Below are 72,089 nucleotides of genomic sequence, written 5' to 3'. Positions count from 1 at the left end.
TGCCACCGTCGGCCATTTCTGGTGCCTCTGCCAGCAGCACGTGCCTACACAACTTCCCCCTGTTGCCACCACCTCCCACGTCGCCGCCACCACCACCTCGCCACCGAGCCACCGCAGTGCCCCCCTTCCACTCCGACGTGCCGCAAACAGGAAGGTGCCTCCCCCGCCCCGGCCAGCTCCTTCGTCCGACACCGCCCGCTGGCTTGACGCCGTCACGCTCGTCGGAGGCCGCCAGGGCATCCACTGGTCCAGAGGAGTCACGCCTCTCTTCGCCGGCCAACTTCTTCGTCGACGCCTACATGTTGTTCGACAGTTTGCCTCAAGGTACAAAACGGACTCTGCCGACGAGTTCTTTTTCCACAATTTCCTGTGCGACTCCGACGATTCCTCGTCCGATGATGATGAGGAGATGTTGGCTGTCGTGTTGGTCCATGACCACGTTAATGGGCAGCGACCATTATTCCGGGGCTCGATCCCGGGGCACACTTCGGCGTTGAATCACAACCGAGAGAGCGGTCATTTCCTTCTTTGGAAGGACTACTTTCACACAACCAACCCGGTGTTCAAACATCAGAAACTCTGACTGAGTTTCCGTATCATATGACTATGCATATTTTCAACTGTAATAGAGAGGGGGTGGTCGGATACGATAATTATTTCGAGTGCAAAGAGGATGCCCTTGAAAAGATTGGCTTCTCATCTTATCAGAAATGCACAGCCATCCAGATGCTTGCATACGGAGTGCCCGGTGATCTCATTGATGAGTACGTCCGTATGAGCGAGTTTACATGCCTAGAGTCTATGTACAGGTTCTGCAAGACTGTGATTGTCGTGTTTGGCCCTGAGTACTTGAGCGAGCCGACTGCTCAAGATATAGCCCACTTGTTGGCAATGAATGCCAGTAGGGGCTTCCTAGGGATGCTTGGCAACATAGACTGCATGCACTGGGAATGGAAGAACTGCCTTTCTGCTTGGCAAGGGCAGTATAAGGGCCATGTCAGGGCTTGCACTATCATACTTGAGGTCGTGGCCTCACAAGATCTCTGGATCTGGCACTCTTTCTTCGGCATGTCTGGATCGCACAATGATATCAACGTGCTTCAACGCTCGCCAGTGTTTGCAATGCGTGCGGAAGGCAACAACCCGCCAGTGAATGTTACCATTAACGGCCACAACTGCAAAATGATTTGGTTGAGCATTTGTGGGCTCATGTTGGCAACCAATAGATATATATATTTAAATGTATTGGAGACATTTTAATTTTTATTCATCTTGTAAAACTATGCTAAATTTATTTGGTTGTGAAACTTTTCTATTTTTGTTTGCTTGTGAAAATATGAAAAATGTGTGTATATTTGTTGAAAAAACAGCGGCCAGTCGTCCATGCCGGCAAATATGGGTCGACGTGTTGGGCGCACTACCGACCCAAATCTTAAACAGGGCGGACACTGAGCAGACGGCCGACCCAAATGGACAAAAAGCAGACAAAATCACTACTCGCTTGGGTCAGCGCATTGGAGTTGCTCTTAGGTGTGGGAATGCATGTTGGTCAGAAAAAATGGTTCATGACTAGGGTTAGAGGGATGGTCAGGGGCAGCGGCAGCACGGTCGTGGGTGATGACTGGGAGGAGGGCAAGTGGCGAGGCCGACGCGGTGGTGTTGCCTGCCACAAGTGGCGGCAGCAGACGGTTAGGCCGGTGCTAGATCAGTTGTTCCAGAAAGAAGATGAACAATGAAAACATGTGGAAGTTGAAGAAGCTAATCTGATCATTCAATTTGCACCCGATGTCTCGTACGAGTCGATTGACCCAAATTTATTTTTTAGTCACTGACATCTTGTCATTCCCATTCGAAAAACATCTAAAAGCCTACAAAGCGAGCAAATTAAACGAACCCCACAGAGTCAACTCTCTCTATCCTCATTTACAGTATTGCATAACAATTTCATAAGATTCTCTCTCTCCTTTTTAGGATGTGTTTGGTACTTGTTCTCATCCTAGCATGGTTGTTCCCCTTTGAGATATATGCCGAGTCTAGATATGCTGATTACAAGTAACTACAGTTGTTTGACAGCAATGTATGTGTCAAGACTTTATTTGGTAGCTTGCATCTGGCTACATGTTGGGCTGATAATGTGTTTGGTAGCCTGAATCAGAAATAGCCTGCAGCAATAGTGTTTTGCTGCGAATACAACATATCGACTTAATGTAAATATGGGAAAACACACCTGAACACTCAACTAATAAAGCATCCAATTTCAAATTCAACTAGATTCATGATTCATATTACATAGGCTCGTTCTAGATTTAACTTATAATAGGCATTACAAAAGAGATAGTTTGTGAACATGCAACAAATAACATCAACGCAAATATGATCGTGATTGTTCTTCAAGATATGGTTGAACGATACTTTGCGAACATCATCTTCGGTCTTCACGAAATTAATACTCTTTCCCTTATGTTATGTGAGATAATCTAAAACAACCAACTGCTTGTCAGGATCAAAGTTAAGGCCCATGACAACTTTGTACAAGTCAAGATGTGTTTAAACATGGAAAGTGTTGTTGATATTAGTAGCAATCTCACGTACAGAATCAGACATGTTGCTACACTGGATTGATTATTCCTTGGTCAAAAAACACCCCTCTTGCTCTTCTTAGTTGAAGTAGGTGAAGGGTCCTGAGTGACACTGGCAGTAGGAAGTACAAAGTTAGATCCACTAGGAACATGTTTGAACACCTCCTCAGTTATTCCTTGTCACTCCATGGCATTGGGTTTTCTTTGCCCTCCACAACAATAGGTTTTCCTAGTGGCACACCGGTGGCTATTGCAAAACTCCCAGTAGCAAGCTTATTAACAAAGCAAAGTTCCATGCAGCCGTAGTGCTCACGTGGTGTATTGAGAAATTTGGCATGTGTTGGATGATCATGCATGATACCGTTTCAACAAAAGTAGTTAATTCACACATAATTTCAGCAATAAAGTCCACCGCAGTAGTCTGCACTGCCAAACCCGATGGTTGTGTACGAGCTTTATCCGTGGCGCTTTCTCCTTGCCATACAGGACATCATCAACGGAGGGACGTTGCGAGTGCCTCGGACGTACTACATGCCGGCTCGGGCATCGCCTCATCGCCATGAATATTTCATGGTCGGCATTGTTTAGCCGGCCCCGTCGATCAAGGATGTTACTCTCTGACAACAGCAAGTGCACGCCTTCATCACCCAAAATCTATAGCTACTGGCATTCTATGCTCAAACGTGGTTTCAAGGAGTCAGTCTCTATGAGATGCAAAATCCGGTAGTTCGTAGTGCTTTGATTAAACATGCTTCATGGACGCTTGGTTTAGATCAGTATGGCAATGGGTTTTTGTCAGGTTTATTAAGCACGATGATGTTTAGGGTTTTAGAGCTCTTCAAGGGCACATAATTGGTTGGCTTATGTTCGTTGGAGTCCTGCTAGGTTACCGTAATGAGGAAAACCTTGTTGAAATTGTTGGTACTTTTGGTCAGTTTCAATACTGGAATTCTAAGGATGATAGACTGGTGAGATCTCTGGTGTATGCATCTTTCCCTGACAACCAACTTGTATCGCGGTGTTGTTTTCCTTTAGTTTGCAAACATCGGTGGGGCCGTTGTTTCTTGGACTATCGCTTTTTATATTTCGACTGCTGCCTTTGCTGAACAATTATCGCCTGAGAAGATATCATGCCACCTGACGTTATCCCCACCCTATGCCGGGAGAATTTCAGCTAGTTCAACACTTTTGGGCTCTCCCACCTTATTCGACACTTGGCTGGCATGATGTGCTTGTTGATGCACCAAAGGAGCAGTAGTAAGATCCATCAGAAGCAGAGGGTGGTTGGGGGTAGCAGTGGCCTGTCTAGGATGACCACCACCAAGAAAATAATCAACAGGTTAATGAACATCCAGTTCAGGATCAAAATTCAATGGTACTTAACCCCTCTTTGGTTTCTGGTGACTCATCTATGCATGCAAATAATCCTGCAATGGAAGGTCCTTACTTGATTGCTAATCAAGAACATATTCCAACACAACCTAACATTAACATTGCTGAAGATAACCTGGTTCAGATACAGCCGGAAGTGCAGCAGGAACAACTTGGTGTCCCAGAGCAACCAAACCTGCAACAGGAGGAGCTTGCAATTGTGCCCTACTAGCCACCTCTGCATGTGGGTATGGTATGCATTGTTATGGGCCCAATACTGCCACCAGGGATGATCTGGAGCCAGGCCTATGATTCCTTGATGCCTTCCTTTCTGACAGTTGCAGTCCCTTGGTCTCTTTGCAGTAACATTGTACCACATTCTCTGAAGAGAACTTGGCTTGAGGCATTTGAAAAAATGGTGGATTTCAATTGGCCACCCCTTGCTCTTCATCCAGCCCATCCAGTTGTAGATGCTCCTTTCCTTGCTCTGGCAGTGCCTCCCAAACTAGTTGCTCGTAAACTTGTTGGGAAATGGAGCATGCAATTTCAAAAAAAATCCTACGCTCACGCAAGATCTATCTAGGAGATGCATAGGAACGAGAGGGGGAGAGTGTGTCCATGTACCCTCGTACACCGAAAATAGAAGCGTTTACTTAACGCGGTTGATGTAGTCGAACGTCTTCTCATTTCGACCGATCGAGTACCGAACGTACGGCACCTCCGAGTTCTGCACACGTTCACCGTGATGACGTCCCTCGAGCTCTTGATCCAGCAGAGGGTCAAAGAAGTAGATGAGTTCCGTCAGCACAACGGCGTGGTGACGGTGATGGTGATGTGATCCGCATAGGGCTTCGCCTAAGCACCGTGAGAATATGACCGGAGGCGTAAACCGTGGAGGGGGGCGCCGCACACGGCTTGGAACAATTGGTGTGTCTCATAGGGGCGCCCCCTCCCTGTATATAAAGGAGGGAGGGAGAGGAGGCCGTCCCTAGGCGCGCCAAGTGGGAGGACCCACTTGGACTCCTAGTCGGATTCGCTCCCCCCCTTTTCCTTTTACCGGAAGGGGGAAGGGGAAGGAGAGGGAGTAGGAGAAGGAAAGGGGGGTGGCACCCCCTTTCCCTAGTCCAATTCGGTCTCCTCCCTTGTGGGGGCGCTCCAGCCCCTTGTGGGCTGGTTAGCCTCCCTTCTATGGCCCATATCTTTCCTCGAGGGGTTCCGGTAACCCCTCCGGTACTCCGGTATGGACCCGATACACTCCGGAATCCTTCTGGTGTCAGAATACCACTTTCCAATATATAAATCTTTACCTCTCGACCATTTTGAGACTCCTCGTCATGTCTGTGATCTCATTCGGGACTCCGAATAACCTTCAGTCACCAAAACACATAACTCATATAATACATATCGTCATTGAACGTTAAGCGTGCGGACCCTACGGGATCGAGTACTATGTAGACATGACCGAGACACCTGTCCGGTCAATAACCAATAGCGTAACCTGGATGCTCATATTGGTTCCCACATATTCTATGAAGATCTTTATTGGTCGAACCGCAATGCCAACATACGTTCTTCCCTTTGTCATTGGTATGTTACTTTCTTGAGATTTGATCGTCGGTATCTTCATACCTAGTTCAATCTCGTTATCAACAAGTCTCTTTTCCGTAATGCATCATCCCGCAACTAACTCATTAGTCACATTGCATGCAAGGCTTCATATGATGTGTGATGTCTACTACCCAACCTTCTTCTTGTAGACGTTATTGGACATGCAAGTGCACATGTTTGTAGGACAGTAGAAAATTTCCCTCAAGTGGATGACCTAAGGTTTCTCAATCCGTAGGAGGCATAGGATGAAGATGGTCTCTCTCAAACAACCCTGCAACCAAATAACAAAGAGTCTCTTGTGTCCCCAACACACCCAATACAATGGTAAATTGTATAGGTGCACTAGTTCGGCGAAGAGATGGTGATACAAGTGCAATATGGATAGTAGATAAAGGTAATTGTAATATGAAATTATAAAAACAGCAAGGTAACAAGTGGTAAAAGTGAGCGTAAACAGTATTGCAATGGTAGGAAACAAGGCATAGGGTTCATACTTTCACTAGTGCAAGTTCTCTCAACAATAATAACATAGATAGATCATATAACAATCCCTCAACATGCAACAAAGAGTCACTCCAAAGCCACTAATAGTGGAGAACAAACGAAGAGATTATGGTAGGGTACGAAACCACCTCAAAGTTATCCTTTCTGTTCTATCTATTCAAGAGTTCGTAGTAAAATAACATGAAGCTATTCTTTCCGCTCAATCTATCATAGAGTTCATACTAGAATAAAACCTTAAGACACAAATCAACCAAAACCCTAATGTCACCTAGATACTCCATTGTCACCTCAAGTATCCGTGGGCATGATTATATGATAAGCATCACACAATCTCAGATTCATCTATTCAACCAACACAAAGTACTTCAAAGAGTGCCCCAAAGTTTCTACCGGAGAATCAAGATGAAAACGTGTGCCAACCCCTATGCATAGGTTCATGGGCGGAAACCGCAAGTTGGTCACCAAAACATACATCAAGTGGCACATGATATCCCATTGTCACCACAGATAATCACGGCAAGACATACATCAAGTGTTCTCAAATCATAAAAGACTCAATCCGATAAGATAACTTCAAAGGGGAAAACCCAATCCATTACAAGAGAGTAGAGGGGGAGAAACATCATAAGATCCAACTACAATAGCAAAGCTCGGGATACATCAAGATCGTGCCATAGAGGGAACACGAGAGAGAACATGAGAAAGAGAGATCAAACACATAGCTACTAGTACATACCCTCAGCCTCAAGGGTGAACTACTCCCTCCTCGTCATGGATAGCGCTGGGATGATGAAGATGATGGCCACCGGTGAGGGATCCCCCCTCCGGCAGGGTGCCGGAAAAGGGTCCCGATTGACTTTCAGTGGCTACAGAGGCTTGCGGCGGCGGAACTCCCGATCTATCTTCTCCTACGATGTTTTTAGGGTATATGGGACTATATAGGCGAAAGAAGTCGGCCGTGAGGTGCTCGAGGGGCCCACGAGACAGGGGGGCGCGCCCAGGAAAGGTGGGCGCGCCCTCCTATCTCCTGGCCTCCTCGAGGATCTTCTGACGTGAAATCCAAGTCTCCCGGATGATATTCTTCCAAAAAATCACGTCGCCGAAGGTTTCGTTCCGTTTGGACTCCGTTTGATATTCCTTTTCTTCGAAATACTGAAACAGGCAATAAAACATCAATAAGGCTGGGCCTCCGGTTAATAGGTTAGTCCCAAAAGTAATATAAAAGTGTATAATAAAGCCAGTAATCATTCAAAACAGATAATATAATAGCATGAATGCTTCATAAATTATAGATACATTGGAGACGTATCAGCATCCCCAAGCTTAATTCCTGCTCGTCCTCGAGTAGGTAAATGATAAAAGAAAGAATTTATGAAGTGTGAATGCTAGCAGGTGCACAAGTTTGATCAATGATAATTTCAATCACCTTTCCTAGCATGTTTATATGTCATAACAGTAGTTCATCTCATAAAACTTTTCATAATCAAGTAACAAACAATTCACATGTTAAAGCATAGACCATAAACTTTCTGGAAAACTAGCAAACTTCATTCTTAGTCATCAAACAATTGCAATTCATCTTATTTTCAGGAAGGGTCTATGTCAGAGCTTTGATTTAGCAAACTTCACATACTCAACTATCATATAGTCTTCTACAATTGCTAACACTCACGCAATACTAATGGGTCCAAAGTTTTAATTGAACACAGAGAAAGATAGGGCCTTATAGTGTTGCCTCCAAACGTATTCACCTTTTGGTGATGTCAACAATAATAGTTCATGCTGACTTACATCCAATTGGATATATATATATATCAGGATCACCCCAACACAAAGTGCTTGCCAAAGGATAAAATGAAAAAGGGAAAGGTGAAGATCACCTTGACTCTTGTATAAAGTAAATGACTTAAAGTAAAAGATAGTCCCTTCGCAGAGGGAAGCAGGGATTTGCAGAGGTGCCAGAGCTCGATTTTGAAATAGAGATAAATAATTTTGAGAGGTATGATCTCAATGTCAACATAACAACCAAGAGTTCCCAATATCTTCATACTACATACATTATAGGCAGTTCCCAAACAGAATGGTAAAAGTTTTTACCCCCCCTCCACCAACAATCATCAATCCATGGCTTGCCCGAAACAACGGGTGCCTCCAACTAACATCAAACCTGGGGGAGTTTTGTTTGCAATTATTTTTGATTTGATTTTGATCTTTTGATCATGGGACTGGGCATCCCGGTTACCAACCATTTTTCTCGTGCATGATGAGCGGAGTCCACTTATCTTGAGAATAACCCACCTAGCATGGAAGACACTGACATCCCTTGGTTGCTACATGAGCAATTCGGGCATACAAAACAGATTATAATTTGAAGGTTTAGAGTTTGTCACATGCAAATATACTTGGAACAGCAGGTAAATACCACATATAGGTAGGTATGGTGGACACTCATGGCGAAAACTGGGTTTAAGGATATTGGATGCACAAGCAGTATTCCCGCTTAGTACAGATATTTAGGCTAGCATGAGGGGGAAAGGCAAGCTCAAGATGTTTGAATGATCCATGACAATATACTTTAACTAAGATGTGAGAAAACATAACCCATTACGTTGTCTTCCTTGTCCAACATCAACTCTTTAGCATGTCATACTTAATTATAAAAGATGTCCACGATAATATATTTATATGTGAAATCTCTCTTCCTTCAGTATTCTTTCATGAATTGTTCAAATGACCAATACAATGCTTGCTAACCTTCAATAAACTTACTATTTCTACTTCTTAGATGTGAAGTCACTACTCCCCAAGGGATAAGCAAATGAGACATATATAATTTCAGATTTATGACATTAAACTCATTCAACCAATTACTCATAGGATATAAGTGAAGCACACGAGTAAATGAATAACTACTCCAAAAAGATATAAGTGAAGATCAATGAGTAGTTAAATAATTATGTAACTATGTGAAGACTCTCTCTCATTTAAGGATTTCAGATCTTGATATTTTATTCAAACAGCAAGCAAAACAAAATAAAATGACATTGCAAGGATAGCACGACTCATGTGAAGAAGCAAAAACTTAGGCTCAACCGATACTAACCGATAGTTGTTGAAGAAGAAAGGTGGGGTGTCTACCGGGGCATCCCCAAGCTTAGATGCTTGAGACTTCTTGGAATATTATCTTGGGGTTCCTTGGGCATCCCCAAGCTTGAAATTTTGTGTCTCCTTAATTCCTCTCATATCATGGTTTCTCTTTTTATAAAAAACTTCATCCACACCAAACTCAACAAGAACTCGTGAGATAGGTTAGTATAAACCAATGCAAAACCTTATCATTTTCTACTGTAAAAAAATACTAAAATTATTATTCAACATTGAATACTAAATGTCTCTGCATATTTAATACTCCTATCTTCAAATAGAATCATTAAACAAGCAAGCATATGCAAACAATGCAAACATAACAGCAATCTGCCAAAACAGTATAGTATGTAAATAATGCAAGATTCATCATACTTCCCTAACTCCAAAAATTATAAGAAAAATACTACGCTGTAAAATATTTATCAGATCTCATTATGCAAAAAGATTCAACATTATATCACTCTCTGACTTTTCTAGGGAATTTTTGCAACAGCGGTAAACTTTCTGTTTTCAAACAGCAACATGTATACTAGCAAAATAAGCATGGTAAAGGCTATCCTTGACATTTTTATTGAAAATATAGATGCAAAACATTATTCTAAATAACAGAAAGCAAATACTAACAAAATAAAATGACGCTCCAAGCAAAACACATATCATGTGGCGAATAAAAATATAGCTCCAAGTAAAGTTACCGATGAACGAAGACGAAAGAGGGAATGCCATCCGGGGCATCCCCAAGCTTAGTTGCTTGGTTGTCCTTGAATATTAGCTTGGGGTGCCTTGGGAATCCCCAAGCTTAGGCTCTTACCACTCCTTATTCCATAGTCCATCGAATCTTTACCCAAAACTTGAAAACTTCAACCACACAAAACTCAAGACAAAACTCGTAAGCTCCGTTAGTGTAAGAAAGTAAGTCACCACTTTAAGGTACTGTAATGAACTCATTATTCATTCATATTGGTGTTAAACCTACTGTATTCCAATTTCTCTATGGTTCATACCCTTACATACTAGCCATAGATTCATCAAAATAAGCAAACAACACATAGAAAACAGAATCTGTCAAAAACAGAACAGTCTGTAGTAATCTTTATCAAACGCATACTTCTGGAACCCAAAAATTATGAAATAAATTGTTTGACCTGAGGAATTTTTATATTAATCATCTTCAAAAAGAATCAACCTAAAATCACTCTCCAGTAAAAAAAGGCAGCTATTCTCAGAGCGCAAAGTTTCTGTTTTTTACAGCAAGATCATATAGACTTCACCCAAGTCTTCCCAAAGGTTCTACTTGGCACTTTATTGAAACAAAAGCTATAAAACATGATTACTACAGTATAATAATCATGTGATCACACAAAAACAGTAAGGATAAATATTGGGTTGTCTCCCAACAAGCGCTTTTCTTTAATGCCTTTCTAGCTAGGCATGATGATTTCAATGATGCTCACATAAAAGATAAGAATTGAAACATAAAGAGAGCATCATGAAGAATATGACTAGAAAATTTAAGTATAACCCACTTCCTATTCATAGGGATTTTGTGAGCAAACAACTTGTGGGAACAATAATCAACTAGCATAGGAAGGCAAAACAAGCATAGCTTCAAAACTTTAAGCACATAGAGAGGAAACTTGACATTATTGCAATTCCTACAAGCATATGTTCCTCCCTCATAATAATTTTCAGTAGCATCATGAATTAATTCAACAATATAACCAGCACCTAAATCATTCTTTTCATGATCTACAAACATAGAAAATTTACTACTCTCCACATAAGAAAAATTCTTCTCATTCGGAATGGTGGGAGTATCATAAGAGACTTGAATACTATAAATTGTTTCCACATTAAAAGAGTAATGTTCAGAAAAAGGGTAATCAAAATCATGACAATTTTTATAAATATAATCATCACTACTTTTTATAGCATAGGTTTCATCACAATAATCATCATAAGTAGCATCTTCGTTCTCATCATAATCAATTGAAACCTCTCCCAAGATAGTGGAATCATCAGTAAATAAAGCTGACACTCTTCCAAATCCACTTTCATAATATTATAAGATTAAACATCCTCCAAAATAATGGGATCACTACTTCCTAAAGTTGACACTCTTCCAAACCCACTTTCATCAATATAATCATCATAGGTACAAGGCATGCTATCATCATAACAACTTTGCATATCAAAATTTGGGAGACTAAAAATATCATATTCATTAAACGTAGCATCCCCAAGCTTGGGACAAATATTAATTGCAGCAAATATATTCTCAAATATGTCATGCTCATCAAACATAGCATCCCCAAGCTTGGGCCTTTTCATATCATAAGCATAATCACTCTCATCATTAATAGTATGGATAGCACCAATAGTATAGCAATTATCATCATCCCAATGAGTAGTAGGAGCAACATCATTTGGGAGGGATACCTTTTTACCTTTGCTGCCCCATCTCTTCCTTTCTTCTTCACATTATGTATGGGTTCAACCCTCTTCTTTGAGCTCCTTATTAATGAGATTGGTTGAATAGAAGGCTCCTCCTCAATACCTGATTCATCATAAGAAATAATAGGAGGATAATGGGAAGTCTCTTCCCTTTCATTACTATTCTCTTCGTCTTATATTTGTTTTCTTTTCTTTAGGTAATTGACAATATAAGGATTTTCAATGCAATTCACCGTACAATACAAATAAATCTTCTCTAGATCAATATCAAGGAATTTCTTAAGGGCAAAATCTGGAAGATCCTTAGTTAAACATTTCAATTCTTCATAACCCAAAAGCAAACTAAGTTCATTATAATGTGCAAGGGAAATCAAATCATCACAATTTTTGGACATGATTCGATCATGAAATAATTTGCATAGGAGATATAGATGACCACGTTCATTGCATAGTTCACAAGTACGGCAAAGGAATTGTAAATTTTCACCACTCACATTTAACCTTTGTTGCAACAATTTAGTTTCTAAATGCTTATGCCTCTTGCAATATACATCTTCTCTATTCGGTGTGTTCATGCAAACATGCACTCCACAAAAGTTGACATGCTTATGAGAGATATTTTCATCATGACTAGTGCAATCATCATTAGTACTATGGATATTCAAAGAGTTCATACTAACAACATTGCAATCATGCTCATCATTCAAAGATTTAGTATCATGCATTTTATAGATTTCTTCTTCTAGCATTTGAGCAGAATTTTCCTTTTCATCATACTCACGAAAGATATTAAAAAGATGAAGCGTATGAGACAAACTTAACTCCTTTTTTTGTAATTTTCTTTTATAAACTAAACTAGTGATAAAACAAGAAACAAAAAGATTTGATTGCAAGATCTAAAGATATACCTTCAAGCACTCACCTCCCCGACAACGGCGCCAGAAAAGAGCTTGATGTCTACTACACAACCTTCTTCTTGTAGACGTTGTTGGGCCTGCAAGTGCACAGGTTTGTAGGATAGTAGCAAATTTCACTCAAGTGGATGACCTAAGGTTTATCAATCCGTAGGAGGCGTAGGATGAAGATGGTCTCTCTCAAACAACCCTGCAACCAAATAACAAAGAGTCTCTTGTGTCCCCAACACACCCAATACAATGGTAAATTGTATAGGCGCACTAGTTTGGCAAAGAGATGGTGATACAAGTGCAATATGGATAGTAGATAAAGTTAATTGTAATATGAAATTATAAAAACAGCAAGGTAACAAGTGGTAAAAGTGAGCGTAAACGGTATTGCAATGGTAGGAAACAAGGCATAGGGTTCATACTTTCACTAGTGCAAGTTCTCTCAACAATAATAACATAGATAGATCATATAACAATCCCTCAACATGCAACAAAGAGTCACTCCAAAGCCACTAATAGCGGAGAACAAACGAAGAGATTATGGTAGGGTACGAAACCACCTCAAAGTTATCCTTTCTGTTCTATCTATTCAAGAGTTCGTAGTAAAATAACATGAAGATATTCTTTCCGCTCAATATATCATAGAGTTCATACTAGAATAACACCTTAAGACACAAATCAACCAAAACCCTAATGTCACCTAGACACTCCATTGTCATGATTATATGATAAGCATCACACAATCTCATATTCATCTATTCAACCAACACAAAGTACTTCAAAGAGTGCCCCAAAGTTTCTACCAGAGAATCAAGACGAAAACGTGTGCCAACCCCTATGCATAGGTTCATGGACGGAACCCACAAGTTGGTCACCAAAACATACATCAAGTGGCACATGATATCCCATTGTCACCACAGATAATCACGAAGTGTTCTCAAATCATAAAAGACTCAATCCGATAAGATAACTTCAAAGGGGAAAACTCAATCCATTACAAGAGAGTAGAGGGGGAGAAACATCATAAGATCCAAGTACAATAGCAAAGCTCGGGATACATCAAGATCATGCCATAGAGGGAACACGAGAGAGAACACGAGAAAGAGAGATCAAACACATAGCTACTGGTACATACCCTCAGCCTCGAGGGTAAACTACTCCCTCCTTGTCATGGATAGCGCCAGGATGATGAAGATGATGGCCACCAGTGAGGGATCCCCCCTCCGGCAGGGTGCCGGAAAAGGGTCCCGATTGACTTTCGGTGGCTACAGAGGCTTGCGGCGGCGGAACTCCCGATATATCTTCTCCTACGATATTTTTAGGGTATATGGGACTATATAGGCGAAAGAAGTCGGTCGGGAGGTGCTCGAGGGGCCCACGAGACAAGGGGGCGCGCCCAGGAAAGGTGGGCGCACCCTCCTATCTCCTGGCCTCCTCGAGGATCTTCTGACATGAACTCCAAGTCTCTCAGATGATATTCTTCCAAAAAATCACGCTACCGAAGGTTTCGTTCCTTTTGGACTCCGTTTGATATTCCTTTTCTTCGAAATACTAAAACAGGCAATAAAACAACAATATGGGCTAGGCCTCCGGTTAATAGGTTAGTCCCAAAAGTAATATAAAAGTGTATAATAAAGCCCGTAATCATTCAAAACAGATAATATAATAGCATGAATGCTTCATAAATTATAGATACGTTGGAGACGTATCGATGTGCATTAAGGAGAGGGCCCAAAGATACCTCTCCGATACTCAGAGTGACAAATCCTAATCTCGATCTATGCCAACCCAACAAACACCTTCGGAGATACCTGTAGAGCATCTTTATAATCACCCAGTTACACTGTGACGTTTTATAGCACACAAGGTATTCCTCCGGTGTTCAGGAGTTGCATAATCTCATAGTTGGAGGAATATATATTTGACATGAAGAAAGCAGTAGCAATAAAAATGAACGATCATTATGCTAAGCTAACGGATGGGTCTTATCCATCACATCATTCCACTAATGATGTGATCCCGTTCATCAAATGACAACACATGTCCATGGCTAGGAAACTTAACCATCTTTGATCAACGAGCTAGTCTAGTAGAGGCATACTAGGGACACGATGTTTTGTCTATGTATTCACACATGTATCAAGTTTTCGATTAATACAATTCTAGCATGAATAATAAACATTTGTCATGAATAAGGAAATATAAAATAACAACTTTATTGTTGCCTCTAGGGCATATTTCCTTCAGTGTCCCACTTGCAGTAGAGTCAATAATCTAGATTACATTGTAATGAATCTAACACCCATCGAGTCTTCGTGCTGATCATGTTTTGCTCATGGAAGAGGCTTAGTCATCGGGTCTGCCACATTCAGATCCGTATGTATTTTCCAATCTTTATGTTTCCCTCCTTGACCAAATCTCGGATGGAGTTGAAGCGTCTTTTGATGTGTTTGGTCTTTTTGTGAAATCTGGATTCCTTCGCCAAGGCAATTGCTGTTGGGGAACGTTGCAGAAAATTAAAATTTTTCCTACGGTTTCACCAAGATCCATCTATGAGTTCATCTAAGCAACGAGTCTAGGGAGAGAGTTTGCATCTACATACCACTTGTAGATCGCGTGCGGAAGCTTGCAAGGTGATGATGTAGTCGTACTCGACGTGATCCAAATCACCGATGACCTGCGCCGAACGGACGGCACCTCCGCGTTCAACACACGTACGGAACAGCCACGTCTCCTCCTTCTTGATCCAGCAAGGAAGGGAGGAGAGGTTGAGGGAGATGGCACCAGCAGCAGCACGACGGCGTGGTGTTGGTGGAGCTGCAGTACTCCGGCAGAGCTTCGCTAAGCGCTATGGAGTTGGAGGAGGTGTTGGGGAGGGAGAAGGAGGCAACCAAAGGCCAGGGCACACGGTATGAAGTCCCTCCTCTCCCCCCACTATATATAGGGGTGCCAAGGGGGGGTGGCCGGCCCTAGGAGATCCAATCTCCTAGGGGGTGCGGCGGCCTAGGGGGGTTTCCCTCCCCCCCAAGGCACCTAGGAGGTGCCTTCCACTAGTAGGACTCCTCCCCCTTTGGAACCCTAGGCGCATGGGCCTTGTGGGGCTGGTGCCCTTGGCCCATGTAGGCCAAGGCGCACCCCCTATAGCCCATGTGGCCCCCGGGGATGGGTGGCCCCACCCGGTGGGCCCCCGGGACCCCTCCGGTGGTCCCGGTACAATACCGATAACCCCGAAACTTGTCCCGATGCCCGAAACAGGACTTCCCATATATAAATCTTTACCTCCGGACCATTCCGGAACTCCTCGTGACGTCCGGGATCTCATCCGGGACTCCGAACAACATTCGGGTTACTGCATATACATATCCCTACAACCCTAGCGTGACTGAACCTTAAGTGTGTAGACCCTACGGGTTCGGGAGACATGTAGACATGACCGAGACTCTCTTAGTCAATAACCATCAGCGGGATCTGGATACCCATGATGGCTCCCACATGCTCCTCGATGTTGTCATCGGATGAACCACTATGTCGAGGATTCGATCAAAACCCTGTATGCAATTCCCTTTGTCAATCGGTACGTTACTTGCCCGAGACTCGATCGTCGGTATCCCAATACCTTGTTCAGTCTCGTTACCGGCAAGTCACTTTACTCGTGCCGTAATGCATGATCCCGTGTCCAACACCTTGGTCACATTGAGCTCATTATGATGATGCATTACCGAGTGGGCCCAGAGATACCTCTCCGTCATACGGAGTGACAAATCCCAGTCTCGATCCGTGTCAACCCAACATCTACTTTCGGAGATACCTGTAATGTACCTTTATAGTCACCCAGTTACGTTGTGACGTTTGGTACACCCAAGGCATTCTTACGGTATCCGGGAGTTACACGATCTCATGGTCGAAGGAAGAGATACTTGACACTTGCAAAGCTCTAGCAAAATGAACTACACGATCTTTTATGCTATGCTTAGGATTGGGTCTTGTCCATCACATCATTCTCCTAATGATGTGATCCCGTTATCAATGACATCCAATGTCCATAGTCAGGAAACCATGACTATCTGTTGATCACAACGAGCTGGTCAACTAGAGGCTTACCAGGGACATAGTGTGGTCTAAGTATTCACACGTGTATTACGATTTCCGGATAATACAGTTATAGCATGAATACAAGACAATTATCATGAACAATGAAATATAATAATACTTTTATTATTGCCTCTAGGGCATATTTCCAACAGTCTCCCACTTGCACTAGAGTCACTAATCTAGTTACATTGTGATGAATCGAACACCCATAGAGTTCTGGTGTTGATCATGTTTTGCACGCGAGAGAGGTTTAGTCAGCGGATCTGCGACATTCAGATCCGTGTGTACTTTGCAAATCTCTATGTCTCCATCTTGAACATTTTCACGGATGGAGTTGAAACGACGCTTGATGTGCCTGGTCTTCTTGTGAAACCTGGGCTCCTTTGCGAGGGCAATAGCTCCAGTGTTGTCACAGAAGAGTTTGATCGGCCCCGACGCATTGGGTATGACTCCTAGGTCGGTGATGAACTCCTTCACCCAAATCGCTTCATGTGCTGCCTCCGAGGCTGCCATGTACTCCGCTTCACACGTAGATCCCGCCACGACGCTCTGCTTGCAGCTGCACCAGCTTACTGCTCCACCATTCAACATATATACGTATCCGGTTTGTGACTTAGAGTCATCCGGATCTGAGTCGAAGCTAGCGTCGACGTAACCCTTTACGACGAGCTCTTCGTCTCCTCCATAAACGAGAAACATGTCCTTTGTCCTTTTTAGGTACTTCAGGATATTCTTGACCGCTGTCCAGTGTTCCTTGCCGGGGTTACTTTGGTATCTTGCTACCAAACTTACGGCAAGGTTTACATCGGGTCTGGTACACAGCATGGCATACATAATAGATCCTATGGCTGAAGCATAGGGGATGACACTCATCTCTTCTTTATCTTTTGCCGTGGTCGGTGACTGAGCTGAGCTCAGTCTCATACCTTGTAACATAGGCAAGAACCCCTTCTTGGACTGATCCATTCTGAATCTCTTCAAAATCTTATCAAGGTATGTACTTTGTGAAAGACCTATGAGGCGTCTCGATCTATCTCTATAGATCTTGATGCCTAATATATAAGCAGCTTCTCCAAGGTCCTTCATTGAAAAACATTTATTCAAGTAGGCCTTAATGCTGTCCAGAAATTCTATATTATTTCCCATCAGGAGTATGTCATCTACATATAATATGAGAAATGCTACAGAGCTCCCACTCACTTTCTTGTAAACGCAGGCTTCTCCATAAGTCTGCATAAACCCAAACGCTTTGATCATCTCATCAAAGCGAATGTTCCAACTCCGAGATGCTTGCACCAGTCCATAAATGGATCGCTGGAGCTTGCATACTTTGTTAGCGTTCTGAGGATCGACAAAACCTTCCGGCTGTATCATATACAGTTCTTCCTTAAGATGCCCGTTAAGGAATGCTGTTTTGACGTCCATCTGCCATATCTCATAATCATAGTATGCGGCAGTTGCTAACATGATTCAGACGGACTTTAGCTTCGCTACGGGAGAGAATGTCTCGTCGTAGTCAATCCCTTGAACCTGTCGATAACCCTTAGCGACAAGTCGAGCTTTATAGATGGTAACATTACCATCCGCGTCCGTCTTCTTCTTAAAGATCCATTTGTTTTCTATCGCTCGCCGATCATCGGGCAAGTCTGTCAAAGTCCATACTTTGTTTTCATACATGGATTCTATCTCGGATTTCATGGCTTCAAGCCATTTGTTGGAATCTGGGCCCGTCATTGCTTCTTCATAGTTCGAAGGTTCATTGTTGTCTAACAACATGATTTCCAGGACAGGGTTGCCGTACCACTCTGGTGCGGAACGTGTCCTTGTGGACCTACGAAGTTCAGCAGTAACTTGATCCGAAGTACCTTGATCATTATCATGGTTTTCCTCTTCAGTTGGTGTGGGCATCACAGGAATGGTTTCCTGTGCTGCGTCACTATCCCGCTCAAGAGGTAGTACTTCATCGAGTTCTACTTTCCTCCCACTTACTTCTTTCGAGAGAAACTCTTTTTCCAGAAAGCACCCGTTCTTGGCAACAAAGATCTTGCCTTCGGATCTTAAGTAGAAGGTATACCCTATAGTTTCCTTAGGGTATCCTATGAATACGCATTTTTCCGACTTGGGTTCGAGCTTTTCAGGTTGAAGTTTCTTGACATAAGCTTCGCATCCCCAAACTTTTAGAAACGACAGCTTAGGTTTCTTTCCAAACCATAATTCATACGGTGTCGTCTCAACGGATTTAGACGGTGCCCTATTTAAAGTGAATGTAGCTGTCTCTAGAGCGTATCCCCAAAATGATAGCGGTAAATCGGTAAGAGACATCATAGACCGCACCATATCCAATAGAGTGCGATTACGACGTTCGGACACACTGTTTCGCTGAGGTGTTCCAGGCGGCGTGAGCTGTGAAACGATTCCACATTTCTTTAAGTGTGTACCAAATTCGTGACTTAAGTATTCTCCTCCACGATCTGATCGTAAGAATTTTATCTTTCGGTCACGTTGATTCTCCACCTCATTCTGAAATTCCTTGAACTTTTCAAAGGTCTCAGACTTGTGTTTCATTAAGTAGACATACCCATATCTACTCAAGTCATCTGTGAGAGTGAGAACATAACGATATCCTCCGCGAGCCTCAACGCTCATTGGACCGCACACATCGGTATGTATGATTTCCAACAAGTTGGTTGCTCGCTCCATTGTTCCGGAGAACGGAGTCTTGGTCATTTTACCTAAGAGGCATGGTTCGCACGTGTCAAATGATTCATAATCAAGAGACTCTAAAAGTCCATCTGCATGGAGCTTCTTCATGCGCTTGACACCAATGTGACCAAGGCGGCAGTGCCACAAGTATGTGGGACTATCGTTATCAACTTTAAATCTTTTGGCATCTACACTATGAACATGTGTAATATTACGCTCGAGATTCATTAAGAATAAACCATTGACCATCGGAGCATGACCATAAAACATATCTCTCATATAAATCGAACAACCATTATTCTCAGACTTAAATGAGTAGCCATCTCGTATTAAACGAGATCTAGATACAATGTTCATGCTCAAACTTGGCACTAAATAACAATTATTGAGGTTCAAAACTAATCCCGTAGGTAAATGTAGAGGCAGCGTGCCGACGGCGATCACATCGACTTTGGAACCATTCCCGACGTGCATCGTCACCTCGTCCTTTGCCAGTCTCCGTTTATTCCGCAGCTCCTGCTGTGAGTTACAAATATGAGCAACGGCACCGGTATCAAATACCCAGGAGTTACTACGATTACTGGTAAGGTACACATCAATCACATGTATATCAAATATACCTTTGGTGTTGCCGGCCTTCTTATCCGCTAAGTATTTGGGGCAGTTCCGCTTCCAGTGACCCTTCCCCTTGCAATAAAAGCACTCAGTCTCAGGCTTGGGTCCATTCTTTGACTTCTTCCCGGTAACTGGCTTACCAGGCGCGGCAACATCTTTGCCGTCCTTCTTGAAGTTCTTCTTACCCTTGCCCTTCTTGAACTTAGTGGTCTTATTGACCATCAACACTTGATGTTCTTTCTTGATTTCAGCCTCTGCTGACTTCAGCATCGAGAACAATTCAGGAATGGTCTTTCCATTCCTTGCATGTTGTAGTTCATCACAAAGCTCTTGTAGCTTGGTGGGAGCGACTGGAGGATTCTGTCAATGACCGCCTCATCTGGGAGGTTAATGTTTAGCTGGGTCATACGGTTGTGCAACCCAGACATCTTCAGGATGTGCTCACTGACAGAACTGTTTTCCTCCATCTTACAACTGTAGAACTTGTCGGAGACATCATATCTCTCGACCCGGGCATGAGCTTGAAAAACTAGTTTCAGCTCTTCGAACATCTCATATGCTCCGTGATGCTCAAAACGCTTTTGGAGCCCCGGTTCTAAGCTGTAAAGCATGCCGCACTGAACGAGGGAGTAATCATCAGCGCGAGTTTGCCAAGCATTCATAATGTCTTGGTTCTCTGGGACGGGAGCGTCACCTAGCGGTCCTTCTAGGACATATTGTTTCCTGGCAGCTATGAGGATGATCCTCAGGTTCCGGACCCAGTCCGTATAGTTGCTGCCATCATCTTTCAGCTTGGTTTTCTCTAGGAACGCGTTGAAGTTCATGTTGACATTAGCGTTGGCCATTGATCTACAAGACATATTTGCAAAGGTTTTAGACTATGTTCATGATAATAAAGTTCTAATCAAATTATGAACTCCCACTTAGATTAGACATCCCTTTAGTCATCTAAGTGTTACACGATCCGAGTCGACTAGCCCGTGTCCGATCATCACGTGAGACGGACTAGTCATCGTCGGTGAACATTTTCATGTTGATCGTATCTTCTATACGATTCGTGTTCGACCTTTCGGTCTCCGTGTTCCGAGGCCATGTCTGCACATGCTAGGCTCGTCAAGTTAACCCTAAGTGTTTTCGCTGTGTAAAACTGTCTTACACCCGTTGTATGTGAACGTAAGAATCCATCACACCCGATCATCACGTGGTGTTTAGAAACGACGAACTGTAGCAACGGTGCACAGTTAGGGGAGAACACTTCTTGAAATTTTATAAGGGATCATCTTATTTACTACCGTCGTTCTAAGTAAACAAGATGCATAATACATAATAAACATCACATGCAATTATATAGTTGTGACATGATATGGCCAATATCATATAGCTCCATTGATCTTCATCTTCGGGGCTCCATGATCATCTTGTCACCGGCTTGACACCATGATCTCCATCATCATGATCTCCATCATCGTGTCTTCATGAAGTTGTCACGCCAACGACTACTTCTACTTCTATGACTAACGTTTAGCAATAAAGTAAAGTAGTTTACATGACGTTATTCAATGACACGCAGGTCATACAAAAAATAATGACAACTCCTATGGCTCCTGCCGGTTGTCATACTCATCGACATGCAAGTCGTGAATCCTATTACAAAGAACATGATCTCATACATCACAATTCATCATTCATCACAACTTCTGGCCATATCACATCACATGATCAATCGCTGCAAAAACAAGTTAGACGTCCTCTAATTGTTGTTGCATCTTTTACGTGGCTGCAATTGGGTTCTAGCAAGAACGTTTTCTTACCTACGAATCACCACAACGTGATTTTGTCAACTTCTATTTACCCTTCATAAGGGCCCTGTTCATCGATTCCGCTCCAACTAAGGTGGGAGAGACAGACACCCGCCAGCCACCTTATGCAACTTATGCATGTCAGTCGGTGGAACCGGTCTCACGTAAGTGTACGTGTAAGGTTGGTCCGGGCCGCTTCATCCCACAATACCGTTGAGCAAGAAAAGACTAGTAGAGGCAAGTAAGATGACAAAATCCACGCCCACAACAAAGTTGTGTTCTACTCGTGCAAAGAGAACTACGCATAAACCTAGCTCATGATGCCACTGTTGGGGAACGTTGCAGAAAATTAAAATTTTTCCTACGGTTTCACCAAGATCCATCTATGAGTTCATCTAAGAAACGAGTCTAGGGAGAGAGTTTGCATCTACATACCACTTGTAGATCGCGTGCGGAAGCTTGCAAGGTGATGATGTAGTCGTACTCGACGTGATCCAAATCACCGATGACCTGCGCCGAACGGACGGCACCTCCGCGTTCAACACACGTACGGAACAGCCACGTCTCCTCCTTCTTGATCCAGCAAGGAAGGGAGGAGAGGTTGAGGGAGATGGCACCAGCAGCAGCACGACGGCGTGGTGTTGGTGGAGCTGCAGTACTCCGGCAGAGCTTCGCTAAGCGCTATGGAGTTGGAGGAGGTGTTGGGGAGGGAGAAGGAGGCAACCAAAGGCCAGGGCACACGGTATGAAGTCCCTCCTCTCCCCCCACTATATATAGGGGTGCCAAGGGGGGGTGGCCGGCCCTAGGAGATCCAATCTCCTAGGGGGTGCGGCGGCCTAGGGGGGTTTCCCTCCCCCCCAAGGCACCTAGGAGGTGCCTTCCACTAGTAGGACTCCTCCCCCTTTGGAACCCTAGGCGCATGGGCCTTGTGGGGCTGGTGCCCTTGGCCCATGTAGGCCAAGGCGCACCCCCTATAGCCCATGTGGCCCCCGGGGATGGGTGGCCCCACCCGGTGGGCCCCCGGGACCCCTCCGGTGGTCCCGGTACAATACCGATAACCCCGAAACTTGTCCCGATGCCCGAAACAGGACTTCCCATATATAAATCTTTACCTCCGGACCATTCCGGAACTCCTCGTGACGTCCGGGATCTCATCCGGGACTCCGAACAACATTCGGGTTACTGCATATACATATCCCTACAACCCTAGCGTGACTGAACCTTAAGTGTGTAGACCCTACGGGTTCGGGAGACATGTAGACATGACCGAGACTCTCTTAGTCAATAACCATCAGCGGGATCTGGATACCCATGATGGCTCCCACATGCTCCTCGATGTTGTCATCGGATGAACCACTATGTCGAGGATTCGATCAAAACCCTGTATGCAATTCCCTTTGTCAATCGGTACGTTACTTGCCCGAGACTCGATCGTCGGTATCCCAATACCTTGTTCAGTCTCGTTACCGGCAAGTCACTTTACTCGTGCCGTAATGCATGATCCCGTGTCCAACACCTTGGTCACATTGAGCTCATTATGATGATGCATTACCGAGTGGGCCCAGAGATACCTCTCCTTCATACGGAGTGACAAATCCCAGTCTCGATCCGTGTCAACCCAACAGCTACTTTCGGAGATACCTGTAATGTACCTTTATAGTCACCCAGTTACGTTGTGACGTTTGGTACACCCAAGGCATTCTTACGGTATCCGGGAGTTACACGATCTCATGGTCGAAGGAAGAGATACTTGACACTTGCAAAGCTCTAGCAAAACGAACTACACGATCTTTTATGCTATGCTTAGGATTGGGTCTTGTCCATCACATCATTCTCCTAATGATGTGATCCCGTTATCAATGACATCCAATGTCCATAGTCAGGAAACCATGACTATCTGTTGATCACAACGAGCTGGTCAACTAGAGGCTTACCAGGGACATAGTGTGGTCTAAGTATTCACACGTGTATTACGATTTCCGGATAATACAGTTATAGCATGAATACAAGACAATTATCATGAACAATGAAATATAATAATACTTTTATTATTGCCTCTAGGGCATATTTCCAACAATTGCTCCACTATTGTCACAAAAGATTTTCATTGCACCCGATGCACTAGGTATTACACCTAGATCAGATATGAACTCCTTCATCCAGACTCCTTCATTTGCTGCTTCCGAAGCAGCTATGTACTCCGCTTCACACGTAGATCCTGCAAAGAAGCTAAACTTATAGCAACGCACACATCAGGCGTGCTACACAACATAGCATACATGATAGAACCTATGCCTGAGGCATAGGAATGACTTTCATTTTCTCTCTATCTTCTGCAGTGGTCGGGCATTGAGTCTGACTCAAATTCACACCTTGTAACACAGGCAAGAACCCTTTCTTTGACTGATCCACTTTGAACTTCTTCAAAACTTTATCAAGGTATGTGCTTTGTGAAAGTCCTATCAAGCGTCTTGATCTATATCTATAGATCTTGATGCCCAATATATAAGCAGCTTCACCGAGGTCTTTCATTCAAAAACTCTTATTCAAGTATCCTTTATGCTATCCAGAAATTCTACATCATTTCCAATCAACAATATGTCATCCATATATAATATTAGAAATGCTATAGTGCTCCCACTCACTTTCTTGTAAATATAGGCTTCTCCAAAAGTCTGTATAAAACCATATGCTTTGATCACCTCATCAAAGTGTATATTCCAACTCCGAGATGCTTGCACCAGTCCATAAATGGATCGCTGGAGCTTGCACACTTTGTTAGCACCTTTAGGATCGATACAATCTTCTGGTTGCATCATATAGAATTCTTCTTTAAGAAGTCTATTAAGGAATGCAGTTTTGACATCCATTTGCCAGATTTCATAATCATAAATGCGACAATTGCTAACATGATTCGGACAGACTTAAGCATCGCTACGGGTGAGAAAATCTCATCATAGTCAACTCCTTGAACTTGTCGAAAACCTTTTGTGACAAGTCGAGCTTTATAGACAGTAACATTACCATCAGCGCCAGTCTTCTTCTTGAAGATCCATTTATTCTCTATGGGTCGCCGATCATCGGGTAAATCTACCAAAGTCCACACTTTGTTCTCATACATGGATCCTATCTCAGATTTCATGGTCTCAAGCCATTTATCGGAATCTGGGCTCATCATAGCTTCTTCATAGTTCATAGGTTCTTCATGGTCAAGTAACATGACCTCCAGAACAGGATTACCGTACCACTCTGGTGCAGATCGTGCTCTGGTTGACCTATGAGGTCCTGTAGCAACTTGATCTGAAGTTTCATGATCATTATCATTAGCTTCCTCTCTAGTTGGTGTAGGCATCACAGGAATGTGTCAGCGTTCTGGGAACGGGGGTCCCCAGACCTGCCTGCCTGCGGCCTGCGGCGTGGCTCAAAGGGGGCCCAACACGACTTATCTTCATCAAAGCAAGCTCAAGACCCTCGCGAGGGGCCAAGCCTCGCGGAGAGCATGACAGGGAACTTCCTCAGGCATGGCCTCGTCAGGCTGGTTCATGAGGAGGCGGAGAGTTCAAGGCGGGGTACCTCGCAAGGTGCCCATGACGCAAGCCATGACGACCAAGGGCGCCAGCCGGGCGCCAGCCCGCGCAGTGTCCTTCTTTCCTCTTTGGTGCAAGGGGAGCAAGCGCAGGCGAGAGTATCAAGCAAAGGCATCCATTTCGGTGCAACAAGACCAAGAACAGTCCAATGGCAGGATGGAGGTTACCGTGGAGCCCAAGTCGGCGTCACCACTAGAGCCTTTGACAGGCGAGAACCAACTTTAGTCAGGATAAGTGTACTAGATGTTCCCCTTCAAATTGGCCAATTGTTGGCGCCCTTCCCTCTCAATATTTGGGAAGAGGCCCAGGGCCTTCGCCTATAAATAGGACTAGCCACCCACAGGATAGGGGAGGAGAGATCCATCCAGCCAAAGAGAGAGACCACAAGAACAGACCCTCGCGAGGCTGTTCTTCCTTGTATTGTTCATCATTAGCCCAAGAGGCAATCCACCACACCGCACACTGGAGTAGGGTATTACACCACAATGGTGGCCTGAACCAGTATAAATCTGTGTCTCTTGTGTTGTTCTTCTCGTAGTTTAGATCCTAGCGATTCGTCGAGGAACATGTAGGTAGAAGGCGAAACCTCCGCACGCACCCCAGTGTTCGAACCTCAAGGGTCTGCCGGAACCCTAAATCCGACATTTGGCGTGCCAGGTAGGGATGCGTCGGAATTCGCCTTCCGTCGCCCTGCTCTTCTCCGACCGCTGTGCCCATGGCTGACGCCCGTCGAGCTGCTCGCGCCGGTCGAGTCGCCCGGACGGCTCCCGTCGGTGCGCGCCCTCGTCGCTCCCTGTCGCCCGCCGTCAACACCGCCACCGGCCCGGCGGGGAACGAGCAACGAGTATCGCCCCTGCATCCCTCCGTGGCCTCTTGGCAAGAGCCGTGCAACCTCTTCCTCGCCCGCCACGCCGCTCCGGCCTCCCAGGCCGTCGCGGCCCTCCTGGGCGGCTCGCAGGCGCCGCCCTCCAGTCACCATGTCAAGCCGTTCATCCGCCAGGTCAGCGCCACCTCCGTGCGGTAGGGGGCTTCCCGGGACCGGCCGGAGCCCCAGGCCAGGCTAGCCCGGGACCACCCCTCCAACTCGGCCTGCTCGGGTGCGATCCCGATGTTGTGCACCCCCACCATCTACCAGGTGGCTGTCACCGGGACCCTCATCGACGGCAGCGCGGGCCTCAACGTGCTTTCAGTCGAAACTTTCGACCTCCTCCGCATACCCCGGGAGCGACTGCGGCCGAACCAGCCCTTCGTGGGCATCGGGGGCGGGGCATCCAGCTCCTTGGGATAGATCCGGCTCCCAGTGATCTTCGGCACCTACGACAATTTCCGCACGGAGCTGGTCGATTTCGACATCGCCGTAATTGGCCTCCCCTACAATGCCATCCTTGGCTACCCAGCGCTGGCCCAATTCATGGTCGTGACTCACCTGTCATACAACCTCATGAAGATGCCCGGGAGCAGCGGAGTCCTCACCGTGCCTGGGGACACCGGGGACGCGCTGCGAGCGCTCCAGCTCGCCTTCAAGACGGCGGCGTCAGCACAGCCCGCCAGCGCGGGGGGCCCAGAGCCAAGGGGGCTGCACCAGCCAAGAAGAAACAATTGTTCACCCAAGACAAGGCGGAGACCAAGCAAATATCCGTCGATGAGGACGGGTCCACCAGCGCCACTTTCACCATAGGCGCTCACCTCGGGCCCAAGCAGGAGGAAACCCTGGTCAAGTTCTTGCGTGCAAACAAGAAGGTGTTCGCTTGGGAGCCCGATCAGCTGGCAGGGATCCCACGGGGCGTGATCGAGCACCACCTCAACGTGTGCCCCAACGTGCGCCCTGTAAAGCTGAAAGCAAGGCGACAGTCCACTGAAAAGCAAGCCTTCATCATCCAGGAGACCCGCAAGCTAGAAGCCGCGGGGGTCATTCGCGAGGTTTGATATCCAGATTGGTTGGCCAACCCTGTGGTGGTACCAAAGAAGGGAGGGAAGGAACGCATGTGTGTCGACTTCACCAACCTCAACAAAGCATGCCCGCAAGATCCTTTCCCGCTCCCGCGCATCAATCAAATCATCGACTCCACTGCTGAGTGTGACCTGTTATGCTTCTTGGACGCCTTCTCCGAGTATCATCAGATCAAGATGGCGGTGGAAGACGTCGAGAAGATGGCCTTCCTGACCCCGTGTGGGGTCTACTGCTATACATGCATGCCCTTCGGACTGCGCAACGCAGGAGCAACCTTTCAGCGGCTCATGCACATCACCTTGGGCCCGCAACTCGGGAAGAACGTGGAGGCATACGTCGACGACATTGTGGTAAAGTCTCGCGAGGCCAAGACCCTGATACAAGACCTGGAGGAAACCTTTGCAAGCCTCAACGCAGGGAGCCTGAGGCTCAACCCGGAGAAGTGTGTGTTTGGAGTCCCCTCAGGCAAGCTCTTGGGTTTCCTCGTATCCCACCGAGGCATCGAGGCCAACCCAGAAAAGGTCAAGGCGGTCGAGGACATGAGCCCGCCAAAGACGCTCAGAGAGATGCAGAAGCTCACTGGGCTCGTGACTGCACTGGGGCGCTTCATCTCCAGGTTGGGGGAGCGGGCGCTTCCTTTCTTCCAGTTGATGAAGAAGAAGGGGCCCTTTGAATGGACTGAAGAGGCCGACAAGGCATTCCAAGACCTCAAGAGATACCTGACCAGCCCACCGGTGATGGTGGCCCCACACCCACAAGAGCCCTTGGTACTCTACCTCGCCGCCACTCCCTACTCAGCCAACGCAGCCCTGGTGGCGGTTAGGGAGGAGCGTCGGACCAAGGCTGCGGCAGCTACCCGCACCAAGGCAAAACAGGACCAAAAAGGACTTGCAGAGATCACCACCACAATTGAGGAAGATCAGCCACCACAGGGGGACACGCGAGGAGAGGGAAAGGCCCTTCCCCCAGGCAACCAGCTTCTGGAGCCTCCGCCGCCTCAGGAGGCACCACGGTTTCAGGAGGACGCCACCAGCACCGACGCTCCAATCCTCGTTGAGCACCCGGTGTACTTCGTCAGCACGGTGTTGCGAGATGCGAGGGCACGGTACCCCATGCCTCAGAAACTTCTCCTCACGCTACTGGTGGCCTCGGGCAAGCTGCGGCACTACTTTCAGGGTCACCCTATCAAGGTTGTCTCCGTGTACCCCTTGGAAAGAGTGCTCCGGAGCCCTAACTCAGCCGAAAGGGTCGCCGAGTGGAACATTGAGCTGCAAGCATTTCAGCTCGAATTCAGCATGACCCGAGTCATCAAGGGGGCCGCCTTGGCAGATTTCGTGGCAGAATGGACAGAGGCGTCGGGCCTAAAGGCTGGTGAGGATCGGTCCCTCTCCCCGGGAAGTGAGGCGCCGGACGGTTAGGTCATGTACTTCGACGGGGCGTTCTCCAGGCACAGCGCGGGGGCTGGCGCGGTACTTATATCTCCTACCCAAGACAAGCTCTACTACGCCGTGCAGCTCTATTTCCAACACGGAGAAAAGGTCTCCAACAATATAGCGGAATATGAAGGCCTGATAGCAGGCCTGAAGGCCGCGGCCACCCTCGAAGTAAAGCGCCTTACCATCAAAGGTGATTCACAACTCCTCGTCAACTTCTCCAACAAAGTATACGAGCCAAGGGATGAGCACATGGAAGCCTACCTTGCGGAGGTCCACAGGATGGAGAAGCAGTTATGGGGGCTGGAGTTACAGCACGTGCCCCGCGGCACCAATCAGGAGGCCGACGACATCGCCAAACGACCGTCCAGGCGGCTGCCTCAGGAGCCTGGCGTCTTCAGGAGCGGCTCTTCAAGCCCTCGGCCACGCCATCACTGTCAAGTGCGGTGCGGCCTTGGGAGGAGCTCCCCCAGCCGCCAGCCTCGAGAGCCCCGATCTGCAGGCCAGCCTCGGGGGCACGTTTGCTCTTGACAGCGGAGCCTCAGGAGGAATGCTGGGTCACGGAGCTCCGGAGCTATCTGACACAAGGGATCTTGCCCGAGAAAGAGGAGGAAGCGGAGCGCATGGCGCGGCAGGCCACAGCATACTGCGTCAAGGATGGGAAACTCTACCGGAGGCGACCCAATGATGTATCCCTATGCTGCATCTCCAGGGAGCAAGGGAAAGAGCTGCTGGCGGACATACATGGTGGAGACTGCGGGCACCACTCGTCATCGCGAACCCTCGTGGGCAAGGCATTCCGAAGCGGTTTCTATTGGCCTATCGCGCTCAATGACACCGTCGAACTGGTAAAGGCCTGCGAGGCCTGTCAATTCCATGCAAAAGCAGATCCATCAGCCGGCGGGGGGTCTGCAGACCATACCCCTCACGTGGCCATTCGTAGTCTGGGGGCTTGATATCCTGGGTCCGTTCCCCCGGGCGCCAGGGGGCTATCGCTACCTCTACGTCGCCGTGGACAAATTCACCAAGTGGGCCGAGGTGGAAGCCGTCCGCACCATCCCTGCGGGTTCAGCGGTCAAGTTCATCAAGGGCATCGTGAGCCGGTTCGGGGTGCCGAACCGCATCATCACCGACAACGGTTCACAGTTCACCAGCAACCTCTTCAAAACATACTGTGGTAACCTTGGAACACAGATATGCTGCGCTTCAGTGGCGCACCCCCGAAGCAACGGCCTGGCCGAGCGGGCCAACCTGGAGGTCCTGAGGGGCCTAAAGACCAGAACATTCAAGAAGAAGCTGGAGGCTTGCGGTAGGGGCTGGTACGACGAGCTCCAAACCGTGTTGTGGTCCATCCGCACGACCGCAACCAAGCCGACCGGAGAGACCCCTTTCTTCTTGGTCTATGGAGCCGAAGCGGTCCTCCCTCATGAGGTCAGACGTCGGTCCGCGTGGGTCCTGGCGTTCAACGAAGCGCAGCAGGACGCCATGCGGGCGATGGACCTCATGCTGGAGGAGGAGCGTCACCGAGAAGCCGCACTGCGAGCAGCGAGATATCAACAAGCACTGCGGCGATACCACTGCCGCAACATCCGCCCCAGGACTCTCGAGGTAGGGGACCTCGTGCTCAGGTGGGTTCTCTCCAGGGAGGGACTTCATAAGCTCTCTCCCATGTGGGAGGGCCCGTTCAAGGTTGTTCATATTTCCAGGCCCGGCTCCGTGCGCTTGGAGACTCAGGAGGGGGTGCCAGTCCAGAATGCGTGGAACATCCAGCACCTCCGGAGGTTTTACCCCTGAAAAGGCCCGGAGCCCGTGAAGAAGGCGAACGCCTGTGAAGACCATCTTTTTTGGAAAAGGCCCGGAGCCTGTGAAGAAGGAGAACGCCTATGAAGACCATCTTTTTTGGAAAAGGCCCGGAGCCTGTGAAGAAGGTGAACGCCTGTGAAGACCATCTTTTTTGGAAAAGGCCCGGAGTGTGTGAAGAAGGCGAACGCCTGTGAAGACCATCTTTTTTGGAAAAGGCCCGGAGCCTATGAAGAAGGCGAACGCCTGTGAAGACCATCTTTTTTGGAAAAGGCCCGGAGCCTGTGAAGAAGGCGAACGCCTGTGAAGACCATCTTTTTTGGAAAAGGCCCGGAGCCTGTGAAGAAGGGGAACGCCTGTGAAGACCATCTTTTTTGAAAAGGCCCGGAGCCTGTGAAGATGGTGAACGCCTGTGAAGACCATCTTTTTTGGAAAGGGCCCGGAGCGAGTGAAGAGGGCGAACGCCTGTGAAGCTATCACGTTTTTGGGAAAGGCCCGGAGCCTGTGAAGAGGGCCAATGCCCGTGAAGCTTGCTTCCCTGAAGAAAGGCCCGGAGCCTGTGAAGAAGGGCAACGCCTGTGAAGCTCGCTGCCCGTGACACTCTCACGTAATAATGAGTTGGGGCTGTACACGCCCCAGAGTCTTAGGAGCGCCAGCTTCAGGCCCTGGGGCTCCCTCCCACGCCCAGTGGCAGAACTTAGCTCCGCGCTGGTGAGAAGACGTCAAAGACTAGACTAGGTGCCGAACGTGGCTTTTTCATTTGCTTTCTGTAGTTGGCTGGTTCATTCTCATTTGAAGTTTTATTGAAACTATCGATGTCTTTTGACTTTTGGCTCTTTGATTTTTCGCCCTCCGACCCTGATTTCTCTCGCGAGTGTTTTGATCCTTTCGGTCAAGACCTCACGACCCGGGCTCACTAACAGGAGCGTTCCTCCAGTCCGTGCCTCACGGGCACCGTGACATGAATACATGACCCGGGTCGGTCGCCCCATGGCCAAGGCTGGAGATTACCTACGCGCAGGCGTTCATCAAGAAGGGATAATACCAGAACTACGGAAACATTATGATGATTGACAACGGTAACACAAACATGCCCCCATGGCCCTCCCCACATAGTTGTCTTTTTGCGTAGGAGAAAGGAGAAGGGGGAACAAATCAGGCAAAGCTCGCCAGGTGCCGGGCCCGAGCTGCCTCCGGAGCTCAGGCGGTCTCCCTCTCATGCTTCACTAGGGTGCGACGGTGGGCGGACCCGCTCCCGCCCTCCAAGCAGGCACGACGGTGCAGAGGCAGACCGCGGCCCCTACTAGAAGAATCGCCACCCGAAGAGGAACCAGAGAAGCTTGAGGAATCCTGGGCGCCACCAGCCGCGCGCTCGCTGCCCTCTCCATCCTCGCCGGGGCTGGGTCCCCGGCCGTGGCCGTCGTCTTCAAGGCAGCACCCAGCGCGGCGACCATCTTCCCCAAACACCCTCACGTAGAGGGTGGCGTCGCCGTCGAACTTGAAGTGCAGGGTGCACCGGCGGCTCAGGCCTCGCGCGCGGGCAAACGTCTGCCAGCCGCGGGTCAGGGCCAGGCTCCCGGATGTGAAGACCTCCAGCGAAGCCCACGAGGCTCGGCTACAGCAACCGTCTACCTGGAGCCAGATGCCACCCAGGGCGCCAGCCGGGAGCTCACCTAGGAGGAAGCAAGGGAGCTGAAGCCGGGCGCTGGCTGGCTCCGCTGCCCACACAACAAACTCCGGCAGCACCTCCGCAGTGCGAGAGCGCGGCCTCGGGGGCTGCACGGCCGAAATGCACCCCCCGGCCGCGGTCGACCGCCCGGCGCCACGCGGTAAGTCACCTCCGCTGACGCGGGGAACCACCATGGAGGCCACGGGGTGCTTGCGAGGGCGGCCGCAACCGCGCTTTGGCAGGGGAGAGACAGGCTCGGCCTGGCGAGCTTTTCCCTTCTTTGCGGCCAAGAGCCTCCTTGGCGGGGCCATGAGGAATAAGAAGAAGCAAGAGGGGATGAACTGGAAGGGCACGCGGCGTGCCGTACTTAAAGCCAGAGGAGGCCAACCGTCGGCCTCCGCGACCACAGGTAATTATGACCTGTTTTTGCATGCAGGGACTTGGCGAGTCCATGTGGTTGCTGAGGCGTCGTGGGGAAGTGGAGCCGCCCACGTCCAATCGACCGCCACACGGCGCCCAAGGCCGCAGGCTGTTAGGGCCCACGACGCTTCGCACTTGCCCTTTCTCTTCTCTGCTTGGCCAAGTCTGGGCGCGCCTTGGGCCCGGGGGCTACTGTCGGCGTTCTGGGAATGGGGGTCCCCAGACTTGCCTGCCTGCAGCCTGCGGCGTGGCTCAAAGGGGGCCCAGCATGGCCCATCTTCATCAAAGCAAGCTCAAGACCCTTGCGAGGGGCCAAGCCTTGCGGGGCGGACGACAAGGAACTTCCTCAGGCACGGCCTCGTCAGGCTAGTTCACAAGGAGGCGGAGAGTTCAAGGCGGGGTACCTCGCGAGGTGCCCATGACGCAAGCCATGACGACCAAGGGCGCCAGCCGGGCGCCAGCCCGTGCAGTGTCCTTCTTTCCTCTTTGGTGCAAGGGGAGCAAGCGCAGGCGAGAGTATCAAGCAAAGGCATCCATTTCGGTGCAACAAGACCAAGACCAGTCCAACGGCAGGATGGAGGTCACCGTGGAGCCCAAGTCGGTGTCACCACCAGAGCCTTTGATAGGCGAGGACCAACTTTAGTCAGGATAAGTGTACTAGATGTTCCCCTTCAAATTGGCCAATTGTTGGCGCCCTTCCTGCTCAATATTTGGGAAGAGGCCCAGGGCCTTCGCCTATAAATAGGACTAGCCACCCACAGGATAGGGGAGGAGAGATCCATCCGGCCAAAGAGAGAGACCACAAGAACAGACCCTCGCGAGGCTGTTCTTCCTTGTATTGTTCATCATTAGCCCAAGAGGCAATCCACCACACCACACACTGGAGTAGGGTATTACACCACAATGGTGGCTTGAACCAGTATAAATCCTGTGTCTCTTGTGTTGTTCTTCTCGTAGTTTAGATCCTATCGATTCATCGAGGAACAGGTAGGTAGAAGGCGAAACCTCCGTGCGCACCCCAGTGTTCGAACCTCAAGGATCTGCCGGAACCCTAGATCCGACAGAATGGATTTCTCGGATGAGCTACTTTCCAAATTGAGAGAAGGTACAATTACCTCATCAAGTTCTACTTTCCTCCCAGTCACTTCTTTCAAGAGAAACTCCTTCTCTAGAAAGGCACTGATGCTGCTAACGTGACACTATGATCAGAGACCCTTCGAGAAACTGTGTGCGATGCAATAATCGCAAACAGTGGTGTAAGAGAACCATCAAAAATGTGCAAAACATTTTGCAATGATGGATGCATCAAACACGGTTCAGATTTTTGTTGTGTGTGGGATGCAGGGCATATGGTTCAGTTCCATTAACTATTTGCGATGAGGAGGAACAAAAGAAATGGGCAGCCAGATGAAGCTGTGCACAACATACGGTTCACTCGGATGAACAGTTTGTGATTAGGCAACACAAAAGAAATGGTCAGCCAGATGAAGGTGTGTGCGATATATAGCATGCGGTTCACTCGGATGAAATGTTTGTGTTGAGACAAGAGAACATAAATGGATCAATATAACCAGATGTGTGTGATACGCGGCAAATAGGTTTGTAATTAGAAATATGTGGGAAGACCAATAACAACACAGGCGATTCCTGTTAACAAGCCGTGTGTGTTGTGAGCAAACAATTGCTGGTATACAATTGTTAGTGATTGATGAAATCATCACCGACGGGTTCCCTTGTTTAGTCTGTGTGCAATGTGATTTGCTCTGTCTACATAACATCAACATATATACTTAAAAAGACAGCATTGCATAACCAAATTAAGCATACAATTAGACAAGTGACTATAGAGATAACATATTCACACACCAAAGTAAGCAACTACATGCATTCTAAACTAGGAGGAACGAGGATCTAATCATCTACTTCTTGTTGCGACGACGCTTGCCATTGCTCTGCTTCTGGCTAGATCCCTAGCCGTTTTGGGGAAGGAGGCACTTCCTCATGTCAATGATCCACCTGTACATGTCGTAGCACGTGTATGCCTCCTTGGCCGCGTACACGACATGAGCTTTGACGAGTTTCTCCATCCAGGCCGAGTGCCAGGCACGCTTGTCGTTGTTGCAGGAATCCTTCATGTCTCTGTAGTAGGGGTCGATGATGGCCTCGGCGAGGTGAACCAGTGAGTCTTCTCATGCTCCTTGCTACCCTAGATCTTGTATTATCCCGGGATGTTGACAAGATTCTGGCAGGCGATGCCCGGATTCTTGAGAACCTTGACATCGTTGGTGATGTCGATCGTAGCGAACATGTAGTGGGGGCGGTTGAAAAACCTGGCGAAATGCTCGCAAGGCCTTGTGGCCAGGCAATAGTGGTAGACGAGGACATGGTGGCCCATGCACATCTGGGCAATGACGACCTTGGGACGAGACCTCACACGAGCACGGGTGTCCTTGATGTCGAACCCGACCACCTTGTTCTTCTCGTCGACAAGCAACAACTCCATGACGCGGATGGAGTGCTCCACCCAGACCGGGTGGTTGGTGTACACCACCGAGAGCTCCTCGAACCTTCGGTGGGTGTCCACCATGGCATGGATGGTGAACTGCTGCTCGTCGTCGGCACCCGCTCGGAGCGCCATTGGAGCCACGCAGGATACTCTCTAAGAATTTGTCGTGGTGGGTGTGCTTTTTGAAATGGTGGGCGCGATTGAAAGGTTGAAGAGACACAAGGGTTAAATAGCCTCTGTAACAAATGGGGGCCGGCCGACCTATAATTATCATGTCTTGTCACGACGTTCATAGCGGAGGATTCCAGTGCACGCTTGACAACACCGCACTGCAGTGAGGATTCTAGTGCATGCTTGACAACACCGCACCGCAGTTTGACCACATGTGGGGTTGAAGAGGCGGCAAATGTATTGTCCATGAGCCTGTTCCCGCGCTACCACGCAAGCTTCTCGCCCGGCTTGGTTTTCCACGCGTCGGCTAGAAGAGGGAAAAATCATGGGCGTTTGTTGGCCAAAAGCTTTGTAAAAATGAAGTGTGTGGAATGACTTCAGTCGTAAGTTTACCCGTGGATGATGAGGTCAAAGTTACACAGAACGGTGATGATGGACACTCAAGTGCGATAATTAAATCTGCGCTCTACAGGGCACACGGTGGAAGAAATCAACTGTGTGCAATAATGTCCAAGATCGCAGTCGAGTTAGCTATTCAGATCGTGTGCTGTGAGATCGACAAGGTAAACAGATTCGAGAATGGTTAATAAAATCAAATCTAGGACCATTACATATTAAGTTCAAAATAGTGCTACCAATATACGACTCTCATACGATGCCATTTCAACGATTGTACCACAAAGGCTTGAAATATTACAAGGTTCAAATTCCAGAGTTATATGGCTCAAATTCAAAGGTTACAAGGTTCAAACTAATATTAGAAACGAAATTCAGCTCATCAGCTGCAAACGCCGGTGCTGATCTGGTGAATATGGATATCAGAGAGGTTCAAACTAATATTACCACTTCTAACTCTGGTTTCAAAACCTCAGAACTTTTGCAAAGGGGTCAGCCACTAAGAAGTCATGTATGGGTTGACACGATGAGTTCCGATTACTCTGTCATCTGAAGTTCCAAAATGAAATTAGCATTTTTGGAGCCTATTCCATTCTTCCGCGGGCGCCGGCGCTGATCAACAAACCATTCATTTTTCCGAAATAAATGTAGGGCAAACCTCATTACCTTCAGCACCATTGCTTTGGCAACAAAGAACCTGATGAATATAATCTTCGGTAAGGTCCCTCGGTAGGAGTTCAAAGTAATTTCTGAGAGATGTAGATCTAGGCATTCAACGTGATTGTTATATTGTATCACATTATCCACCACTGGGCCTAATCTTATCTGCAAAGAAGAAAACGTGTTAGTGCCTAGATGCAGTTCTGAACACTACTACCGACCTATTTGGTTTGGAGGATTTGTAAAATGCACAAACATGTCATCTTCGATCTGACATGATTAACATGGGCATTAACGTGCCATCTTTGATCTTCACAAGATGTTGGAATGGATGAAAATTTCCCTAAGAAAACTAGTACAGATGAATCCAAAGGAGAAATGGATATGGATTGTAACCATATGGATCAAGCATTGTCATTGTAAACTTGGAAAAGGAGACATGTATGTATTGAAATCCTCCAGAAGAATCCTTCAGAAATCATAGTACATTATCATTGTAAACTTGGAAAAAGGTTTCACAAATTGAACTCCCTTATGGTTAACATTTAACAGGAAAGGAGCATCACCTCGATATATAGCTTCTCCAGGCACGGAAAGCATCTCAGGAAAGTGACAACTTGCTCTAGGTTGGGGCCGATAGATTCTAGTGCCAAGACCTTAACTGTGCGCAGTTTCACGGTCAGGCTTGTCGGAATCATTTTCTGAATGATAGACGAACAAACATCTACAAAATTAGAAATAATTTTAATTTGTAGAAGGAGAGGTAGAAGGCGGCTATTGTACCTGAACGAGTGTGGATCCAATAACAAGTTCGGAGTATTTGTTAGACGAGTAGCACAACACTATCAATTTCGGGGCAGGAATGGCATTGATTCTTGTTGGACCTACTTGATCAAGTACAAGTTATCTATCAAGTGCAGGTGTGTCCTCAATGACCATACCGTGGTACACATCTTTTGATGTCTTCCTGCCGAACCAGCAACACACATAAATAGTCCAGAGAGGTGATGTGGAATGTACTCAACCCATTGATCGCCTGAAGACAAAGGTGTTGGTGTCAAAACCGGCGGATCTTCGGTAGGGGGTCCCGAACTGTGCATCTAAGGATAATGGTAACAGGAGGCTGGGGACACGACGCTTACCCAGGTTCGGTCCCTCTCGATGGAGGTAATACCCTACTTCCTGCTTGATTGATCTTGATGATATGAGTATTACAAGAGTTGATCTACCACGAGATCGTAGAGGCGAAACCTTAGAAGCTACCCTATGATTATGATTGTTCTCGTCCTACAGACTAAACCCTCCGATTTATATAGACACCGAAGGGGGCTAGGGTTACACAGAGTCGGTTACAGAGAAGGAGCTCTACATATCCGAATCGCCAAGCTTGCCTTCCACGGAAAGGAGAGTCCCATCCGGACACGGGACAAAGTCTTTAATCTTGTGTCTTCATAGTCCAACAGTCCGGCCAAAGTATATAGTCCAGCTGTCCGAATACCCCCTAATCCAGGACTCCCTCAGTAGCCCCTGAACCAAGCTTCCATGACGATGAGTCCCGCGCGCAGATTGTCTTCGACATTGCAAGGCGGCTTCCATCTCCCAATACTCCATAGAAGATTTTGAACACGAGGATCGTGTCCGGCTCTACAAAACAAATTTCACATACCATCGTAGAGAACAATATTCCACAAATCTAATCTGCTGACAACTTTTCATAGCATGACATCATGCCACAGCCCGGTCATTATTCGAACCATTTTTCACAACCAGCTAGTGCACATATTGCGAGGCGGTTTCCTTGGCACGTCTTGTCGAAGCAGAGATCGTGTCCCCTTATTGCGGGATTCTCATCAATACGGGTATGGGTAACCCAATCGTGCCATCAATCGCGGCGCTTGGAAAATAAGCGATTTTAACAGGCAAGTGGGGAGGCGCATAGTTTCTACCGCCTCTATAAAGAGATAGGGATTCCTTGTTTTCACCCATGCCTTCTTCCTCCTTTACTCTTCCATTCTCTCACCCTCGAGCTCCAGCGCCCAAGTTCTCACCTTCTCCGTAAAGCCATTCACAACATGTCCGGAGTGGGAGGCAAGTGGATGGCCTCCTCCGTTACGGAGGAGGACATAATGAAGCTTCGGGAGGCCAGATACCTGGCCGCAAACATCGTGCACAGGCTTCTGCGGAGGGGCAGATCATCCCCACTCCAAAACCTCGGGAAAGAGTAGTGTTCCTCTCTCATTTCGTCCGCGGACAGGGTTTTCCACTTCACCCATTTGTTTGCGGGCTCATGTTTTACTATGGGTTAGATTTTCATGATCTGGCCCCAAATTTCGTCCTCAACATCTCGGCGTTTTATCGTCGTGTGGGAGGCCTTCCTCCGCATCAAGCCCCACTTTGGCCTATGGCTAAAGATCTTCAACGTGAAGCCGAAGATAGTGGGCGGCCAGCAAGCGGAGTGCGGAGGCGCCATGGTGGGAAAGATGCCCAACATTACCAGGCTTGAAGGCACCTACGTGGAGACCATGAAGGGGTGGCAATCGGGGTGGTTCTACATCACCTAGCCGAGCGACGCCAACTAGGCAGCGGCCCCCCGAATTTCGATTCGGCATCTCCATGCGGCTCACCTCCTGGGGAAAGAAGGGCTTGGCCTGGGGTGTACCTGCGGAGCTGACCGGACTACAGAACTGCATAAAAAACATGATAGACAAGAAGATCAAGCTTGTCAACGTGGTCCAGGTCATGCTCTTCTGCCGGATCCTCCCGTGTCAAAGACGGGCGTTCAATATGTGGGAGTTTGATTCGGCCTAACACCATACGCTTCGAGAGCTCTTCAACACGACGCATAAAGACGTCTGGAAGGTGCTGTTCAAAGCCGCCGAAGTGCCTCCTCCCACTTCCGAGGACGGCAGACTCAGCGCAAAGCGCCCCGCTAAGCCGGTAAGCTCTCTAAATATCACAAGATGTGCCTTTACCAGTACATTTGTGGGAGGATTTTAAGCCACCATGCTGACCAAACAGGACTATGTGGCGACGGCGGAGCAGATCGACTGTCCGGCTCCGCTACCTGAAGATCTAGCAACTGTGCTCCTGACGGAGATGCCGGTTCCGATGCCTTACAAGGTGCTGGAGAATAAGGCCAAGAAGAAGGCTACAGGGACCAGGAAAGGTCTCCGGCGCAAGGCTACATCAGATGCATCGTCCGAAGACGCCGAGGCGCACTCCTCCAATGAAGACGAGGAGGAGGAAGAGGAAATTCCTCCCCCGACCAGGGAGGAGAAGAAAAGGAAGGCCGCCCCATCTGGGGAGGCCGAAGGGTCCAAGAAGGGAAGGACCCTCCCTCCGGACCAATCCACAACAGCCGCCTACAACGATGAGGAGTGGTTGCCTAGGAACATGCCCCGAGCGAAGTAGTAAGTATCCGGACACTGATACTTCCGGTATGTTTTGCTTTATTGCTTGTTATAATGCCAAGCACACATATGCAGTCCGGCCAAGTCCCACCTTGTGGTATCATCTTCGGATGGGTCCTTGAGTGAATCGGAGATGAATAGCTATTCACTCCTGATGGCCACCTCCCCACGGCCCGCGGACGACACCGAGGTGTTGTCCTAAAGGATACTAGAACAGGGGAGACCATACTGGAGACGCCCCAAGGAGAAATCCCAGACGCCAGGCACATGGGAGGAAAGATCCCCATGGATTCTGCTGACGGGAGCCGCAACAAGTCTGGCTCCCAGCCGGATATTGCGCCGGAACCTCCAATGGTTCTGGATTCAACTAGGCAGCCCCTCGCTAAGGAGGGCGAGCCGTCTGTGCCGATGACCTCTTCCAGCCGGAGGCATCGAATAATTTGCTGAAAGTGCTTCGCGGCGCTTCCATCGACGAAGAGCCCCGTACTCTTATGAGTACGGTGATTGAGAAGGTTCGGTCCGCCAAAAGCAGATTGACCAAAGCCTGCGCCAGCCTCCTAACAGGCTTTGAGGTAAGTAACAAAAGTGTAAGAAAATATCACCTGATAGACAGTAGCCCCTGATACTCTGTTTGGTGTTCGAAAAGAAAAACCAAACGGAGGGTCAATTGTTATCCGCAGGAATCTGACAGAGAATGTCTGCGTGAATAAGCAGGCATTGCTACTGGCCGCTACCGCCCACACTGCAGAGGTCGCCGGACTGAAGCGGGACCTGGGGTGGGCCGAAGAAGAGCTCAGCCTCGTGAAGAGGCAACTCGAGGAGAACAAAAGTAAGTGATACCCCGTCCACGTGTCATATAAAGAAAAAACATCATTGGTGCTAACAGAAGCATCATGAATTTTAACAGGGGCCACGACTGAAGTGGCGGCCCTGAAGAAAGCGTTGTCTAAGGCCGAAACAAGGCGGCCAAGGAGCACATCGAGCATGAGAAACGAGAGGCTCGGGTTAGCGAGGTACAACAAGAGCTCCTGGACTTCGACAAAAAATTCGAGTCCTTGGAGTGTGACTTCAAGACACAAGTGTCTGAGCTTACGAAGGCCCTCCAGAGTGCGCGAGACACCAAGGCCGAGGCCCAAAAGGCCCTCCAGGATATTCAGGCAACGAAGAAGATAGCGGCAGGTAAGGTATTCATTATGCAAAGCAAGCATGTGAAGTAGACTTTTCTTTTACTTACCCGAATTCGGAGCTCTCCAGGGGCATTCGCAGATCTGCCATGCAGCATATCGGATGCAACGGAGTTCTACCGTGCCAAAGAAGGGAGCTCAATGGATAAATTGTCTGCTCCCAGTATGCTGAGGCCGAACATCCGATGCCCTTGGGTGACCAACTAAAATAATTGGTCAAACTCCACAAGGCGGCCGAATTGGCCATGAGGGACTTTATAGTCCGGCTGTGGCCTGGCGAGCCCCTGCCCAATAGCTACTTCGGCCTGATAAAGTGGATGGTGAATACCTGTCCGCGGCTAGAAGTTATTAAGCGGTCCGTCTGTATTGAAGGTGCCCGCCGAGCCTTCGCACCCATGCGAAAGTGCACTGGGCGAAGATGGATGCAGAGAAGCTGGTGACGGAGGGACCTCCGGAGGGCAAGGCGCATCGCCACCTCGAGAAGTACTATGATGGTGTTATGGAAGGCGCCCACCTTGTGGCAGAGGAATGTGCCAGGGATGTAATATTTGAATGAATGTACTCATGTCATCCTGTAATATGAAAATGAGTTCGTGTGCGCTATATAACACCTTTTGATTTAAAATATTACCTTCTGTGCGGCTGTTTATAAAATTCTTAAAGTTGGCTAGTCGTCGGCTTCCGCCCCCGTGTAAATAGTACTGGGGTGTTCGTGGTAAACCCAAACACTCTTTACCCAATTTTTTGGTCCTTGAAGGAGGTGTTTAGCGCAGCGAATAAGACAATCAGACTATGCGGCTTTATCACTCTCACTTAACCATAGAAGTCTACAAGTTTAAATTTCGGTGAAGCCCCTAGTATTCAGAAGGCCGAACTCGGGGCGCAATACACGCCTAAACCGGACAAGGCCGATTCCTGGCCTGAAGCGGAAAAAATCTTTAAGGATTTAAGACCTCTCGAATAGTGACCAGCTCTCGCCGCATCATGACAGTCAATTTTCGGCTTTCTCTACTGAGGTGCTCGTCTGGAAGAACCGGGACACAATCGCAGTAGTTCTCCCTGCGCTACCTTAGCCAATATAGCGGAACGTAAGGCACGAAAACAAGGGAGCCGGGCAAACCCAACTATTGACCCAAGACATGATTCGGAGCTGATGCATATAATGCTATAAGTTCAGGGTGCCGCACTATCGAAAGTGTTTGGACTTTTCTTGCCGTGTTATGGGGTACAACGAAGCCCCTGGAGAACTTAACATACCAAAGTGTACGGGTGCAATTTGTATTAAATAAGTAGTCAAGGGAAAATATAAAGAGAATAATAATAAGCTGATGTTGTATATTGTTTCCCATTGTTATTTAAATAATACGTCAAAGCGTATGTGTACAAGTAATGCAATAAGAAAAAATAGGACTATTTGACATGTCCTATCCAAGGGCAGGCTGCATGTGGGTATGTAAAACAGGTATAATGATCATTAACAGAGACCACCTGGGTATTCCCTTGGACGCAAAGCCTCCTGCCTCCTTGGTTTTTCCTTCCTATGATGAGTCCAATAATCCGGTTCTCTGAGGGGGCTTCCTGAAAGTAGGGTCCTGAAAAAAAGAAGATGATAAAGGTATGCGGGTCTCGTGATGGTTGGGCCGCACTGTGGACCGCATCGCCGTCGTGCCTCCGCCTAAGCCCATGGTATTTTGAGTGCGTAATTATGTACGCGCGGCACAAATTTCGCCGCTTGACTGGGACTAGGATGGAGGCCGAATTGCTAGTCGAGATCTTGGCGTGCCGGTCAATCCTGTTGTAGAGTACTCCGGGCTCGCTTGACGGTGTCCAGGGTTTTTATCACCGAGTTGGCGGTCTGACGAAGAAGGCTGCTTTGTACTTCAGCTGCGAGGGCCGCAGTGTGCTCCTCCATACAGAGAGAGCGGTCCGTGTTTCCATTGACTGTTATAATCCCGCGAGGTCCTGGCATCTTGAGCTTGAGGTATGAGTAGTGTGGTACCACATTGAATCGAGCAAATGGTTCATCCTAGTAGTGCATGATAGCCACTACGGAAGGGGATGATATCGAAGATTAACTCCTCGCTTAGGAAGTTGTCTGGAGATCCGAAGACCACCTCCAGTGTTATAGATCATATTTACCATTTTCACTTGGGGAGGAAATTTCTTCTGTCCCCTTGTGTTCGGCTGCTAGGGCTCCTCGTCGTCCTCGCTATGCAGCCCCTTGTCCTTGTTTTCGGCATTCAACTTGCCGACCTGTTTAAACACCCAACATTCTCTGTTAGTGTGGTTGGCTGGTTTATCAGGGGTGCCATGAATTTGACACGAGCGGTCGAGTATGCGGTCCAGACTGGATGATCCCGGATTGTTTCTTTTAAATGGATTTTTCCGCTGACCGGACTTGAAGCCGCTGAATCCGGCATTGACTGCCATTTCTTCGGTGTTGTCGCCATTGTTCCGATGCTTATGTCTGTTGCGTCGTGGCTTGCCATTGCTATTTCGGGCATCCGAAGTGCCAAGATTTCTTGGTGTGATGTTACTGCGAGCCAGCCAGCTGTCTTCGCCTGCACAAAAGCGGGTCATGAGTGTCGTGAGGGCTGGCATGGACTCCGACTTCTCTTGGCCGAGGTGTTGGGTGAGCCACTCGTGCCGGATATTATGCTTAAAGCCCGCTAGGGCTTCTGCATCCGGACAGTCGACAATTTGGTTCCTTTTAGTTAGGAACCGAGTCCAGAATTTCCTGGCTGACTCTCCGGGCTGTTGGATTATGTAACTGAAGCCATCAGCATTGGGTGGTTGCACGTAAGTGCCTTGGAAGTTGTCAAGGAACGCATCTTCCCGGTTCTCCCAACTGCCAATGGAGTTCACCGGCACGCTGTTCAGCCAATGTTGAGCCGGTCCTTTGAGCTTAAGGGGAAGATACTTGATGGCGTGTAGATCATCACCGTGGGCCATGTGAATGTGGAGAAGGAAATCTTCAATCCATACCCCGGGATTTGTTGTGCCATCGTATGCTTTGATGTTTACGGGTTTAAACCCTTCTGGGAATTCGTGATCCGTTACTTCATCAATGAAGCAGAGGGGGTGTGCGGCGCCTCTATGTCGGGCTATGTCACTAAGCAGTTCGAATGAGTCTGGTGTGTTGTGTTCGGCCCGGCCGGACTTGTTGCTATTGTATCCGGCATGACGGTCATCATCACGTGTTGTGGCGTGCCCTCGCGACCCGTAGATCGATCTTGACTATCCTGCTTTGTTTTCCAATATGTCTCGCAGGTCCTGCATATTGCCCCAGGCGTTAGCATTTTTGTTTGATTGGCTGCAAGGTCCAGGCGGTTGTTCGAGCTGATACGCCGCTTTGTCTTGGCCACGAGGTTGCCGGTCCGCCTCGTCCTGCGCTGGTATTGTAGGCTCTAGTGCCTCCTCTTCAAGTTGAGGTAGCAAGCTATGCTTCAGGTAACTTTTGGTTGGGCGCTCGAGTCCGTATTCCTCGGCTGCCAGGACCTCAGTCCATCTGTGTGTTAGCAGATCTTGATCAGCTTGGAGCTGCTGCTACTTCTTCTTCAGGCTATTTGCAGTGGCTATAAGCCGGCGCTTGAAGCGCTCCTGCTTGACGGGATCCTCGGGAACGACGAATTCATCATCCCCGAGGCTTACCTCATCTTTGAAGAGAGGCATATAATTGTTGTTGTCCAAGTCTCCGTCCTTTGCCTGTTCATCTGGGCTAGCTTGCCCGTCCTCTTGCTCGGCCTGGCCAAAGTTGGGCTGGGCGGGATTGTACTCGTCTTCGGCACCATCTCGATTGTTATCGTCTCCTATGCCGGTATTGCTATCGCGAGGCTTAGAGCGGTGCCGATGACGTCCATGCTCTGATTGCTTCCCTAAGGGATTATCCTCTGTTACCTCATCGCCATGGTTTGCTTTGGGAGTGTCCACCATATATATATATATATATATATATATATATATATATATATATATATATATATATATATATATATATATATATATATATATATATCGTATGATGAGGTGGCTGTCCAGCGCCCGATGGGCGGCGGTTCCTGTTCTTCTCCTGCATCGTCATCCACACCGTCGATGTCTTCGGAGTGAAGTCGAGCACATCGGTTAAGTCATGGACAGTGGCTGTTAAGTGGGTGGTGGGTGGGTAACGAATGTCTTTGCTGTACGCTTCCCACTCGAGCCGGACATAGTTCAGCCAAGAGTCTCCTAATAAAGAGAGAGACCTCGGTGAATTTAGCAGGTCACCCAAGGGTGAGTGTTGAAAGATATCCGCGGAGGTAAACTCTATGATCGGTGCCCAATCAGATTTGATAGGAACCGACGCATGCGGTCCGGAACCTGAGACCGGAGACAAGTCCGGGGGTCCGGTGACACAGGTTTCCTGAGAGGGAGAGCCTATGTTCGGCTCCAACGTCGATGAATCTGCGGCTTCCGTGGCGAGGTCCATCCACCCATCCTCGGATGCACGATCTACTCCAGATTAAAGGCTGGGGCAGCTGCAGGTGCGATAGTCTGAATACCGTCCGAGGGCAGATCTAAGTCATGCCCGTCATGGCTGTTCGGCGCTCCTGACATAGGCCCTAATCTGTCGAAGATCAAGTCCCCGTGGATGTCGGCCATGTAGTTCAAGTTTCCGAACCTGACCTGATGGCCAGGGGCGTAGCTATCGATCTGCTCCTGATGGCCAAGCAAGTTGGCCCACAGTGCGAAGCCGCCGAATACGAAGATCTTTCCAGGGAGAAAAGTCTCACCCTGGATCGCATCGTTGCTGATGATTGGAGGAGCCATCGAGCGTTGTAGCAACGACACAGTGGAACTCTCAATGAAAGCACGAATGTCGGTGTCAAAACTGGCGGATCTTGGGTAGGGGGTCTCGAACTGTGCGTCTAAGGCTAATGGTAACAGGAGGCTGGGGACACGATGTTTACCCAGGTTTGGGCCCTCTCGATGGAGGTAATACCCTACTTCCTGCTTGATTGATCTTGATGATATGAGTATTATAAGAGTTGATCTACCATGAGATCGTAGAGGCTAAACCCTAGAAGCTAGGCCATGTATCCCAATTGTAAAAACAATGCTATTTTGATTACGAAGGCTGTGTTTATACTTTTGCCTGAAAGTATTATAGTGCCTCCTGTGCGGCCGTTTATGTATGTATATAACCTGAAAGTTTGCAGTCGTCGGCTTCAGCCCCCATGCATATAATGCGGGGGTGTTTGAAAAAGGCGCACAATCACACTTTATCCAACATCTTGGTCCATTAAGGAGGTGATAGCACGACGAACTAGGCAATCGGACTATATAGCTTTAACACTTTCACTTAGCCATAGGAGTTTAACGGTGGGGCTGCTATATAGCCCCTGGTACTTCTGCGTTCATCCGGATACAATGAACGTACGTACATGACCGGGAAACCGGTCCTTCGTTAATGCGGAGGAATCGCAAAGATTCCGCTGAGTCATCGAGTGGTTGACCAGTCTCTCGCTGTATCATGACAGTGGCTTTCTCTACTTAGGTGCTCATCCAGAATAACTACGGCACAATCACATTAGTTCTCCTTTGGCCGCCTTAGCCGATAAAATGGAACGTAAGGTAGCAAAACCCAGGAGCCGGGCAAACCCAACATTTGACCAAAGACATGATTTGGAGCTGATGCATATAAGGCCAAACTCGCGATGCCAAACACTCCTTAAGGTATTCGGAATCTACAACATATACTGGGCTGACTAACACCCTCAATAATCAGCCTTGAATTTCCAGATACGTGCATAGGTCTGTCGTGGCGATATGCCAATAACGCCAGCATCCCTCTCAGTTGTGTTAAGTGCCCGGAGGGTGTCAAGCAACAAGAGACATTAAAGAAGGTTTACACAGGGACTTAATCTAAAGAGAAACCTTTGAGCGGGGCCCTGCTGCATGTCTGCGTCTTTGTCTCTGTTGTGCCGTATCTTGGAAGGGTGTAGCACGATGATCATCTGTAAAAAGGAAAAACCCAGGTAAAAGAGTCTAGTGTAATCGTGCGAAAAGTTGGTTATTCTCAATGAACCGTGAAAATGAATCTATTTTTGTATTAATAGGGTCAAGCCGAACTATGGGCTTTTTTACATGCGCGCAACCCCTAGCACCGCCTACGGGGGTATATCCATAGACCCAAGCTCATGTTTATCTGGGCTATTACCACCGGTGGTGCACCAGACTCGTCTAACCGTGTTCGTGGTCTTGACGACCGATCATGTATTCTGGTTGGAGAGGCTGCTCAGTGTTCGGCTGCTAGAGCCGCCACATATTCTTCCATCGTAAGGAATGCTCTGTGTTTCCGCTAACTGTGATGACGCCACGCGGACCGGGCATCTTGAGTTTAAGGTAGGCGTAGTGCGGTACTGTGTTGAAGCGAGCGAAGGCCGCTCTTCCGAGTAGTGCGTGATAGCCGCTTCAGAATGGAGCGATGTCGAAGATTAATTCTTCGCTTCTGAGTTCTCGGGAGAACCGAATATAACCTCAAATACGAGAGAGCCCGTGCAGCGGGCCTCGACGCCTGGTATTACTCCTTTAAAGGTAGTGTTACTTTGGCTGATTCTTGACGGATCTATCCCCATCTTGCGGACAGTGTCCTGATATATCAGATTAAGACTACTGCCGCCGTCCATAAGGACTCGGGTGAGATGGTATCCATCAATTATTGGGTTGAGCACCAAGGCAACCGATCCTCCGTGCCTGATACTAGTCGGATGATCCCTGCGATCAAAAGTGATCGGGCAGGCCGACCAAGGGTTGAATTTGGGGGTGACGGGCTCTACAGCGTATACGTCTCTGAGTGCGCGTTTTCACCTTCTCTTCGGTATGTGAGTTGCGTAAATCATATTCACTGTTTTGACTTCTGGTAGGAATTTTTTCTGTCCTCCAGTGTTCCTTCTGGCGAGGCTCATCCTCGTCTTCACTTGGCGTCTCCCTTCCTTTGTGTTCGGCGTTTAGCTTGCCGTACTGCTTGAAGACCCAGCATTCTCTGTGGGTGTGGTTTGCAGGCTTTTCGGGGGTGCCATGAATTTGACATAATCTATCTAGAACCTTATTTAGGCTAGACGGTCCATCTCTGTTGCCTTTAAATGGTTTTTTCCGTTGATCGGGTCGAGAGCCCCTGAATCCGGCGTTGACCGCCATGTTATCTGGACTATCTCCATTGCTTCAACGTTTGTATGTATTGCGTCACGGCTTCCCGTTGCCATTCATGATTTCAGATGTGCTTGGGTCACTGGTGCCGCTACGGGCCAACCAGCTGTCCTCTCCCGTGCAAAAGCGGGCCATAAGGCTTGTTAGGGCTGCCATTGTCCTCGGCTTTTCTTGCACGAGGTATCTGGGGAGCCATTCGTTTCAGATATTGTGCTTGAAAGCTGCTAAGGCTTCGGCATCTGGACAATCGACGATTTGATTCTTCTTAGTGAGAAATCTATTCCAAAGCTTACAGGCTGACTCTCCGGGTTGTTGGATTATGTGACTTAAATCGTCTGCATCCGGAGGTCGGACATAGGTCCCTTGAAAATTGGCCCTGAAAGCGTCCTCAACTTCCTCCCAACTTCCAATTGAGTTTTCGGGGAGGCTTTTCAACCAATGCCGAGCTGGTCCTTTCAACTTGAGGGGTAGATATTTAATGGCGTGGAGATCATCTCCGCGAGCCATGTGGATATGAAGGATAAAGTCCTCAATCCAGACCCGAGGGTCTGTTGTTCCCATCGTATGCCTCTATATTCACGGGTTTAAATCCCTCTAGAAATTCATGATCCAGCACTTCATCTGTGAAGCACAGGGGGGGGGGCGTGCAGCACCCCTGTAATTGGATGTGTCGTGGCGTGCTGTCGACGGTTGTTGTGTTCGGGGTTGATTCCGAGCTGGTATTCGATCAATATGATCATTTTGGTGGCTATGATCTTGCGCCGGAGCATGTTTTCTAGATCCATAGATGGACCTGGTCGCACCGGCCTTTTTGTCCAGGAGCTCGCATAAATCGTGTGCTGACTTGTGTGCGGCATCATTAGCTGCCCTGTCGCGGCCACGGGGTGGTCGGTCCGGCTGATCGGCCGTATTATTCTTCGGTGGAATGGGCTCTATGGCCTCCTCGTCGAATTCGGGCAGCAGCTTGCGCTTTGGGTAGCTCTTTGTGTGGTGATCGTCGCCGTATTTTTCTTCAGTGTCTAGCACTTTGTTCCATATGCGGTTGAGCGTATCCTGCACGGCCTTAAGCCTTTGCTTCTGCTTCTTCAGGCTCCTCGCGGTGGCCATAAGCCTTCTGTGGAGGTTCTCTTGTTCCAAATGTTTTTCCGGGATGATGAATGCGTCGTCGTCCGGACTGTCCTCCTCTCCGGAGGCAGGTTGATGAGTTTTACCCTCGGGATCGCCGTGATCGGACATCTGCTCCAGGCTATGTTCGGCGTCCCCTGGCTCGTCCTGCTCCATCGCTGGGTCCATGGTTTTGTCGTTTCCTTTGGAGTCGACCGGGGTGTTATTTTTTCTTGTGCTCTTATCTCTATTTTTACTGTGGCTGGATTTAGAGTGGCGCCTGCGCCGTCGCTTTGGTTTCTGCCCGAGGGGATTATCTTCCGTTGTACCCTTTTTGTCGTTGTTTTCCCTGGGTGTATCGACCATGTATAGATCATATGATGAGGTGGCTGTCCAGCGCCCCATGGGTGGTGGTTCCCGTTCATCTCCAGCATCATCATCCATACCATCGATGTCTTCGGAGTCGAAGTCAAGCGTGTCGGTTAGGTCATCGATAGTGGCTATTAAGTGGGTGGTGGGTGGGTAACGAATTTCTTCATCGTCCGCTTCCCACTCGAGCCAGACATAGTTCAGCCAAGAGTCTCCTGATAAAGAGAGGGACCTCAATGAATTTAGCACGTCACCCAAGGGTGAGTGTTTAAAGATATCTGCGGAGGTAAACTCCATGGTCGGTGCCCAATCAGATTCAATAGGCACGGGCGTGCGCGGTTCGGAACCTCACGCCGGAGACGAGTCCGGGGGTCCGGTGACACATCTCTTTGGAGGTGGAGTCTATGTTCGGCTCCAACACCGATGAGTGTGCGGACTTTGTGGCGGGGTCCATCCACCCGTCCTCAGATGGCGCGATCTGCTCCAGATTAAGGGCAAGTGCAGCTGTAGGTGCGATATCCCGAACACCGTCTGAGGGCAGATCTAAGTCATGCACGTCATGACTGTTCGGTGCTCCTGACGTAGGCTCGAACTCATCGAAGATCAAGTCTCCGCGGATGTCGACGGTGTAGTTCAAGTTTCCAAACATGACCTGATGGCCAGAGGCGTAGCTGTCGACCTACTCCAGACGGCCAAGCAAGTTGGCCCGCAGCACGAAGCCGCCGAATACGAAGATTTGTCTGGGGAGAAAAACCTCACCCTGGACCGCATCATTACTGATGATTGAAGGAGCCATCAAGCCTTATCGCGATGACACAATGGAACTCTCAATGAAAGCACCAATGTCGGTGTCAAAACCGGCGGATCTCGGGTAGGGGGTCCCGAACTGTGTGTCTAAGGCTAATGGTAGCAGGAAGCGGGGGACACGATGTTTACCCAGGTTCGGGCCCTCTCGATGTAGGTAATACCCTACTTCCTACTTGAATGATCTTGATGATATGAGTATTACAAGAGTTGATCTACCACGAGATCGTAGAGGCTAAACCCTAGAAGCTAGCCTATGATTATGATTGTCGTTCTTGTCCTACGGACTAAACCCTCCGGTTTATATAGACACCGGAGGGGGCTAGGGTTACACAGAGTCGGTTACAAAGAAGGATATCTACACATCCGTATCGCCAAGCTTGCCTTCCATGCAAAGGAGAGTCCCATCCAGTCAAGGGACAAAGTCTTCAATCTTGTATCTTCATAGTCCAGCAGTCCGGCCAAAGTATATAGTAAGACTATCCAAGGACCCCCTTATCCAGGACTTCCTCATGCGTCATTAGGGGGGATGGCAGTTCCTGAACTTGTCTACGCGTAGCGTGGGCGCGAGGCGGAGCACGGATGTTGGCAGCAAGCGCATATGCCCATCATCAAAAGTGAGCTCCTCGAGCTGATCTAGGGCCGGGGATCCGAACCAGTCATCAAGCTTGGCTCGGTCCCTGCCGTTGGAATAGAACTTGCCCATTCTAAGCCCCCTAGTTGGGCCAGGGTGAATTCCAAGGATCTTGGAGAATGCATCCAAGCTTTTGCGATAGCCATGGCAGAGCTCGGGGGTGTCGATGAGGTCGTGAGGGGTGAAGTTTCATAGGGGGCGCCACCGCCGGGAAAGGACAGTTTTCCGTGCCCCACATTTGATTGGGAGGAGGGAGATGATGACTGTCAACATATGATCGGGGAGGCTGTTGATGAATTCTATGCCTGCTAGAGTCGCTTGCGGTTCTAGCTCGCCTCATCTCCGCTTGTTGGTAGCCCTGTTCTTCACCTCCGGAGTCTCCTTGTCAGCGGCACTTTCTGATAGAAATGAGAGTACATGGAATATTTAGTTAAAATAGGGCAATAGAAAAGTGTATTGGTAACTAGAAGTTATTAGGTAGGAATATAGTAAGAAAAGGGAATAACAATTGGTTGCTTAAATACTACACAATTTATTTAACATTGTTGGGTAAGTCAACATGCAGATAGTTGAAAAGAAAACATACTTCGAACAAACTCAGGACAGATGATTTTGTCGGGGAAGTTAGCATATATCTCATGACCAGGCCCTTTTATGTGCAGTCCAATTTTAGTGCCAACTTTCAGTACATAAAACTTAGAAATTCCTTTCCAAAAGCCAGTGCCAAAATAGGAGTCACCATGTTCATCAAGTCTTACAGTAGGAACGATTGTAAATCCATGGTTTGTGTGCAGTATGACATCTGTGGAGCCTTGATCTATGTAGAGGGAAAAATTGTGCACTACATAATCTATTGCATAGCAAGGGATGCACTACAGCAAATGGTAGGATTGTTAAATAAAATATGGTAACATGCAAATATGGGCCCAAATTGAAAGAATTGTACATCAGTTGAAATCAAAGGACAAAAATCTATAATTAAACATATAGGGTAAACATGATGTCATGGAAATATGAGAGTAATCGGAAGAACAATACATCATTAATTTTCCTAATATAGAAAGAAGAGGAAAAAAAATCGCCTTTGACTTATATGGTGCATGTGGCACCTTTTATCCAAATGCAGCAATATTTAGAATATCTTCAGGAAAGTAGGCCATGCCAATCGATTTAGGGTGAAATTGAACATACCGTGCACATGCTGAAGTCATCTGGTACGGTGAAATGAAATCTCTGGCGGAGGTCGCAAGGTCCTGATGTGTCGGTGCACTGTACACTCTATAAATGAAAGAAAACCCTCAAATCAGCATGAATAAAAATGAATTCACACGATTTTCGTTGGGTGATTAAAGGAGGCAGATGAACTAGGATGGGAGATGAGATAATATCTCATTAAATTAGTTACCTTGTCGTCCATGAGAAAAACTCTCAGGATGGCAGATTCCCCAACCGAGCGGCGCTAGGTCGACCGCGAGCAACATCGAGAAAGTCGATGGTGATAGGCGGCGGCAAGAGGAAGTGGCGAAATGCGATGGGGTTTGCCGATAGCCTGGCGGCGGTGGCAGGTGTCGAGCTAAGTGGTTACTGCCATGATAGGTGGTGCCATGCATAGACGCGGAGGAGCTTGTGCAGGTGTGAATGGGGACCGGAGGCATGGGGTGGCGGGCGGGGGTGAGGGTTTTTGTGACGTGGTGATGGAGAGGGTTTTCTTTTCTCTTTTTTAGAATTGAGTGGTGATGGTTTTCTATCCCACAAAGAATTTCGGAGGAAACAATTTGCTAGAGCCAACCGTGTGTGATTGATGCAAGACGCAAAACGAAAGTCATTGCACATGGTTCCAATTTTGGGACCATGTGTGATTGAAGCAACAGGCAAAATGAAAGTCATTGCACACGGTTCCAATTTGGGAACCATGTGTGATTGACGTACTACCTCCGTCATGGTTTATTGGTCCCCTCTGTAATTTGTACCAATTTCGACCAAATATTTGACTAATAAATGTTTATGCATGTCACCGAAAATTATATCATTGAACATTATGTTCGAATATGCACCCAACGATATAATTTTTGCTGACCTGCACTATCATTTTGTCAATTAAATCTTTGTTTAACATTTAACACAAATTACAAAGGGGACCAATAAACGAGGACGGAGGCAGATTCCATCAAGCGAACTGATTGCATCCATATCCCACAGTTAGACATAAGTAAACATAGATTAAACATACCCAGACATAGATAATAAGCATACACGTACACAAGCAGAGTTCAAGCGTCAGCATGCTCAAGCGTACATAGCTTATCTCAAAAGCCGACATGATCCTTAACCTTCTCCAGGTACTCGGCGTACGCGCCGTGCTCCAACCTGCAAGCATACTTCTGCTTGAAGGAGCCAACAGCCCGTCCTCTTGCATGCGCCAGAACACTTTGATACGCATCATGAAGCTTGTGGTTGCAAAATGGACATCGATAGCTGCCGTTCCAGGTCCTAATACACCTGTTAGGCATTCACGAATAAAGCTCCCTCAGGATTTGCCTCTTGTACCTCCTCTGGACTTCTTCATCCTCACTGTCCACATCGTCAGACAACACCTATACAAATAGTAAAAAAATGTGGCGTCAAATTAATGGTTACAAACTAATCTCTAGCAAACATTTGGCAGTTGCCAAAAATTGGCATCAAATCAACGATTACATGCCGTGAAGTAGGATTAGGAATTTATGGCTATTTATTTATACATATCCAGATATTATGGTTCAATTTTTAAGCACATTCGTCTATGTACAGACCAATCTTGAAGAAAATAATGGCACAAACATATGTAGGTCATTCAAAATCAATTTTCAAGTCCTGGCTAGGAACTATTAGCACGAACACTACCCCTAGTTGGATTACTAGCAGAAATCATTTCCATAGATGACACAACTAATCACTTATCACTTGTACCATTCAAACAATCAATATGCTACACGGTTCTAACGAAACTTACTCAGATTTCATGGACTGGGAGAACATCACCATAGGATTTCTATTCCAAAAAGGGGGAGGCAGGAGTAACCAGAGAAATCCTGGGATCTATTTGACACATAAATGGGTATAGATGACTAACCAGTTGTCCATCGTCATCGGAGTCGTCACCGGAGTGGTCATCGGAGTCATTTCCCCAGTCGTCGCCGGAGTCGGTGTGGAACTCCGCTTCCGGCTTTGGAACTCGACGCCGTCGACGATGTTAGGTTGCAGCGATAACTTGCCGGCCGTGATGGCAACCTCTGTATCCATCTCCACGCCGTGCTCTGGTGCTTTAGCAGCCCCGACGTCGCCACTCCCTTCGATGAGGCGCTTCGGCGGCATCCTTATACACTGATGGCTTTGATGACTGAGAGCAGCGTCGAGGATACAATCGGAGAGAGGGGATTGTGTTTGTCGCGAGGATGGGGGGTGCTGCCGCTCGGGCGCACCATTAATATGGAGTAGTTGGAGAGAGATGGGCGGTAGTTAAATCGCTGGCTCACCTCCCAGTGATCTTGCGCACCGGATTGCTAGCATGCCTACCGTCGTTTCACACAGCTACTCTCACGCCTCCCAATGACACTACGCAGCGAGCACGCCTCCGTCGATTCACACACATGCACGCATGTCTCTCGGTCTGCCTGCGCAGCGGACTACTCGCTTGCATCTCGTCAACTCATGCCTTCTCGCACGGTACACGGGTCGCGTGGAGGCACGTATATTGTTTTTCTATTTGGATGATTAATGATGCCACTTTATTTTTGGCTTAACCGAAGCATGGCACGTATCCATTGTTGGTCTAACGCTCACGGTTCGAATAAATAGTCCATTTGGGATATTGGTTCACAATTATTAATAATCTCCCATTTGTAATTAGATAAAGATTACATCAAAACTGGTCTCAAATTTGACCAAAAAAAGTACAATGCAACTTTGTATTGGTGTCCATATGACAACATGATAAGTTTCATGAACTTCAAATAAGTTTTGGATGTACTAGAATTTAAAAATCAAGATTCTCATTGTTTGAAATTTGTTGCACGGGGAGTAAACATGCACCCAGTGAGACACATGTGTTTTTCCAATCCATTTAGGTGCACTGTCACGTGTGCATATAACTCGAATTTGATTTTTGCACATTATACCATAGAAAATCAATCAATTAATGTACTAAAATGTCTTAATGATCTCTGATCTTTTTTGAAATTAAAATGTCCCTCCTTTGGTAACATATATATGTTCACCATGGGATAATTAATTTAACATGCATCGCAGTTGCGGTGGATTTGCGGTGTGTGTGGGTGTGTGCGTCTGGGGGTGGCGAGTGGCTCGCAGTACACTACAAGTTGTGAGCCACCGTGTGGGTTGGCCGTTTTGTTAGGCAGGCCGGTGCCACATCAGAGTTGTGAATTCGTAATTTAAAACATTACACAACCCTTTCATACATACATGTTTTGGCCACATGCGGTCGATGGTTGTCCTACACGACACTCGATACTCGCGTATGACGCTTTCTGTGGGCCTGCGAGGTCGTCGTCCATCACTTTGACGAACAACCGGTAGTGAGGTGAATTTGACCAGCAAGGTAGAATCTTTTTTGTTTGTGTTATGGTGGTATATAGTACGCATCAAAGAGGTGGGAGGGGACTAGCATATATACTATACGTACGCATCTGTGAAAAAGTACACCTCACTCAGTGTTGGGACTTTTCGGTTTCCGAGGCATGTGCCACATCAAGATTGTGAAAATGGCTATTCAAACATCACACAATACCTCTTTGTGCCACATGCATGCAGGCGGTGGTTATCCTAGCTAGGACACTCACGTGTGATGCTTCCATCTGTGGCCCCATGAGGCCATCTTCGATGTATGTGCATCACTTTGACCTACATCGGGAGAGGTTAATTAATTTCACCACCGATGAGGATTCTTTTTGGGTTGTATTATGGTAGGAGCATATGGTATGTGTTAAAGAGGGGGACGGGGACCATCATATGTAGTACGCTTCATGAACCTCGCTCTGTGTGGGCGCATGGTTTACGGTTTTTGAGGCATGTGTGGCACATCAAAGTGGTGCATTTTAGGTATTATACTCAACATATGTTTAGCCCACTTGCAAAGCGATGGTGGTTGTCCTCTCCCACCCACTTAAGTGGTTATCAGCGATATCGATGCTTTCCATGTGTGGGCCCACTTGGTCCATCACTACTTTTTGCCTGACAATGAGAGTGGGTAATATGAGCACAGGCGCATGCATGTGTACGCATGCATGCCTCCCATCGAGTCGAAGTGGCTAGTACAACAACACGTCATGAACCGATCTCGCTCTGTGTGGGGGGAGTGTACGATTTTCGACGCACGCGCCACATCAATGTTGTGAAATGGTATTGAAACATGCATGCATGCATCACCTCCATACATATGCATGTAGTGGTTGTCTTCGAACGGTACACTCCCTCGCGTGGCTATCGGCGACAAGCCTATATATTCATGGGCCCTCATGGACATCCATGATCACCTTGACCGACAACAAGATAGGTTACCATGGCAGATTCTTCATTTGGTTCGTGTTATCGTAGTATAGGTCATGGTGAGATTCATGCCTAATTAAAGTTTTGAGCGCATATACTATGCACGCATGCATGCATGAATCCCCGTCGTCGGCTTGAAGTGTGGTGTAACATACATATGCATCATCAACCTAACCCTCACTCAGTGTGTGGATTTCTAGTTTGAAATTTTTGTGCCACATCAAAGTTGTTCCATTGTGTACTAAAAAACACACCTGATCCATACATATGTTTGGTCCACACGCATGCAATGGTTGTCTTCGGGGACTAGCTACTTGCGTGATTATTGGCGAGCTAGCCTATCTGGGGTCGCATGAACAACCATCACTTTGACCAGCAACAAGAGAGGTGTTGTACGACCAAGGTGGATTATTCTTGGTCTGTTTTACGATCAATCTTGGTGAGATGCCTCTTTGGCCCGCCGACTAAAAGTGTGTGTGTGTGGGGGGGGTGATACTTTGCACTTTGCTAGGTGAACCTCAGTTGGTGGGCATTCATAGCTTAGGATTCCCTTTGCTCCGACACGAGGGGGGGGGGGGCTGCTAGCTACTTTGCACTTTGCTTGGTGAACCATGGTTGGGGGGGGGGCATCCATTCATAGCTTAGGATTCCCTTCGTGCCAACACGAGGGAGGGGGGCTGCTAGCTTCTTCGCACTTCGCTAGGTGAGCCTCGGTTGGGGAGGGGGCATGCATTCATAACTTAGGATTCCCTTCGTGCCGACACGAGGGGGGGGGCTGCTAGCTACTTTGCAGTTTGCTAGGCGAACCACGGTTGGGGGGGGGGAGCATCCATTCATAGCTTAGGATTCCCTTCGTGCCAACACGAGGGAGGGGGCTGCTAGCTACTTCGCACTTTGGTAGGTGAACCTCGGTTGGGGGGGGCATGCATTCATAGCTTAGGATTTCCTTTGTGCTGACATGGGGGGGGGCAAGCAACATCGTGCGCTTTGTGAGATCAGTGTGACATCGAAGTTGCATTTGGTATTTGAAAATCAAACACCCTTTTCATACATATAAATTTGGTCCACATGCAAGTGTTTTCGTGTTCTGACCCTCTCCCGCATCATTTGTCGCCAAATTTATGAACATTAGACAAGTTGGATGACGCAACAGACACGGTTCACTCAAACTAACTGTGTGCCATGACGGTGCCCTTGTCACACACACATCTGCATAGTACATTGGGCTCCACGAGGCTCCCCCTCTCAAAAATATCTGTCCGCCTCGAGGGTTTTTCTATTTCATAACACACGGTTGTTATCTCCGGACCGTGTGCGATGTTTCTTCTTCCCAATCCCACCTGCATCCCTTGAAAATATCTGCCCGCCTCGAGGAGGGTTTTTGTGTTTCATAACAACGGTTTTTATCTCCGGACCATGTGCGGGTTTCTTCTTCCCAATACCGCCTGCATCTCTAGAAAATATCTGCCCGCCTTGAGGGTTTTTCTGTTTCATAACACATGGTTGTTATCTCCGGACCGTGTGCAATGCACCATCATCAAAATTTTCATTAGCCCCAGCATTTCACTCCTATGTTTGAGTCCCGCATTGTAAAATTTTCAGTACCCGCATCATTTCCTCAAACACCCCCCGTCCCCCCCTCCACACACACACACACACACACACACACATACACACACACACCAAAACCTCCTCGAGCGTACGCGCGCGCACACACACACCCCCTCCCTCACTCGAAACCCTAGTAAGGTCCCCGCCGCCGCCGCCGTGAGACCTCCATCGTCAACATCTGCCGATTTGCTTGTGCAACTTACCCACCGATCTCCATACCAAGGCCGCCCTGAGTTTCTTAGATGACGCCTGCCGAACACCCCTTTTCCCCATATCCCCATCCCCATCCCCATCCCCCACTCTAGAGCGTTGCATCCTAAGCCCGGCTACGCTTCCCATGGAGCTCAAGGAGCGATTGGCCCAAAAGAGGTGTATCGGGGTCTCTTCGCCCGATGTCACCGAGGAAGCTGACGACCATTACTGGCAGCAGAAACTCAAGTAGCGGGCTAGAGTTTGCGGGCATGTCTCTTTCGCCGGCTACGACATCGAGGTCATCGACAGCGATGGCCTGAGGCAGGCTATGTCAGAGGTTAAGTGGCCCAACCCCAACCCATCGGGTTCAACGGCCGCCGATCTCATGCATGGCCCCGCTGCTTATCTCCTATGGCTCGCTGTCAACAACTTGCCATCCTACATCGCCATCGAGCCCCTTTTGTCACATCTGAAGGACACATTCTGTGACGCTGGCTTGGGATCCACAGCTTCCAAGTCAGACCTGATCGATGATGACCACGAGGAGGGCACCCTCTCCGGCTCTTCCAAGGGGAAAGAGCCCATCTGCTCTTCCAAGGGGAAAGAGCCCGTCTGCGACATTAGGGAGGGCACCCTACAGTCGTGATCTTCTAAGGGGAAGGAGCCCATCCACGACAACATGGAGCGCAACCAGGACCCGTGCTCTTCCCACGGGAACGAGCCCATCTGTGACAAGTGAGGAAACCCATGATTTGTTTTTCCGTGCCTCTTCATAGGGGGAAACCCATGATTTATTTTGTTGAGTCCCTTTTTGTAGTGTAGTGAGAATATGTCCAGTTTTAATTGCTATATCGGGTTGTTTGCAGTATGCCTTGTTTATTTCAGCTGTTCGCAATGCGATGCTCTGTATGATATTTAATATGCAGTACATTTCATCAATCCAGTTTTAAACATACCGATAAGAATGCATATATTTGCTTGCTGTTAAGCCTGTTATAGCTAGCATATGCCTCTTTTAAAGTTTTTTGATTGTTCTGTTGTTTGTAGTTAGCATATGTCCAGTTTCAAAAGCTATCTTTGGTTGTTCGTAGTATGCCTTCTTCATTCCAGTTATTCACAAGGTGATGTTCTATATGTGCAAGTTTGAACTGCGCAATTCAATTTCATCAGTACCAGTTTCAACAATACCACTATGGCCCTGTTTGTTTCGGATTCTGGGACCAGATTCAGCTTTGCCAGTGAAGCCGAATCTGGAATCCAACACAAATAGCTACTTGGAATCAGCTTTGCCAGTGAAGATGAATCTGGATTTGGGTCATTTTTAGTGCAATTTCTTGAAGCACCTCAAAGTGTACTTCGGTGGTGAAGCCGATTCACAGAAACAGCTTCGCCACTGAAGCGAATCCATAGGTGATTAAAATCCAAGTGAAGCTGAAACAAACAGGGCATGAATGACTACATTTGGTTGTTGCATCTTGTAGTTAAACAGCCTTTCCATTTTTATTTAACAAAAACCAGTGTACTTAGACCGACACAATACCAGTTTGAATTTCTATGTTTGCTTGTTGTTAAATGTTAGGCCTGTAGTAGTTAACACACCTTTTCACTTGTTTTGCTTTACTAGCGTGCTTAAACCTGCACACTGAAGCTATCTTTTGGAGATTATTTTGTCCACCATAGATAACTTTGGTTGATGTTTAGCCTGTTCTGCTTAACATGCTTCTCGATGTCCCTACATAGGACATTTTTGGGAACGACTGCTATTTTCCATCGAGGTTAGTTTCATCCCATGGCTTATATATGTTGACTGTTCAGGATATCAGTAGCTGATACCATATAGGCCGGGGGCTGATAAGGGACTAATCGGTGAGTCGGACTTTTAACTGAATATATCTGAAACCCATTTTATCGTTGAAAGCACAAGTGCTCCCTTGGTGATTTTGGTAATCAATGTCAACATATCTCTTGTTGGACCAATACTTCTACCTAGTGCATTTCAGAAAAGTTCTACATTGGAGTGGCATGGACATGGACAGGAGGATGTGGAACTCTTTCAAGACGCTAAGGACAAATATTGGCAAAACCTCAAGACTCTGCATTTTCTATTTTAGTGATCCAAGATCACATTGAGTCCATAGGAAAGCCAATACTATTAAAAGGGGATGAGGTGTTGCTTAATGGCTTGCTTGCTCAAAGTGCTTAGTGATATGCTCCAAAACCCTCAGCCACTTTCTCACATCCACAAATGTCCTAAACCTAAATGACAAACTCAGCCCCACCGATTTGATCTATCCGGCGCCACCGAGTTCATCTTCTCCAGGCACTGCCAAACCCTAGTTACTTCGGTCTCACCGATGGGATCTCGGTCTCACCGAGATGGTCTTGCAATCTCTCTGTGATCAGATGCAACATTTTCAGTGTAACCGAGTTTGGGCAGTCGGTCCCACCGAGTTTGCTTGACCAATCCTTTGTTTACTTATTACCAAAATTGGTCCCACTGAGTTTGAGTAATCGGTCAAACCGAGTTGAGGTTTTACCCTAACCCCTGCACATCGGTCCCACCGAGATGACTATATCGGTCCCACCGAAAATCCTAACCTTCACATTCTGAACTAAATCGGTCTGACCGAGTTTGCTGATTTGGTCCCACTGATTTTGGGAATCTGTGTGTAACGGTTAGATTTTGCGTGGAGGCTATATATACCCTTACACCCACTCATCATTCATGGAGAGAGCCATCAGAAGAAACCTACACTTCCACTACTCATTCTCTGAGAGAGAACCACCTACTCATGTGTTGAGACCAAGATATTCCAATCCTACCATATGAATCTTGATCTCTAGCCTTCCCCCAGTTGCTTTCCACTCAAATCATCTTTCCACCATAGCCAAATCTGTGAGAGAGAGTTGAGTGTTGGGGAGACTATCATTTGAAGCACAAGAGCAAGGAGTTCCTCAACAACACACCATCTATTACCTTTTGGAGAATGGTGTCTCCTAGATTGGTTAGGTGTCACTTGGGAGCCTCTGTCAAGATTCTGGAGTTGAACCAAGGAGTTTGTAAGGGCAAGGAGATCACCTACTTCGTGAAGATCTACCCTAGTGAGGAAAGTCCTTCATGGGCGATGGCCATGATGGGATAGACAAGGTTGATTATTCGTGGTCCGTTCGTGGGTGGAGCCCTCCGTGGAATCGTGCAACCGTTACCCTTCGTGGGTTGAAGTCTCCATCAATGTGGATGTACGATAGCACCACCTATCGAAACCACGCCAAAAATAAGTCTCCAATTGCGTTTGCACACTCCAATCCCATCCCGTTACTTTCTTGCAAGTTGCATGCCTTACTTTCTGCTGCTCATATACTCTTTTGCATGCTTGCTTGAATTGTATTGTGTATGCTTGAAATTGTGTTAATCTACCACCTCAAATTGAAAAACATAAAAACTGCCAACTTTGTCTGTAGAGGGTCTAATCACCCCCTTTAGACACCTCTTCTCGATCCTTTCAATTGTTAGGTTAACTAGGTCCATATGTAATATATCTGAGGTGACATAGCAACATGCACTATACTTAATGTCTATATATGCAATACTAGGCTACATATCAACATGGAAGACTGTTACCTTAATGTTCTGATGATGTCTAGATACACGTAGAATAGCAGCAACAACAACAACAACACAATCCTATTTGGATACTCAACTTAGCTTAGAGGTTAGAGTTAATTTGTAGCTCATGACTAACCCTGAACTAACTCCATCCAAAGAGGTGTTTGGATGATAGGGTTAGATACTTAGATTGACAATAAATAGACTAGGAGAACTAGCTCCAATTACCATCTCTTTGGTTGGGTAGTTTTTTTGTGTGGGTTATAGATGCAACTATCTCAAAGAGCCCTCATGTTTTGATCTACTTTAGGGCTATTTGAGCCCGAACTAGCTCAAACTAACTCTAACCCATGGATACAACAGCAGTTAATCAGCCGATAATTTGTAAGAATGCAATAAACTCCTTCCGGCCCATAATATAAGATGTTAATTCATCTAATATGTGAGTATATTGGATGTTATAAGATATTATAAAAGAGTGTTGTACTACATCATTATACAATTGGTGTTTATCTTCTAATATTAACTTGGTGCTTTTAGGTACATATGTCATTGGTAAAGATCCGCGCTTCGACCCTTTCTACGTACGGGGAAATGAGATATTGTGTGACACTCCAATTTTTTTTTGTTTTTGGTTTCAGCAAGAGCCTTGCTTGGTTTAAAGAAGGTCATTTAAACTCTTCTTAAAAACCTCTCTTCTGAGTTTTCATTCTCTAAATCTTTTCTTGGATTTAGTTTCTTCTAAAAAGAAAACCTTTTTGGTTTTGGGTTTTTCTTTGGTTTTGATCCATTCTTGTTTTACCATGCCTCTTGTGGTAAAATTCTCCCAAAACCCCTCCTTCCACTTTGGGACAACCCAAACATTCTGTCCCAACTAGTTAAATCCATTTTTGGATTTTATCTCATTTATTTCTTTTCCCAAAACAATTCTTTCCTTTATTTTGAGCCTAGGTAATTTGCAAAGCAAGTACCTTAATGCCTTTGAACTTTGATCTCAACTCAACTCCTCTGGATAGTCCTTAGCACCCACAACCTAGAACCATCAAGATCCACTCTTCTCCTTTTCAAAATTTTCAAAATTCACCCTCTGCAAGTTTGGACCAGATTTGTCAAATTTGGTGAAATTCATATCTCCACTTCTCCAGAAATTCCACCAAAATTCAGGCAACCCCCAGTTGCAATGAGAGACCACTCCACCAAAAACCAGCTCAAGGAAAAATCCCCACATGCCAAAATCATTCTGTCGAACACCTGGCCTGCACTGTTACTGTACACTTCAAAAAATTCAATAAGTTCAGTGTCGTTTCTTCGTCAGAGTTCAGTCACATGTCGACTGTGCGCCTGGAGTGTTGTGCACGGCCCCTCCTCCCTGTCCGGAGCACCGCACGCGCGCTTGGCTCATTACTGGCGTTGGTGGCACCCTGGCCCGCCTGCGCCGGCGTCTTCCGCGGTGGCAGGACCTCCCGTGGCAGCCGACAGGGGGCATCCTACGGCATAACGCTGTTCGGCACCGCCCGAGCCACCTGAAGGCTCCGCGTGGCCGTCTCCCTTGCCAGCGCATGCATGCAGCACCGTCGCCGTGGCCTGGCACGCTCAGGGCACGCTCTCAGCCGCCGACGTGCCGTACGGCCGTTCCGTCGGGGACAGGCCATAACCGCCCCTGCCATGCTGAGTTAGACACTGGAATGGAACCAGTGCTCCATCTAGACGATGCTCAAGCCTCTAAACCAACCGTCCAGCCACAGCGTCGCTGTAATCGCTCGCCGGACTTATCCCATTCACGGCAACCGCCTCGGGCCGGCTATAAATAGCGCCTCCGAGCTCGCTCTCGACCCCGCACATCTCCACCACCTCACCAGACCCCGCCTAGCCACTGGAAGAGCCTTGAGGGGCCCTCCTTCCTCCACTCCAGCCACCTCCGTCCGCCTCGGGCTCCGGCATCGTTCTCTCCGGTGAGAACTCCTCCACCGCCCTAGACTTACCCGAAGCCTCATGACACTTCTAGGAGACTAACCCCCACTCCAATTTGACCCCCCGCAGCTCTCTCCGGCGAGGTCCACGACTTCCCGAACCACCGTTCGCCGGAGCAAATGCCGCCGTCAACACAGTGCTCGCTGGCGACCACCACCACCATCCACCGACGGGGAAGGACGTACTGAACACGGAGGTACCACCCGATCCCCTTGCCTCGCCGTGGATCGCCGCCGGCGACCACCGCAGCTCTCGGGCGCTGATGAGCCCCGTCTCCCTTGTTTGAATATTCAAACCTGACGGGTGGGACCCACCTGTCAGTCTCTCATTCTTTTTTTAAACGAATCATTTTCTAGACTTTTCTGCAGAACCCCTTGAGAGTTTTCTGTTTCATTACAAAAAGGTCCCTGAATCAAAACCCTTATAACTTTTAAACAGAAAAGGATTTTTATTTGATTCTTTTTCTGTTCTCTTTAAAATTTTGTCTAGTTTTTTATCAGATTTATTTGAGAATTTTTACAGAATCCTTTTGTGCACCTCATGGTATTTACGTTACGTGCGTATTTTCTTATACCGTAGATACCGGAGGAGGTGACGGAGCCGCGAACTTCACCCAGTTAGACTCCGACTACTCCGAACCAGGCAATCATGTTTGAAATCTTGATATGATGAGTGTTTGTTGCATGTTTGCATTTAGGAGTTTCATGGCATGTTTATGAACATTTCTTTGAATGTTATATTTCATGCACAGAAGTGGAAAGTAAGTTTCGGAAAGCCATATGTTGTTGGATACATATTTGCATGGCCATGTGATGGCATGAGGATGGGTAAGATGGCAGTGTTGTGGCATGCCAGTCTTATGCCAGTCTATGTGACTTCAGTGTCATCGTGAATCAAATCACATTCCCATTCATTTCCTTTCCTGTGCTGCTACATGTTTTCCAGCAAGGAATATGGCTTAGTAAGTTGCAAACTGTTTTCCTGGTACACACCAAATAGAGAGGCCGGGATGAGGGTTCCATGGCCCTGGATTAAAGCCCGTCATCCGGTCAGGGGGCATGGGTGTTTCCGGTTGGGACCGAGAGGGGGGCACCCCTTAGAGCGCGCGTATAGAAATTTGATCCCATGCTATTCGAGGTTGTGACCTCCCCGTCTCAAAGTTTTCTTGGATGTTGTCTAGGGTGATTCCTGGCATCGTGAGATGGAATGGGTGTGTACTGGTTAAATGTGTTTCTACCGAAATACCATAAACGGAACTAGTCCTTCGTGGCTACGGAAATCCATTGGCTGTGGTCAGTTAGTACAAACTCTGCAGAGTCACAAATCCTTTAAATCATCTTGTACATGTCCAAGTACGGTGTTCATCTTATCTTGTCAGATATCAGCCTCAGTGACAAAACCAGTGGACTACATGAGTTTTAAATCCGGTTAAAATTTTATTCTTGTGGATGGACTAACCCGTTATTTACTTTTGATATAAGCCCTTTCTGTGATGTCGCTCAGACGTCCGACTGTGGCATACTTGTTATTTACATTTGATATAAGCCCTTTCTGTGATGTCGCTCAGACATCCGACTGTGGCATTTCTTTTACAAGCCCTTTCTGTGATGTCGCTCAGACGTCCGACTGTGGCATTTCTTTTATAAGCCCTTTCTGTGATGTCGCTCAGACGTCTGACTGTGGCATTTCTTTTATAAGCCCTTTCTGTGATGTCACTCAGACGTCCGACTGTGGCATTTCTTTTATAAGCCCTTTCTGTGATGTCGCTCAGACGTCCGATTGTGGCATTTCTTTTATAAGCCCTTTCTGTGATGTCGCTCAGACGTCTGACTGTGGCATTTCTTTTATAAGCCCTTTCTCTGATGTCGCTCAGACATTCAACTGTGGCATTGCTTTTACAAGCCCTTTATGTGGTGTCGCTGAGATGCCCGACTGTGGCATTCCTTTTATGGTGTCATGCCGGTGACGAAGATGATCATGGAGCCCTGAAGATGGAGATCAAAGGAGCTATATGATATTGGCCATATCATATCGCTACTATATAATTGCATGTGATGTTTATTATGTTTATGCATCTTGTTTACTTAGAACGATGGTAGTAAATAAGATGATCCCTCATAATAATTTCAAGAAAGTGTTCCCCCTAACTTTGCACCGTTGCTAAAGTTCCTCGTTTGGAAGCACTACGTGATGACCGGGTGTGATAGATTCCTACGTTCACATACAACGGGTGTAAGACAGTTTTACACATGCAAAAACACTTAGGTTAACTTGACAAGCCTAGCATGTACAGACATGGCCTCGGAACACAGAGACCAAAAGGTCGAACATGAGTCGTATGGAAGATACGATCAACATGGAGATGTTCACCGATGATGACTACTCCGTCTCACGTGATGATCGGACATAGCCTAGTCGACTCGGATCATGTAACACTTAGATGACTAGAGGGATGTCAAATCTGAGTGGGAGTTCATTAAATAATTTGATTAGATGAACTTAATTATCATGAACTTACTCTAAAATCTTTGCAAAAATGTCTTGTAGATCAAATGGCCAACGCTCATGTCAACATGAACTTCAACACATTCCTAGAGAAAACCAAGCAGAAAGATGATGGCAGCAACTATTCAGACTGGGTCCCGAACCTAAGGATCATCCTCATAGCTGCCAAGAAAGCATATGTCCTAGAAGGACCGCTAGGTGATGCACCCATCCCAGAGAACCAAGACGTTATGAACGCTTGGCAGTCACGTGGTGATGATTACTCCCTTGTTCAGTGCAGTATGCTTTACAGCTTAGAACCGGGGCTCCAAAAGCATTTTGAGCAACATGGAGCATATGAGAAGTTCGAGGAGCTGAAAATGGTTTTCTAAGCTCATGCCCGGGTCGAGAGATATGAGGTCTCCGACAAGTTTTATAGTTGTAAGATGGAGGAAAATAGTTTTGTCAGTGAGCACATACTCAAAATGTCTGGGTTGCACAATCACCTGTCCCAGCTGGACATTAACCTCCCAGACGAGGCGGTCATTGACAGAATCCTTCAGTCGCTCCCACCGAGCTACAAGAGCTTTGTGATGAACTACAATATGCAGGGGATGGTGAAAACTATTCCTGGAGTATTTTCAATGCTGAAGTCGGCAGAGGTAGAAATCAAGAAAGAACATCAAGTGTTGATGGTCAATAAAACCACCAAGTTCAAGAAGGGCAAGGGTAATAAGAATTTCAAGAAGGACGGCAAAGATGTTGCCGCACCCGGTAAGCCAGTTGCCGGGAAGAAGCCAAGGAATGGACCCAAGCCTGAGACTGAGTGCTTTTATTGCAAAGGGAAGGGTCACTGGAAGCCGAACTGCCCCAAATACTTAGCGGACAAGAAGGCCGGCAACACTAAAGGCATATGTGATATACATGTAATTGATGTGTACCTTACCAGTACTCGTAGTAACTCCTGGGTATTTGATACCGGTGTCGTTGCTCATATTTGTAACTCACAGCAGGAGCTACGGAATAAGCGGAGACTGGTGAAGGACGAGGTGACGATGCGCATTGGGAATGGTTCCAAGGTCGATGTGATCGCCGTCGGCACGCTACCTCTACATTTACCCACGGGATTAGTTTTAAACCTCAATAATTGTTATTTAGTGCCAAGTTTGAGCATGAACATTGTATCTGGATCTCGTTTAATGCGAGATGGCTACTCATTTAAATCCGAGAATAATGGTTGTTCTATTTATATGAGAGATATGTTTTATGGTCATGCCCCGATGGTCAATGGTTTATTCTTAATGAATCTCAAACGTAATGTTACACATATTCATAGTGTGAATACCAAAAGATGTAAAGTTGATAACGATAGTCCCACATACTTGTGGCACTGCCGCCTTGGTCACATTGGTGTCAAGCGCATGAAGAAGCTCCATGCTGATGGACTTTTAGAGTCTCTCGATTATGAATCATTTGACACATGCGAACCATGCCTCATGGGCAAAATGACCAAGACTCCGTTCTCCGGAACAATGGAGCGAGCAACCAACTTATTGGAAATCATACATACTGATGTGTGTGGTCCAATGAGCGTTGAGGCTCGCGGAGGATATCGTTATGTTCTCACTCTCACTGATGACTTAAGTAGATATGGGTATGTCTACTTGATGAAACACAAGTCTGAGACCTTTGAAAAGTTCAAGGAATTTCAGAATGAAGTAGAGAATCAACGTGACCGAAAAATAAAGTTCTTACGATCAGATCATGGAGGAGAATATTTAAGTCATGAATTTGGTATGCACTTAAGGAAATCTGGAATCGTTTCACAACTCATGCCGCCTGGAACACCTCAGCGTAATGGTGTGTCCGAACGTCGTAATCGCACTCTATTGGATATGGTGCGATCTATGATGTCTCTTACCGATTTACCGCTATCATTTTGGGGATACGCTCTAGAGACAGCTACATTCACTTTAAATAGGGCTCCATCTAAATCCATTGAGACGACACCGTATGAATTATGGTTTGGTAAGAAACCTAAGCTGTCGTTTCTAAAAGTTTGGGGATGCGATGCTTATGTCAAGAAACTTCAACCTGAAAAGCTCGAAGCCAAGTCGGAAAAATGCGTCTTCATAGGATACCCTAAGGAAACCATTGGGTATACCTTGTACCTTAGATCCGAAGGCAAGATCTTTGTTGCCAAGAACGGATCCTTTCTGGAAAAGAGTTTCTCTCGAAAGGAGTAAGTGGGAGGAAAGTAGAACTCGATGAAGTACTACCTCTTGAACCAGAAAGTAGTGCAGCTCAGGAAAATGTTCCTGTGGTGCCTACACCAACTGGAGAGGAAATTAATGATGATGATCAAGGTACTTCGGATCAAGTTGCTACTGAACTTCGTAGGTCCACAAGGACACGTTCCACACCAGAGTGGTATGGCAACCCTGTCCTAGAAATCATGTTGTTAGACAACGGTGAACCTTCGAACTATGAAGAAGCGATGGCGGGCCCAGATTCCAACAAATGGCTTGAAGCCATGCAATCCGAGATAGAATCCATGTATGAAAACAAAGTATGGACTTTGACAAACTTGCCCGATGATCGGCGAGCGATAGAAAACAAATGGATCTTTAAGAAGAAGACGGACGCGGATGGTAATGTTACCATCTATAAAGCTCGACTTGTCGCTAAGGGTTATCGGCAAGTTCAAGGGGTTGACTACGATGAGACTTTCTCTCCCGTAGCGAAGCTGAAGTCCGTCCGAATCATGTTAGCAATTGCCGCATACTATGATTATGAGATATGGCAGATGGACGTCAAAACGGCATTCCTTAACGGCTATCTTAAGGAAGAACTGTATATGATGCAGCCGGAAGGTTTTGTCGATCCTAAGAATGCTAACAAGGTATGCAAGCTCCAGCGATCCATTTATGGGCTGGTGCAAGCATCTCGGAGTTGGAACATTCGCTTTGATGAGATGATCAAAGCGTTTGGGTTTATGCAGACTTATGGAGAAGCCTGCGTTTACAAGAAAGTGAGTGGGAGCTCTGTAGCATTTCTCATATTATATGTAGATGACATACTTTTGATGGGAAATGATATAGAACTTTTGGACAACATTAAGGCCTACTTGAATAAGTGTTTTTCAATGAAGGACCTTGGAGAAGCTGCTTACATATTAGGCATCAAGATCTATAGGGATAGATCGAGACTCCCCATAGGTCTTTCACAAAGCACATACCTTGATAAGATATTGAAGAAGTTAAATATGGATCAGTCCAAGAAAGGGTTCTTGCCTGTATTGCAAGGTGTGAGATTGAGCTCGGCTCAATGCCCGACCACGGCAGAAGATAAAGAAGAGATGAGTGTCATCACCTATGCCTTAGCCATAGGATCTATTATGTATGCCATGCTGTGTACCAGACCTGATGTAAACCTTGCCGTAAGTTTGGTAGGAAGGTACCAAAGTAATCCCGACAAGGAACACTGGACAGCGGTCAAGAATATCCTGAAGTGCTTGAAAAGGACAAAGGACATGTTTCTCGTCTATGGAGGTGACGAAGAGCTCGTTGTAAAGGGTTACGTCGATGCTAGCTTCGACACAGATCTGGATGACTCTAAGTCACAAACCGGATACGTGTATATGTTGCATCGTGGAGCAGTAAGCTGGTGCAGTTGCAAGCAGAGCGTCGTGGCGGGATCTACATGTGAAGCGGAGTACATGGCAGCCTCGGAGGCAGCCCATGAAGCAATATGGATGAAGGAGTTCATCACCGACCTAGGAGTCATACCCAATGCGTCGGGGCCAATCACTCTCTTCTGTGACAACAATTGAGCTATTGCCCTTGCCAAGGAGCCCAGGTTTCGCAAGAAGACCAGGCACATCAAGCGTTGTTTCAACTCCATCCGTGAAAATGTTCAAGATGGAGACATAGATATTTGCGAAGTACATACGGATCTGAATGTCGCAGATCCGTTGACTAAACCTCTTCCGTGAGAAAAACATGATCAACACCAGAACTCTATGGGTGTTCGATTCATCACAATGTAACTAGATTATTGACTCTAGTGCAAGTGGGAGACTGTTGGAAATATGCCCTAGAGGCAATAATAAAAGGATTATTATTATATTTCCTTGTTCATGATAATTGTCTTTTATTCATGCTATAATTGTATTATCCGGAAATCGTAATACACGTGTGAATACATAGACCACAATATGTCCCTAGTGAGCCTCTAGTTGAGTAGCTCGTTGATCAACAGATAGTCATGGTTTGCTGACTATGGATATTGGATGTAATTGATAACGGGATCACATCATTAGGAGAATGATGTGATGGACAAGACCCAATCCTAAGCATAGCACAAGATCGTGTAGTTCGTTTTGCTAGAGCTTTTCCAATGTCAAGTATCTCTTCCTTAGACCATGAGATCGTGTAAATCCCGGATACCGTAGGAGTGCTTTGGGTGTACCAAACGTCACAACATAACTGGGTGACTATAAAGGTGCACTACAGGTATCTCCGAAAGTGTCTGTTGGGTTGACACGGATCGAGACTGGGATTTGTCACTCCGTATGATGGAGAGGTATATCTAGGCCCACTCAGTAATGCATCATCATAATGAGCTTGAAGTGACCAAGTGTCTGGTCATGGGATCATGCATTACGGTACGAGTAAAGTGACTTGCCGGTAACGAGATTGAACGAGGTATTGGGATACCGACGATCGAATCTCCGGCAAGTAACATACCGATTGACAAAGGGAATTGTATACGAGGTTGCTTGAATCCTCGACATCGTGGTTCATCCGATGAGATCATCGAGGAGCATGTGGGAGCCAACATGGGTATCCAGATCCCGCTGTTGGTTATTGACCGGAGAGCCGTCTCGGTCATGTCTACATGTCTCCCGAACCCTTAGGGTCTACACACTTAAGGTTCGGTGACACTAGGGTTGTAGAGATATGAATATGCAGCAAACCAAAAGTTGTTCGGAGTCCCGGATGAGATCCCGGACGTCACGACGAGTTCCAGAATGGTCTGGAGGTAAAGAATTATATATGGGAAGTCGAGTTTTGGCCATCGGGAAAGTTTCAGGGTTCACCGGTATTGTACCGGGACCACCAGAAGGGTCCCGGGGGGTCCACCGGGTGGGGCCACCCATCCCGGAGGGCCCCATGGGCTGAAGTGGGAGGGGAACCAGTCCCTGGTGGGCTGGTGCGCCCCCCTGGGCCCCCTCTGCGCCTAGGGCTGGGAACCCTAGGGGCGGGGGCGCGTCCACTTGCCTTGCGGGGCAAGTCTCCCCCCTTGGCCGCCGCCCCCCTAGGAGATCCCATTTCCTAGGGCCGGTGCACCCCCCTGGGCTCCCTATATAAATAGGGGGGTGGGAGGGCAGCCGCACCCTGACATCTGGCGCCTCCCTCCCCCCTTGCTACACCTCATCCTCCCGTAGTCGCTTGGCGAAGCCCTGCCGGAACCCTGCTGCATCCACCACCACGCCGTCGTGCTGCTGGATCTTCATCAACCTCTCCTTCCCCCCTTGCTGGATCAAGAAGGAGGAGACGTCACGCTGACCGTACATGTGTTGAACGCGGAGGTGCCGTCAGTTCGGCGCTAGGATCTC

Source organism: Triticum aestivum, chromosome 5B (genome assembly GCF_018294505.1).
Source record: "Triticum aestivum cultivar Chinese Spring chromosome 5B, IWGSC CS RefSeq v2.1, whole genome shotgun sequence".
Classification (NCBI taxonomy): Eukaryota; Viridiplantae; Streptophyta; class Magnoliopsida; order Poales; family Poaceae; genus Triticum; species Triticum aestivum.
This window is presented reverse-complemented; position numbering follows the sequence as displayed.